Source organism: Cyprinus carpio, chromosome B7 (genome assembly GCF_018340385.1).
Source record: "Cyprinus carpio isolate SPL01 chromosome B7, ASM1834038v1, whole genome shotgun sequence".
Classification (NCBI taxonomy): domain Eukaryota; kingdom Metazoa; phylum Chordata; class Actinopteri; order Cypriniformes; family Cyprinidae; genus Cyprinus; species Cyprinus carpio.
The window spans coordinates 19,334,876-19,406,964 of record NC_056603.1 but is presented as its reverse complement, the minus strand read 5'-3'; the positions used below and the strand labels follow the sequence as shown (position 1 = coordinate 19,406,964).

The following is a 72,089-nucleotide window of genomic DNA, read 5'->3' as shown; positions in this document are numbered from 1 at the left end:
GATGAAATTCAAGAGCTTTCTAACCCTGTTTATAGAGCAATGTAATTAATTAGTAATTAATTAGTAATTAATTAATGAGGGTGAGTAATTAAGTTAGCATATTGTTTCTTGCCACAAGGAAGGAAATGTCATTTCACCAGATCTGCAATCCAAATAACTCATATAAAACAGGAAAAAAACTAAATAAATAAGGATGAGAATAACATTGCTTATAACAAAACTGTAGCAAGTGGGAAAGTGACAAGTGAAGAATTCAAGTAAATCATCAGTGCACTTTTTGGCAGTCTTATGGTCATGATGTTGTAATTATAATGATTTCTGAACGTCATGTTTTTAGCCTAGTTTGGTCTTGGTGGACTTGGTTTGTAAATCTACTTTTCCATAATATGGCATGATTTGAGCACTTTACTGATATCAGACTATAGCTTGCAGGAGATGATGGGGAGAAGAGCAGTATTGGAAAGCGATGCAAGCCAGATTTGACCTTAAGTTTGGCTTCATAAGCAACGTAATTCAGCATGTCAGATCATGTGTGCTGATCTCTAGACCACAGTTCAGACGCCACTAAATAAATGATCTGAGACTTAGTCAGATGTATAGCACATCTGTGTGACTGGACATTGCAGTCATATCTAATTCCCCTGGAATCCAATCGCCTCAAAAAAAAATATTTTTTTAATGTGTGTAGTCTACATGCCCAAATACTGTTCCCCTTGACACAGTCAATTAAATAGGATGTTTCTCATTATGCTCTTGGATTGGCTTGTAAGTATGTCACAGTCTATTAATGGTGAAACTCTCTCTTGATGCAAACACACACCTGCTTCTCTGGCCTAATTGAATATGTGATCTGACAATTTCTCTTGTTTGTCTTTGTAGTCTGGATGCTTTCTCTCTCTCTCTTCAGCCCATCCACTTTTAACTGCAGGTGTGTATGTGTTTCACAAAAGGTTTTGGAGGCATTATAACATTATTCATTAATCATTAATGTCTTAAGATAACAAGGGAGCGCGCTATGATTTCTTCCTCTTAGTTTCTTTTTCCTCTCTCTCCAGGCCCACTTGGGAAAACTTTATTACGCTTTGGTCTGACAGAAATATACAGATAAAAGATAATTGCCTGGCTTGACTCCTGCATTGATATGAAAATGAGATCTAAATTATTCATTATGATTTAAAGGTTAGTTGAAGGTTATTTCTGAAGGGAAGCTATGGAGAGAGAAAGCGGCTATGTTTGCTGTGCATGCTGTGTGCTTGTGTGAATGTATTTTTGTGTGTGATGTCCATGAACCAGGAGGTTAGACACATTTGAAAGGCTAATTTTCAGTGGATGCAGCCTTGCAGTCTACTGACAAAGTGAGGTTCTCTGGTGGGACCCGAACGATAGCAAATCAATTATTTACAGGCAAATTAGGCCTGATGTCTCTGGAAACAATCTTTAGCACCGGCTGGAACAGACCGCTGTTTTTGCCCGCATCGCTCTATGACATGTTGACTCCTCTCGTATCGTTCCCTGTAAAATGCCTGTTAGCTAATGAGCACAGTGCTGTGCATGAGATTGCAGGTGTTTTTTGGTTTTCAGCACGAGCGTAGAAGCTCAGATTTGTATTGAGATGTGTAGGAGGCAGTAAAGAGAGATGATAGGCACTCCAGGGGGCCGGAGGAAATTACCTGCCTCATTGTTGTCTGCTCAGAAGATCCATGCTGTTAACAGCAGGGGGGAGCATCTAAACCCTTGCATGTTACCACGGTAACCTACAGCCCAGTGCTTTGCTATGAAGAATTTTCACATGTACAACGTGGTATGATTTTAGCTCTTACAAGTCATGCTTTTAACTCTTTTGGTGTGGCTGAGGAATAATTTAAATATGCATAAAAAAAGGGGAAAAAGAAACAAAAGATTGGTGTAGTTATTATATGTATGTCATGTCACACTCACTTATATATATATATATATATATATATTGTCATGTTACACTCACTTATATATATATATATATATATATATGTATATTTTTTTTAATAATAATATATGTGTGTGTACTGTGTATATTTATTATGTGTATATAAATACACACATGCATGAATATATTTATAAAAAAAGTTTATATTAAATATATTTTTATATAATATAAATTATATTTGTATAAATATGTACATGTAAATACATGTAAATATTTTCAAAATATAAACTGTATGTGTGTGTATTTATATAAAAATAAAACACTACACACACACATATTACGTAAACAAAAACATTTGGATGCGTTTAGGCCTAATCGTTTGACAGCAGTAATATCTACACACACACACACACACACACACACACACACACACACACACACACACACACACACACACACACACACACACACACACACACACACACACATATATATATATATATATATATATATATATATATATATGAAACAAAATATGTTGAATTTTATATAAAATGTTATATTAATTTAAGGACTATAATAAATAAAATTATTATTATAAACAATCATTATACTTTTATAACAAGATCAAATATATCTTGATTTGATTATTTATAATATATGTATAATTGCCTGGTGTTGCATTACATGACTGGAAGAAATTCTCGAGATGTTCCCACGAGGGTTAAACTAAGCTGCCTAACTGCATCGTTGGAGAGTTGTCTATAATGTTTGCACAGGAAGCTGCTCTAATGGATTCAACTTGAGCTTCCCATTAATGCTCACGTATCTACAGACAGAAACATCAGTGGCAGCAGGCAGTGTAAAGGCCTATTTACAGCAGCACTCTACCTGATCTGTCTGTACAGCCCATCTCTGCTTGCTTCAGATTTCATCTTTTCCATTCCCCTGCAAAAGTTCAATTATTTCTCCTTCCTCTGTGCCAAGCGCACTTGTTTTTATTTAGAATCCAGATGAGTCTTGTCTATGCCGTCTGACTCCCTAGAGCAGTACACCTGTGATGGGCTGATGGGATGTATCGATCACCTGCAGCTAATCATTCCATAGCGTGTCCCCCTGGAGCCGGTGGGAACCGTTTTCCCACTTCTTTTTTAATTAGTGCCAGGACCCCATGGGCACTAATCCATGAGTCTTGCTCTGATATTCGTCTGATGTATGCCGCTTTGATTTCTCTGACCCTACAAGGAGTGAAGAGATTGGGAGACGCTGCTGGAATCTTAATGCTCAACGCAAACCTCTGTGGAAGACTTCACTGCAAAGATAGATGTGGGAGATCAAAAGAAAGCAATATTTTGTTATGTGTCAGCTGCTTTGTTTCTTTGAAGAGATTCAGGCCTATGAAGTGATTTAAAAGCTGATGAGTGTTCAGTGGTGGCTACATCCAGTTCGCTTCGCCTGTTAATTACAAAGCAAAACTGCATACTGCAATTAATTATCATTCCGGTTAGCAATCTAACATATGGAGGTGTATATATATGTGAATATAATAATGCATGATACAGTTAATCTTCATTTCTTTTCTCATGAGGCCAGGTAGGAAGCGTTTCTTTCAAAGAGTCTATTATTTTTTTCCATAATTGTGTAAAAATAAATAAGCATGTTGTTCATGGCTTTAAAGAAAGCATCTTCAGTTATGTTCAGCAGCAGTATCCATATGGCCCATCAGGTATATGTATTTCTCAAGTCAGTTAAATCGTCTGGTTGTTAGGATGTGTTCATCATATGTTCTTTTAAAGTGTACATCTAGTATTGTGTTTGCAAACAGATTATTTTATCAATGCATATGATATTATGTTCATTTGCAAGTAAAAAAATAAAAATAACCCTGTCGTATACACATAAAATAAATCAGAAATATGGCAACTTTTTTACTTTGACCTCTACTCTGATCTTTAACCTATACAGTGCATGCTGTTTTTTACTGTTCGTGCTGGACTTACTTTGTGGAAAGATGGTTTTCTGTAAGCTCTAAATACCACAGAATATGAGAAAAATGTGAATTTGCTCAGTGATCAGCTGCTGTTGATTTAAATGATCCCTCTCTCCTTTCATCCTCTTTGCGCTGGTCTGTAGATAAGAGCAACTTGATATGAGGGCTGAAGAGAGGTCACAGGGTCTGGATCCAGCGCTTTTATGTGCCAAATCACAACAGCTTTGAAGGTAAACAAGCACATAGTTCTGCATAAATGTGAAATTTAAGTCAGCCTGGTCATGACAGCAAAATAAAGCCTGACAGGTTGATTTAAAGTGCTTTTGTAAATTAGGCATGCATATATGCTCTTGTTATTAATCAGTTACATTTGTATGTAAAGTGTGGTTCTAACAAACATTTTAATATGTTCACACAGACATAAAAATATTTTATACGTCAAGAAGTGTATGGTACATGTTACATATGGAAAGATTTGGAAATGTTATGAATCCTTTTGATTAATAGAATATTGAATTCAAGGCATTAATATGATTTTTTTATTTTATTTTATGTAATGAATGAGAATTATTTATATCTATATAATAGTATATTGTAACCAAAGTAATTGTCACTGTACATCTATTGTAAATTGTGTAAGTTTTTATGTTGTTGGTTAGATGATGGTTAGGTTAAGGTTGGACCTTTGCTCAAAAAATTTCGACATAATATATAGTTACACATACTGTATTTGCTATAAAAAATATAATGTAAACGGATTATAAAAGATTTTTACACTTCTAAAGTGGTGCATTTGTAAATAACATTTTAATTGCTGTCAGTATCTCCATATTGTTTCAGCATGTATCCACACATATGGAAATGTATGTGTAAATGTTACATATGCATACCTATGAATAATAATGAGATCAGATACATGAAACTACCACAGTGTATAGGAGACTAGTTTCCAGGGTAAACATTCAAAGACACAGATTAACAGTCATATTTGAGTGCAGAATTCTGCTATTGATTAATCAGAATCACGTATTTCTTTAAGCTATGTAATAATATAGCTTAACAAATAGAGGAAATTAAAGCCACCTTTAAGCTAACTTGTAACTGTCCATGTTTCAGCCGCGTTAAAAGAACAATATGCCAATTGATGGTGTTGATAACCTGCCTTACTGAAGATTAAAAACACCCATCTCAACAATCCACTGCCTAGTTTTATTAAGATAAAACACAACCTACTGACTCAACAGCTCAGCATGTTTGTCCTCACCACAGAAGATGTCCCTAGAGCCTCACAAAGATCCACTTCCTCTTGCTGCACGCATGTTTTCGGCACCAGAGATTGAGCTATTGGACAGGGTGCTGAGTGTCCACCCAAAGAGAGTAATGTCTCCCTGTTGCCACTGGAGCTTAATGCCAGCTCAGCGTCTCAGAGGCCCAGACGCTCCTATTGAGCGCTTTTATCGTAGCTCTGCTCTCCTCGTTTGAAACAATATAGGCTGACTGCCGCTATCGATTTTAGCGGATTGTACTGTGGTAAGCTTTCCTCTTAGTCTGTCTGCTATATTAAGCAATCATTTGTCCTGCTGATGGCAAAACTTCCTCCTGAGGCAGCGTGCAGGCCTCTAATAGCCCTAGTATTACTCATGTTAATTGATTGGGTGGCAGTGAGGGGTTGAGGAGGAGAGAAATTATGGCCCTTTTGAGAAGAAATCAACACAAGTGGCAGTAATTAGCGAGGAGAGAAACTAGCTCTAATTGAAAGAGCCTCAGTCATCGACTGTTCTTAACAGCAACCCAAAAGAGCACATGGGAATGAGCATAATCGAATGCTCCGTGTCTATAGATTTCTCTTCCGCAGAAAATTCACATCAGATGGTGAAGAAATGAAGATATATGTGTGTTTGGACTTGGGATGCATGCGTTAATGTTCGTCCTTGGCAAGCCTGTGTTTTTAAACTCCCCACGCTGAAGACTTTGGAAATGCACCCTGTTAAGTAGGTCTGGCGAGCAGCATTCAAAATTTCAGATGTGGGCTGCTTTTCATATCAGCTCCTCATAGTGTCTCTCTAAAGCCAAGTCTCCATACATCCCCTCGGTTTGGGGGAGAGGGCACATCTGGGCTGCATAATGCTTGGTGCAGTCACGCATATTTAGATATACAAGCCTCTTGTATTGCTGTTGATTAGGACGCGCATGGTGGCCTCTCTTTTGCTGGAGTCGAGTGGGAAAGAGTTTTCAGCCATTTGGGAATGAGAAATGGCTAAACCATCTGGCGAGTGAATCCACTTTCTTGTCCAAATCGATGGGCGTTTGTGTGCATGTCAGTCGTCCCTCTTCGAAACATTCTGTGAACCTCTGATAAATAGTCTACTGTGCCTCTGTGTCTGTCAGCGGTCCAAAGTGTGTTCAGTGTTTTTTTCATTAAAAACCAAAGAGTTCATGTGTTTTGTCCCTTTTGCTGTCATCTAGATGATAAACTACCTTGCTGAACGTTGTACCTCTACAAATATGATAACACCATCATGGCATAAAAATACAAGCATTTTACTAGTCTTCACGGAACATCATCTCCCCACAACTTCACCAGCTTGGTTTGTCCCAGAGCCCTGAACCACAGACCGCTTAAACGCTTGACATAATATCCTCTCAGTGACTACATCGCATTAACAATACAGGCCGAAGGGACCGGGGCTTCTGGCTGAGCCTACATTAAATTTATGATGTATGTGTTATTTGTGGGTCTCGCTGAAATTTGGTTTGAATCTAGTGGAAAATCCCATTTACACTCCATTTCCCGTCCTCCACGAGGACTAAGATGAGACGCTCAGGGCAGCGCTTTAATTTACTAATGGAGCGTTAGCTTCGTTGCCCTGTGTTGTGATTCATTATGTCTTGTTGTTTAGGGTGAGTGTTTTCATTTCTTCATTTGTAGTGTCAGAGGTGCAGGCTGGGTTGCAGTAGTAAGTGGCTCTAGGACTGTCTATCATCTGCAGCATCCTGCAAGGATAAAGCCATGTGATCTGTCCAACAGAAGCCTGATGGAGGCCATAACCACAGCCCATAAAGGGCCTCAGAGGCGAGCCAATGTCTGTCAGGTTAATCGTTCCCCCTACTGTTGATCCTTTTTTTTTTATTATAAAAAAATTATTTGTGCTTATCTTTGCAGTACCATTGTTCTGCCTTTAACAACACAGATAATTTATATGGTCACAAAGCTAATTTTCATAATGTTTTCTATATTATCAGAGGGAAAAATTAACCCAGGAATATATTTACATAGCAGGAATGAATGGTAACGGCTTGCTAATTGCCTGTTAGATGATTAATAAGCTTACAGAGATGCTAATGAACAGAGCACTCACTGTTTCAGAGGTGCTCTGGCAGTGCATGTGTTTTGGCAGCTTAATTAGGGAGATAATTACACACTTGTTGATGCTGCTCTCCAAGCAAATGCCATCAACCATTAAAATATATTAAGCTGAATTACAGCAATGTGGACTAATCAAGGTGAAGTGTGAGCACTTGGATTGTCTCAGAGGGAAATACAGAGCACCTTTAGAGTGACATCTCAGATGATTGCTGAATTGTGAGCTTTCACTTTATGAAAAGATCAGTGCAATTAGATGAAGCTGTTTAAATATCATATTTTGAGCTGCAATGTAATTCATGTGTATAATTTATGTATGTGTGTGTTGGTATATATCTGAACATCAAAGAACTCTGTATTACAGTTTGTGTAAAAATTAAGCAGCACAACAGTTTTTAAAGTTAATAATAAGAAGAAAATATTCTGAGCACCAAATCAGCATATTAAAATTATTTTTGAAGGATCATGTGACACTGAAGAATGGCGTGATGTCAGCTTTGCCATTAAAGGAACAAATTACGTTTTAAAATACATTCAAATAGAAAACAGGTTTTCCAAATTGTAATAATATTTCACAGTATTATTGTTTTACTGTATTTTAAAAGAGAGCATTAGAAACTTCTTTCAGAAACATAAAACTACTACTGTTGGATTGTACTGTATGGATGCATTTACTTGACAGTAAGTTTAGGATATATGACTTAACTATATTATGTCATGTTTTCTCCCTTGGTTGAATGAATTGCTATGATTAAATCACAGTGATAAATATTCTGTCTTAGTGCTCCTGTTTAAGTGAGACTGTGACAATGAAAATTAATTTGCTGAATTTACTAATTGAAAAGTTCAAAACAAAGAACAAAGAGAAGGACACCTCTTCCTCGATATATAAATGCATGTGTTAAGATTAACACAGAGTGGTTTTGCTGATGGTATGGTTATGATCCGTTTGATTACACCTAATGGTATTTTTGCTTGTGTATTGAGCAGTGTAGCCAGGGGGTAAAGATCTAAGTTGGTGACCGAAAGGTCCAGGTGTGAACCCTGTAAGGGGCGCTCCATCACCACTGTAAATTTGTAAAGTTCTAGCTTGCTCTAGGGGGGCTATCCATATACATAATTATGCTGTAAGTTACTATAGGTAAAAGTGTCAGTTAAACTGCAAAGCACATGAAAGAATTTGTTTTAAATGGAACAATCTCATTGACCACATTTAATGCTCACTTTGCTCACTAACATTCTAAGAAGTGGAAAGAACTAAGTGGAATAAAAAGCGCTTTTTCTCTTGACACTTTTCTTTCTCTCTTTCTGCGAACACACACACGCACACACACACACACACACACACACACACACACAGTCTCTCTGTGTCTCCATCTCTCCTCCTTCATTTCTAAATTGGCCGTATCTTGCTGATGTAGCTCTCTTTAATGCTTTTCAGCCAGTAGCTGCTGTTGGCAAGTCTTTGGTTTCTTGTCTCAACTCATTAATTCAAGAGTTGGTTGGAGTTTGCAGAATGTTGGCTATAAAATATTAACTTCAACAAATCTTCAAGGGCTTGTTCAAAAACATAATAGGCGGAGCAATTAAGAGAGTGGCCTGCAGTCAGAGTTTTACAGCTCATTCATGTGGATGGAGAGCACAAGTGCCAGCTCTACACAGTTAAAACAGCTTAAAAAACAACATATTTTATATAGGAAATGCTTTTGTATCTTTAGTGTAAATGGCTTGTTAAATGAATTCACAGCATCATTAGAATATACCATTAAAACAGTCCATTGTGCTTTTATTTTGTGTAGTCTGTTAGCCGCTACTACATTTATTTCTTCAGAAAGCTGAATGTCAGGCTGTCAGTTGGCACTGGAGGGACATCTCCTCCTGTCTCACATCACTGTAACACACACCTCATGGGATCAGAGGACATATGTGTTCTAGCTCAATTTGGAGAAATGTCAAGTTGTTATTCAATACTAATTTTTTTTTTGTACCAAATGCTCCATATGGCTCTATAGCATACTACTTTCGGGAGCAATATATTACCTAAGCTAAGCTAAATGAAAATATTAAACATACTTTGACTTATAAACCAGAAATATTTAGTGCAAATGCAGAGTGCAGGCATATTTATTCAGCTTCAGTGTATAAGACCTAGTGTAAAATATAACTTAACATCACTGTGACCAAACCAAAGGAAATATTTTCCCTAGCTCAGGTCCCTGCTAGTTGCATTTATAAAGATAGAATTACATTTACGCAACACTCTTTTAATATTAATTTGACTGATGTGTGCGGTGGAGTTGCCAAATGAGCTTATTGCCCTTTGAGCTAATGTTCGGAAAGGTTGTTGTAATTCTTATTACCTCTCATTAGGGAGCAGCAAAATCGCCCCCTTAATCAAACTCACTTTGTATCTCCAGTAATGCGGTGTGTGCACATCACATTCATATCCTGGCCCTCTCAGCAGAGTCCCATAAAAGTTATTCATTTGTGAAGCACCTTAAAACATTGCAAAATGACCTTTTTAGGAGTGCTGATGCTTTGTGAAACATAAAACAGGCTGACGCCTTCAATGAATAACTCTTACACTAACCTGACACGGAGCACAGCAGTGCTAAATTGCATAAACATTATAACCACTCATAAAACTCAATGAGTCTTCTCTTGTTTACCACAGTTTGGTTGCAGTGTTTGCCTAATTTAATGTTACGTGTCTTTTTTCCCCCTTTAATCATTAACATCTGGCTGCTGAAAATGAAAGTAGGAAGCGGATGCCTGTATTATTTAAGCTCAGTTAAGAGCCTCTGGCTTAGAGGTAAAGATAACGCTGCTGAGCACATGCCCCGGTGCTCTGTCAGATCACAGGCTTTAAGCTGAAGTGATTGGTATAATTTTTAATCTTAATTACAGTGTGGACAGAGGGGAGATCAGTTCCTTCTGGCATTTGCACTCTTCTGTAATTATAGATCAATCTGGCTGAAGTGTTGAGTTATCCATCCATACTTACGTTTCTTGCTCTAGAGAAGATGTGTTTCTGAGTGATGTAACAGGATCAGATGAAGAGCTAATCTGAGATAGTGGGAGAGACTGTAAGGCTGACCTCAGATCAGTGTTTGGAGTGACCTCTTAGAGTCAGATGACTTTAATTTTATGTATCTCTGTTACTTTCAATCCATCATTTGGACTGGTAATAATCAGGGAGACGTGCAAAGACCTGAGCGAAGCAAACTTTTATTCTAGGCTGGTTTTCAGGCTTGCTATCATTGAGATGTCTAACACATTCTTATGCCAAACTTATATTGTCAGATTCAGGCAAAAGGGGCATACTGAAAAGAAGGCATTTGAGCTGTATTAAATTAATAAAGATAAATGGCTATTGGAAGTCTGATTTTTTTCCTCCACAAAGCACTGTGGGAGAACCGTCACACCTCACTGTGTTTCAAAAAATATTCTGTCTAGATGTGCACCACCTGAAAATTATTGCATTTCAACAAGGCCTTTTTCAGAAGAATGGATAGACTGATACCTGGATGGATGGTTAAATATTATGTTGTTCTAAATGCAACTGTCTACCAGTTTGTGCTTAGTCATATGCATACACAAGGAAATAGACTGCTCTTTTTTTTCCTAGTGTTCCTGAACCCTTAAGGTAAAGTAAACAGCTTGGATGGATTCAGAAAATGGATGATGCTATAAACAAACTGCCTGCATTATCCAGTGTTATGAATATATAATTTTGATATACGCTAACAGGTGAGGCCCTGGGGAAGCAGTAAATGACTTGGCAACCTGTGATATTTATGCATGAAATTCCTGTTAAATTATGAATGCATCTATTTAGATGTGACATCACAGCGACAGGTTCGAGGTAACCGAGTTCGTAGGATTCTTCCGTCATTTCTCAACCTACACACTGACATTTGCACCAAATATTAGTTTACTGAAAGTTTAACACATTTGAATGGCTGGAACATGTGTTTGTTCACCTTTCACAAGAACTTCTGCCTCTAATTTCCTGTATCAACATGCAGACAGCGAATGTGTGCCTACACAATCAACAAAAACAGCTTGATGAGAGGGCCACTCCACTGCGTCAACCAGGCCAGATCTTAATCGCTTTTCTCTCAGAAGCGTTAAAGAGCTCTATCTGTGTTGATCTGTTGCCACTGAAAAAGTGATCTGAGAATAGAGTGTGACTCACACTAAATGTTGATAGTCCTCAGATCATTTATAGTGCAGCAGATTGTGTTGCTGTGGTGGGCGAGAATCATGAACTGAGTTCTTCATTCTAATATGCTCCCAAGGAAAGTGAGCAGAAGGCCAGGAGTGAAGAGAACCAGTACCTGACAGGTGGTTCAGCTGACAGAAAAAAGCTGCAAAGAAAATGGTTACAAGAGAGTATAGTTACGATATTAATATTGCATTGGTATTTTGATGGGGTCCAAAACAACATTGGACCAATTTGCCTTTTTTCAAAATATCTTTTGTGTTCCACAGACGAAAGTCAGTCATACAGGAACACTGACAGTCATGCAACATGAATTAATGAGTAAATGGTACAATTTTCACAAAGGGTGAACTATCCCTTTAAATGTCCTCTTTCGCTTGAAAGTGATGGTCTTTTTTTCTTACTTTAAGCACAGATTGACATTTCATTTAACTAGGAGAGAGGAACAAGAGAGAGTGAGATCTGTCCCCTCAGCATATAGTATTACTGATTCTTGTTAAGCTAACATCTCATATATGATCATCAGTGTTGGGTAAGTTCATCTAAAAATGTAATTTATTACTAGTTACTAATTACATCTTCAACAGTGTAATTAGATAACTGTATAAATTACTATCTCCAGAAAGTATTTAATTACTTATTACTAATTATACTTTCTAAATCCTATATCAACCTTGACAAGTTAATGATACAAGGATAAACATGAAACGGTTCTTTTAATTCTTTCAAGTAACTACATAAATTATTCTGGTCTCATTTTAGATTAGGGTCCAATTCTCACTATTAACTAATTATTAACTATGATTTTGCCTTAAAATACTCCTAATTACTGCTTACGAATACTTAGTAAAGTTTAAGAATTGGGTAGGTTTAAGGATTTAGAATAAGGTCTTGCAGAATAACACATTAATATGTGAATTTTAACTAATAATAAACAGTCAATATCCCAGTAATATTCATGCTAATAACCAACAAGTCAATAGTGGGAATTGGACACTGATGTGTTAACAATATTCTTATTAACTCACCAAAGTATTTAAAGTGAGAAGGGCACATACAAAGCATGCATTTTAAGGTTAAACTTTACATTTTGATGTTAAATCCACTGTTGTATTGTGTATAAATGTTCTACAGTCTGTACACAGTATTAAATTCAATTACATAAGAAGTAACTGTAATTAAATTACAGAAAAAATAAGAGTAATCGCTTACTTTACATTTTCAAGGGAAAAATTATAAAATTATAGTAACTTATTATTACTTAGTAATTAGTCACACCTAACGCTGATGATCATTAGAGAACTTTATGTGAAGCTATGGGACCATGACTGCAAAACATCATAATCTGTCTGAAAGAAAAAAGTGACACAAAGCTATGAAGTCTGAATGACAAAGCATGAAACAAACATAGATTGTGTCAGCGGTCATCTTTTTTACAATTGTAAACAATGAGGGCCACAATGAACAATGTAAAAATATAATTAGATTCTATAAAACAGATCTAATATGTTCTATACATATTCAAACTATTCACTATCCATTGACAACACTGTCTATATAGAAAGTAGTTGGATAAACTCAGCAGCAGGTTCTCAGCTGATAGCGGCTCCATTATAAAACAGACCATTAGAGGACACTAAGGCCTGTTATCGCTAGTATGAATAAACAGCACGTGTCTCATTATGCATCTGTGGTACTCCAGTACACACTGGGTCACTTTAGTAATTAATCACCTAATTACCAAGAGTGGTTTTTCTCATCAGCCAAGATGTGATAATGATGATGACAAATAAACTGCAGGGGTACAGAGGATAGAATTTCAATGTCAAAACAACAACAACAGGCAAAATAAGTTGGAACTTGCCCTGCAGTAAAATAACATTTAGGGTTATTTTAGGGTGTAATCAAGATTTTTTCACATTCACAATAGAGCAAACAACTTGGGAGCTCCTAAGCAATCTCTAAGTGCCTACTGTATTTATTTTATTTTTTTTAAATATTCTAATATTCTAAAAAAAAACATTTAATTTCAAGTTTTACAGTAAATTCTATGCACAAAGTAAGTGCAGATTTGTCACACTCCACTCAGCTGATTCAAGAAAACTTAAAAACGTAATGACCTGTCATTCCCAGCGGAACAAGATGAAGTGAAAATAAGAAAGTGGAAGATCTTGTTCCATCCTGTTAATATATGACACAAATTGATCCGATCGGTCTCTTACCTTCTCTTTTTTCTTCTCTTGCTGGCCTCCTATAAAGAGCTCAGACAGTGACAAGAAGTAAGAGAAACGGATAAGGTGTCGAATAGTGCAGCACGATAGAAGCATTTTAAAAACAAAAAATAGTTCAAAACGAAGCCCAAGCATAATTAATCACTGCATTCCTCCAAGCAACACAGTAGCAGTGCTATTGAAAGAATCAGTGTTTTTGAACAAATCATTTGAGTGAATGATTCAATGACTCACGCATAATGACACTGACTTGTTTTGTTGCTGAATCAATCAGATTTCGAATAAATTGATTCAGTAACCAGCATATTGAGAGTCCCATTAAAACCTCACTGCTAATGCTAATGCATATCAGATAATTAGTTAGAAAGATGCAGAATTTATCTGAAATACAATCACTCCTCCGGTCATATCCACAACACTGTTGTTTGAGAAGCACACATGTACTGTTTGATAATACAAGGCATCAGAGAAGCTGTTGACACACATTCACATTCCCTGCTAGTGATAAGGATAGCGGTGTGTCTGCAGCTGGCTGAGTGAGTGTGGAGTTGGTGGGATTAGAGGGGATTAAGTGTAGATGGAGTGAGTGGATGGCTGCTGGGATAATTCTGGATTAAAGAGATTAGGCTACAGCAGCAGGATGGAGCTCACAGCTGAGGCCCCTGCAGGTGTGGATGTCAACCCTAGGGAGAGACAGCCACTCTAGGCTACACTCCCTGATTCATCCTACACTCACTCCGCAATGGAAATTGGGCCCCCTTGCTGCTAGTCTACAACAAATTTCATCATGGAGTAGTTGCACGCTTGTTTCAATCTTACTCTTTCTCTGCTTGTCTGTATCGTAACTTCTCTTTCATGCTTTTACATCAGCTTCACAAGTCAGTGCTCATTTGTAAAACACAGAGGCAGACAAGAGCGAACATGAAATAAGCAACTTCACTGAAGCTTAGAGACATGACATTATATTAACATGTCAGGAATATGTGTGCATGAGTTGATTGGGTCATATAATTATTATATGATTATGAACAATGTGATTTTACAAGCAGTCATTAATAAGGGTGAATGCGCAAGCATGGTTCACCTTGAGAAATTAACTCAAGATTGTTTTTCTTTTTACTAAGAAGTTTAGTATGGGCGGGGGTGGGGGTGGGGGGTTATTTGACGGCAATTTGCGCTAAACTTTGACATCTCCTTTACCCAACCAGAATTGAATTTGAGCATATCTGAAAAAAGCACAATAGTCACCAATCACTTCATCAGGTATATATTGTAGTATATTAAAACCCTGTAAGTTGTTGTGCAACTCACCAGGCCATGCTTTGAAGTGTTCATAAATATTTTGGGTAGTTGTAGCAAATTTGCTTTCAATTTACAGAGCTGACATGGTGGTTGGTTTTGGGTGAGAACAGTCAGGTCATAATTTATATATATTTTTAATTATTTCATTTGATTTTGTTTTATGCTTGACATACACCATGTTATAGTTGATAAGTTTAAAAAAAAATAATAAATTTTTTTTCAAAACACAAATATCAACAAATGGAAGGAATTAAATGTCACTATTTACATGGTCTACAGAATCTTTAAAAATTAATTTAACGTTTTTTATGACCCTTTTTAAGACCCAAACAAGTAAAATTACATGATTTATAGTTCAGAATCAGATACAGGATTTCAAACACACACACACACACACACACACACACACACACACACACACACACACACACACACACACACACACACACACACACACACACACACACACAAAAGTCTTATAAAGGATACAGATCAAATTTTAGCATTTAAAACATTTTTAAGAGAGGGATGTGTCAAACATGTAAATTATTATATTTATTTAAAACAAATATTACTGTCTTATTACTCAAATATTACTGTCAAATATTACTGTTTTCCATGGTATCGGCTGTACAAAAAGCAGCACTGCGCTCAGAAATGCTGCTTCATCAGGCAATATAGGTAAGATGAAAAGAAAATGCCATCAAAACTTTTCTGAAAACAGTCGGTTCCCTTCAGAGATAAATTCATATAAAAACACCTGCGCCATGTTTTGACTTTGAAACATGTAGCGCTCATAGGCCATATATTCAGTGAAATTATAGCCATTAAAGTTTAGTGCAGCTATATTGTGATTCTAGTCTTTCCATCCCCAAATGTAAGACTGTATTACTGTCATCCCTAAATGTAAGACTGAAATCATAATTAAGATTTTTCTTATACCATTTAAGGTATTTAAGACTTTTTTTGGACTTAAATTTGATACAATTTGATTGCTAGGTAGTTATCATAACAGTAAAGTTTTATTGCTGATAAGGAAAAGCATGACATAAGTTGGTGTACTGTATGACACTACAACAACCCCAAGTTTATGAGTTTGCATGCTTGATGATCTGACAACTGCTGTTGTCTATATATAGCAGTTTACATATTAGAAAACACACACAATGGCTTCATGTTTGAGGTTTGACTGTGCGTAATTGAAGTTGTAGAACAAACTGTTAAATTAATGTTAACAACAGACCTTATTTTAATCTAAAATCCAAAGCTGGCTTTCTAAAATCCCAAAGGAAATTCTCAAGAGAACCTATGGCGAATTAGCCTTCCAAGTTGGCCTACAAATTGACATCCTGATTGAACAGCTCTATAAAAATGTTACTGAAGTCTTCTTGTGCATATAATTTGTGAACAGTAACCTTTAACTTTTGTTGATATCTTCAGCATCATTTGACTCATTCTGACATCGTGCCAAACCAAGTGACACTGTTAATGTAAACACATCCACCAATTGTACTATCTTCAGATAGATTAGCATCGGAAAGAAAATCACATTCTGTGCTTTTTTTCTGTTTGTAACTCAGAATAACAGATTCTGCGTCATCACAACAACTACGAAATGCTGTACTGTTGTACTTTTTATTTTCCGACATTGGTTGTTGCTCTATAAGAAAGAAGATGTGGTTGTGAGAATCATCGTGTAGGCAGAAATAATGAGGCTACCAGAAAACCAGTTCCCCTTGCGAAAGCATCTTACTTTCACCACAAATGCTCACACACGCACACACTCTTGTCTCAAACACCTAACTTGGTCAAAGTAACAAAAACACAAGTTCGCACTTGCTCGTCTCATCTTTTTTCTCACAATTGATCATTTTGTCATGTACCATGGTACAGCCACAAGTTTATTTTTAAGGTTGTTTTTCTCCTTCAGAGTGTGTTTGTGTGAAGGTTATCTCACAGGTTCAGCTGCGGTTTGGTGCAATGATCTATAAGTGCTGAGTGAGCAAGAGAGACGTTTGCTCTTGTGAAACCTCACAGACCAGAAACCACATGCTGTCTCCTCTGCAAGCTTTTTTCTCTCTCTCTGTTGTGTGCTTTTGCAACATTCAGACTCACACTGTATCCTACCACACTTAGCTCATAACCTGAATCTTCCGTAACTCACGTAACCCATAACTTGTTTCATTCTGAACTCAACACACGCATAAACACATTCAGTGGCTGATTTTGGGATGCAACACTCATAAACGTGTTAGCAGCTTGATGTGTAAACTGTGCCGGTGTGATGTGATTATGCAGTTGGTTTTCTTTTCACTCTATCACACCAGCTGCTTGAATTATTGATGTTCTTTCTTACAAGCTGCTGTCTGCATGTGTTGTTGAAATTGTTATGAGTTTTCTTTTCCCTTTCATGTCTTTCCCGCTGTTTTTGTTGCCTTTGACTTGTCCACACAAAATGATCTGCTGCTCTGTGTTGTCATGGCAACTGAGGGCATATACACAATGCATTTTCTCTCATTGCACATTATCAGTTTAAGATTGTATTACTACATTCAGTCTTTATTTTTTTCTGTTGAGAGTTAAATGCTTTTTCTATCTTTCAGTATTTCAGTGTGGGTGATAAGCAGAGGTTTACTGTTCCAGGAGCTGTGCATCTCTCTCTGTGTAGGTGTAGGTGACAAATTGGATTTTGCACATATTGCCACCACTGTCATTGCTTTTGATGTGTGTGAATGTATCGAGGGCTGTCAGAAGAGTGTGGAAGCTAAAAATGCACATTCTATGCCCTACATGGCACCTCTTGCATTCTCTGTTTGTTTGTTAGTTCTCTTCTGCTCATACTAGTCCATGAGATGTAGGATGCCACACATGCATACACAAGATATAAACACTGTATCTCACGCTTTTACATGTCTTATCATCATCTGAGGTTTGGTGAACACGCTCTCTCACGCATTTCATCTCAGGGGCAGTTAAACCCACACGAGAATGGGTAAAGTTCACATGCGATGTACTGAGCGAAAAAACAAAAGAAGAAAAGAAAAAAGGAAAGGGGAGGAAGATAGGTCGCAACCACATATTAGCAGACAAGCTACTTGTCTAGTGAGAAAAAGAGAAGTGGATTGGAGTGTGTATGTGTGTGTAGTGTGTTAGTCTCTAGGGAGGTGAAGGCAATGCTGTGGTGCGTGAATGACTTGTGTACGTGTTTGAAATCAACCCACGATAGTGATTTTGTCTTTGTTACATCCTTTCCTCAGTATTAAGTATAGTTAAAGATCTGTCACCTACTGATATACCTCATCCTCCCTCAAAGGAAAAATACTGATTCAAACAGAAATCTTCTCTTAGAACTGCAGAATGAGGTGATGGTTGCCGGTGTTTTTTTTTTTTTTTTTTTTCGTTTTTTTTTCTGTGTGACATTATGTGGGCGTGCCCTATATTTTTGCACACTTTGACAGATTTTTAGCTTTAGTTTTCCTGTGTGGTAGAAAATAGTTCAGATTTATATTGTGATATGCCGCATGAGCAAAAGAGAGAAACACACAATGCATGCAAAGTTCAACTGTGATGCTTTTATGTATGTGTGTGTGTGTCTGAATAAACCAATTAAATACTCTAAAAATAAGAGTGTACTGCAACAGAGGAGCTTAAAATTAAACATTCACCAATGGCTGGTTGTAGCCACATACTGGCTTTTTTACATATCACCTTTTTGTATGTTTCCTCCTTTGTTGGTCTCTCTCTTCACTTTATACACACATACACATATGCACTGCAACCTTCCACACAGCTCTAATGATCCCACTTCCCTTTCTCTGTTTCCCTCTTTCTCTCCAACCGTCTCACACACACAAACATGTCCTCCACCTCACCCTGACACTGTTGTGCTTCTCTCTTTTTAAACCACAGATGATTTAAATACTGAGGAGGTGTTTTTACCTCTGAGTGAAAAGCAGCATGTTATCTGTGTGGGATATGACACACTTTGAGACCGAGAAAAGCTTGTTACGAACACCATAATCTCTGAGATGAGTGTAAGAAATTGTGCATAAACTACTGTGCAAAACCAACACACTCCAACTAGGGCAGTAGGAAGCAGGAGTTCTATTGAAAACAACTGTTTTGTGGTGTTTGTGTGTTTCTGCATATATTCACATCCGTTTGTCACACACACACACACACACACCCACACACGCACACACACACACACACACACACACACACACACACACACACACACTCACACACACACAGTCTCTCATGCATCCTGCAGGCAATTATTAGTTTAACCCCTGTTCAGTCTTCCTTCTCTTTAAATGATTTCATAATTACAGTGATGTAAAAACATGCTTTCTTTCTCTCATCACTTATTCTCTCACTAAACTAAAGGGTAGTTTTTGGTCACCTTTAATGTAGGACTTAGAGGCAGATTCTCCTGTGGCCTTGCTAAAAATAACAGAACAGAAACTAAGCTACAACTTTTTTTTTTATTGATCGTAACAGTCATGCACTCATTGTGCAGTTCTAAATATTTTTTATTATAGGCTGTAAATAACAAAGTAGATGGGCTGGAAGTCTTCCATGTATAGCAATCAGAATTTATAAACTGCTCCATTACCTCGATTTCCATTGGTTACTCTCTGAACATTAGCAATTATTTTCACGCGAGCGGTGCTCATAAAAGCTATAATCTGATGATTTACAGGCTTGCGGCGCAATGCACTTGGCCTCAGTAGCAATTTCCTCCTCCCTCTCTCTGCTCTGCTCTGTTTATCTCTCTTTGTATTCGCTTATGTTGACAAAATCAGTAGCTGTTCTGGCTTCAGCTGATTCAGTGAGAAATGGGTTTAAAGAGTGAACACCTTTTATGTGTGTTGGTTTGGATAGAAATGGAAATTGTACAGTTGTTCATGGAGTTTATTTTTCATTGTGGGAAGAACAATGGACAATAATTGGTTGAAAAGGCTATTTTATGCATGGATCCATTTTTTTTTTAGCAATCCTTCATTTATTAAATGTGTGTCTGTATTGGACAGACGCAGAAAACATGTGTTTGTTCTTAGTTGCGTGCAATAAGCTGCTGAGAAGTGCTATCAGTGTCTAGTCAATCCCTGCTCATAGAGATGGATAGATAAGGCTTCTGGAGGTGAAAGCAGTGTGTGACTGACTGTTTGTGTATGTATTTGTTTGTTAGCAGGTCACAAAGCTCTATTGCATTGCTGCCCACTCAGCCTACGCTCATCAAACCATTAAAGCCCCTGGGGGAGAATGAGAGTGAGAGAGATGGATGAAAGATGGGGGTGTCCATTTGTAATACAAAAAAGAAGAAACCAATGTAGATTGTAGAAGGAGATGGAATAAGATGAGCTCATAAATCACGCATGATGAAGGCAAAGCAGCTGCTGACATCATGTTTTTGCATAGGCCTCATATGCCACACAATTTGAGCTATACGGGATGAAATACTCAGGGTTAGAGGTTTGTTCAAATCCCTAACTAATTATTAGCACTAGTAATGGTGATTTTAGCCTTAGTGACTATTGGGTCACTTCCGGTCTGTGAGACTGACAGACCAGTGCAAGACTTTAGTAACAGTTTAGAGAGCTGATGGATGTTGAGGTCACAGGGTAGATGTGAATTTGGATGAGGTTGTGCTCTATGGCTTCAGTATGTGTTTGGGGATTTCAGTCGATGTGCTTGGACAGTCTCTCTCTCCCACTCACTGCTCTGTGACCGCTCTAAACACAGCTGTAATGGGACCATCCAGATGTTTGCTCTTACGCTCACAAATTACTACAGATTGTTAAAGAGGAAGCAAAACCTGGAAGGTAATCAAATATGCCACCGAGGGGTATTTGTTGAGCCATTTTCTTTCTACTTGTTAAATATACATATGTAGATATATAATCATGTGACAAAAGGCTAAGGGGTGAGCTAGCTCAGTTTTATGTGAGTATTCACTGAATCATTTGTGCGCCTTATCTCCCTTAAAATATCTTCAAAGGCCCATTAAATCACATGAAATTCACTAGTTTGTTTCCACATGGAGTTTGGGTGGAACATTTTGAATCCCCCCTAATTTACCAGTTAATTCAGTAGCTATAATGAAATATTAACAAACAATAATCTTCCAGCATTTAATAGTCTTGATAAACTTTTATAAACATTTTTAAAATTAAAAAAAAAATTAGTTTAGTGGTATAGTCACATATACCAATGTTCTGCTAATTTTCATGAACAAAATTGAGTAATTTCAGTAGGAACCTATGTTATTGGGAATTTGTAAGTGATGGTGAAAGATTTTTGCATGCAAATTTTGCAACAGATTCAAATGTGCCATATTGACCAATAGAAAGCTCCTTGGTACGAAAGTGATTTGCGAGCTGTTCTTCATCCATGATTACTAGAGAATGGACTTTTTTGCTGTACCTTTATGCACTAATTAATGTTAACAAACTAAACCTTGTTGTAAAGTGTTAACCTTAAAAAAATAGTAGCTTTAGCTACGTACGTCCTGAACCTTCTAGCTAGTTAGTTGAAGGTTGATATCAGGGCATTCTCATTCTGGAGAGAATTTGAGTGAAAAAAGTAGCAATATTTTAGTTTCAGCTCATTTTTAAATGTACACATGTGCCAAGTGAATTTTGTCCAATTTTAAGTGTACTCACCCACTCACACATCATATAGCATATAGATGGCTTCCAGCAGGCATAAACTCATAAAAGCCTAATGTTGACTTAATGGCATTGTTAAGGTACAGTTTTGAATCTCTTTAAACCCTATAGCTATAAGATCCAGCATGCAAACATGTGATAAAACAAATGTAACAATTGTGTAGCACCACACACAACCACACTGCTTGTACTGTAGTAAAGTAACCACTTCTTCTTTCTTTTTTTTCTGTCAGTTTTTTGTCACTCCCTGTCTGTCTCATTCTCTTTTTCCCTCTCTGACTAACTCCCTTGAGGTTTGGCAGCTGAGTCCCAGAATTAAGTGGCTTTTCTAGTTTATCCTGAGAGGTCAGTGGGAGAAATGAAACCTCATCTCCAAGGCATGATCGCAGCCCTCGAACATGACAAGCGCCCTGGATCACAATTTTGCTTTCTATCAGAAGCTGCATTTTTGCATGTGACCGATTGTTGGCGTTACGTAAACAAACAAGGAAATCCTGTGTGTGCGTGCATGTGCAGACAGTGGCAGCAGCAATGTCAGCGGTTTCAGTGGCGGGTGAATTACAGCCTGCTGTAGAGCTGTGGTTTAGTCTGCTCTCTCTCTCACACACAGTAAAGCGCTCCACTCGTCTCTCATCAAGGGCTCTCGTTTCATAGGCCTCGATGCGCAACACTGCTGTAGGCCCTGAACCTGCACACACATGCACATACACACACTTGGGTGGGCCATGAGGGCCAGGCCTGGGAGCTCAGCATTGCCACAGGTGCTCCTCTGTTCTGCGTGTGTGGCTAATGAAGCTCATAAAGATGGTGCATCATTACTGAAGTGTCTTCATTGTGGCCCTGTAGATTTGTTTATGCAGATTCACAGGTTCCTGCCAGCTCCTCTTGACACATGTCTGTGTGGTAGCAGATATAAAATTAGCACTACAAAGAGGGAGACTGGAATCTGCAGGAACACAAATGTGTTTACATGCACTTTAAAAGTAAACGTAACAGTCTGGTTTTGGACTAACTGACCTTCATAATGCATTTGTAGCTGGGTTCCCTCCAGCATGTCTTTGTGTTATTAGGACTACATTTGGCCTTGCTGCTGTGCGATTTCCCAGAAAGTCATGATAATGTTTATTTAATCTAACAAGTGACAAGTGAACAAGTGATGTGACATACAGCCAAGTATGGTGACCCATACTCAGAATTCGTGCTCTGCATTTAACCCATCCAAAGTGCACACACACAGCAGTGAACACACACACACCGTAAACACACACCTGGAGCAGTGGGCAGCCATTTATGCTGCGGCTGTTTCTGTTTGAAGTAATCCTTCATAAATTTGATTAAGCATTATGTTGTGTACTTGGACAGGCAGATGAAGACTGTAGTAGCATTTATCTACTAATTTATCATATTTCAGCTCTGTTTATCTGACTTTTGCAGCACACACAAAGGTGTTGTAATGTGATTACACTAAAACCTGGAAAACAATAAGTGAAAGACTATTAAAAATAACAGAATAAAAAACAATTATAAAAGTAGATAAATGTAACTTTTGAAAGTAAGTCTGCACTTAATGCTCGTAAACAAACTGTGTGAGATGTGTGTACGTGGGTGTGTAAAAATGTGTTACCAAGAGTCAGTGTTCTAACTTATGCCTGGTTCTCAGCTCGCTTAGCGTGCTAACTAGTGTGACATTAATTACAGCTTACACTGCTTTTCCCTTTCTATGTTTTTATGTTTCTCTCTTTCTCTTCCTCTTTTTATCCGAAATTGGTGTGAGTTTCCATTCGCTGTCATCATGGCTCACAGACACTTGTTAATGAGGCTTCAGATTCGACCCTCACTGGTGGATTTATCAGGTACTGCTCCCAAACACCCAAATTATATTTCTTATTATTATCAATGTAGAAAACATTTTTGCTGCTTCATGTTCTTCTGGACTCTGTAAAGGGTTTAGTTATTTATTTATTTTTAATTAGTTGCAAGTCTTCACCCTGATGCTGATTCTTCTCTTTCTGAACAGCATTTTGAATGTGATATTTGCAGGGTTTGTAAGCGCTGGGTGCAAGGATGCATGACCTGTTTATGTTCCTGTGTGAAATACAGATGTGCTCTCACAGATAGACACTCTAGAATGTGGTCAGTCTGCGGTGTTCCAAGACACAGTTCAGCTGGTCTGATCTGTGATATATAGGATATATAGTATAGAATGTGGTCAGTCTGCGGTGTTCCAAGACACAGTTCAGCTGGTCTGATCTGATGAGCGTCTTCTCTGTGGTTTTGAGGGTGAGTGGAACATGTGGGTATACTGAAGCGTCCTCATAAGAGAAAAAGAAAACAAGAAGAATAACAGATAGACCTACTTTAAACATCAGAGCTTCTTATAATGTATTTGCTAAAACACAGTTTAGTTATTGCTCTGCTTCTTTGATGGTTAAAAATCACATTTCTGCCTCCAGTAAAAAAAAAAAAAAATAATAATAATAATAATATATATATATATGTGTGTGTGTGTGTGTGTGTGTATCTTATCTTATATAAAGATAATTGTGACTTGACTGTATGTATATGCCACAGTGTGACTTTAAATTTTGCATCTCACAATATGACTTTGTTTTTATTTTAAACTTTACCACAATTATGTTTCTTTTTTACTCTGTGGTAGAAACATGCTTCAATAATTTGCAGTATGGCTAAAAAAAAATTCACAGCATGATGCAGGAAGTGTTTTCTTATGTGACGTTTATGTGATAAATGCGGTGCATACTTATTCTGCTCATTGCGCGTTCAGGTAGTGTGCTTCTCCATACGCCTCTTGGGCAAATAGAGCTGTTCTCTGCTAGCACCCAATTAGTGAGGGGCACTGAGCGACTTTGACGTGGGTATGTGCGGTTGCCCCATCAGTGGGCCAGATAGCTCATTAGTGCTAGCGCGCTGTGGACTCAGTGTCCTTTGCTGAGCATGCAATTTGTCTGTAGTAATCCACAGGAAGCTAGCAAGGGGGGGGGGGGGGTCTGTACTAAAAAAGGTTGTCTAAAAAGCAGGCTTGAGGAGTAAGCGGCATGCTGCCAGAGCAATATAGATTTATTGGACTGTCCGAACACAAGGTGGAGAGGCGGCGAGAGAGAGCAGCAAGGGCAAGCATCTCTGCACCTTAACAGTCAATTGTTCAGTAGAGCCGAAAATGTGTTTTCAGATCTAGGTTGAACCTTCTGTCCTAGGGGAGACAGAATAAGAGAGGGAAGCACAAGAAAGAGATTTCATGTGTCTGTATGATGGTGGTTGTTAGTGTCTCAGTACAGTGTCTCTCTGTGTGTGTGTGTTCATTCATATGTCAAAAGCCATGTTCTTAGGACTTGTGGGAATGATGTGAAGACTGAAACCCACACATAAAGGAGTGTGTGTCAGACTGATCCCTCAGACTGACAGGATTCATTTTGGGCTGAACTTTTTCATCATATCCCTTGAAATCATAGTACTGTTTACAGTGTTTGATGTACAGTGTATTTGACTCTCACAATATTTGAGAAGGGTGTAACAGATTCTGGGTGCATGTTGACCTTTATTTTGAAGTGTTGTCTTTTGTTTCCTGTTCCTATGTTGGTTGTTTTCCTGTTGTGATTGTTTCCAGGTGTGTCTCGTGGTTAAATCATTAGTCTCTGAAGTTATTTTTCAATAGGAAGTCTGTGTCCTGGTAAGGCCGCATATCTCGGCTGCCACATCATCAAGCAGTGTCAAAGGCCTTCTAAAGTTTAAGGATCCTTGGAAGGCTTGCTTGAGATCATTATGAAATACAAAACACACAGACACACACACACACACACACACACACACACACACACACACACACACACACACACACACACACACACACACACACACACACACACAACACACACACACACACACACACACACACACACACACACACACACACACACACACACACACACACACATACATTCTTACACACACACACACACAAATTAATGTAAGTTCTTAAAGATTTTTAATATAAATTATAATTCAAAATATATATTTAATTAGTATTTTTTGCACCGTGTCTGAAAGGTAACATAGCCAGCAGCTGTACTAGACTATATCATTTTAACATTCTATGTTGAGAAAGAGTCTAGCCTCGAGGCCTCAGAAGGACTAGACTAGGAAGGACACAGACTCACTGAAATTCAGCCTTCCAGTTGAAAGGCGCTCTGTTTGTATATCATAGGGTCAAGGTTTGGCTAGTTAACATGGACAGTTAGTCTTGTTGGTAGGTGTTGCAACTTTACCATTAGGGGGGGGGACATCTTTCTCCTTTGATGGGCATTTCAATGTTTATTCTGGCACACACAAAAAAAAATTCCATAGTAAACGCCCATACTGTATTCACTTTATTTACATTTGTCATTATCCTGTCCTGTATCTCTTTTCAGTTTACTGTGAGCAGATGATGTCTCAACTGTCTTTAGACATTTGTTTAGACTGCCAGTCATCACGTGAGTGCAGAACTGCTCTCTCTGTCTCGTGTGGCACAACCGTCAGGACTCTAGACACCTACCTGTATGTTACCAGGGCAACTCCTGCTATGAGACTATTAGGAAGCCCAGTGTGTGAGTACTGCAGTCAGCTCTGTGAGGAAAAATATCTCTCATGTAAAACTGAAGATCTACTGATTGATTTTTCCCTACTCTTTATTCCAGAATCCATCAATCAACTGCGCAATAAAATAACACAATCCTGACATAAAACTCTTTTTTCCTTCCCAGATGTGTTGTTGGATTGCTAAGTTTTGTTCCAGTATAACGGGGGAAAATTCACTGTTATTATAGATGATGTAAGGTTTGGTTTTACTTTGATGAGGATATATCCATCTTCAGATGCTGAGTTCCCCAGATGTAGAAGCACCTTTAATTATTGAAAACAACAACAACAAAAAAAAAACAACAACAACAACAACAAAAAACTGCAAATACAGATGTTCCTGAATGAACTTCTGCAGGACAGTCATGGCCTGAATCTCCAACCTTCCTGCATCATCATTTTACCCTATAGAGGGACATTGTATTGATCAATCTTACTAGCTGTATAAAATATTAAACAGATAGTTAACAGAAAAATTAAAATTCTGTCATTAATTACCCTCCCTCATGTGGCTCTAAACCCACAAAACTTGTACTCTCGATAATGGTGGCAAGACTGACAGAGAGAGAAAAAAACATGTTGAATTTAGTCATTATTTTTGTTTCTTTGCACACACTGATATCACATGGACTATTTTAATGATGTCCTTACTACCTTTTTGTGCTTTGAACGTGGTAGTTGCATTTCTGTCTATGGAGGGTCAGAAAGATCTCAGATTTCATCAAAAATATCTTAATTTGTGTTCCAAAGATGAATGAAGGTCTTAGGGTTTGGAACAAATTTTCAATTTTGGGTGAACTATCACTTTAATATTGTGTTATATTACATTTATATTTAGTATTTCAATTGATGAATGATGGGGGAACATAATAAAAATGTTTGTAAACAAAAAGTGTGATGACTGTCTTACGAACAGCTCTGCAAAACAGTTTTTGCTGAGGTTTTCGGCATTCCTCTCTGCATACAGGTATGACAAAATGGAAAACAATACATTTTTAATGTGTGGCTCAAAATGCTGACAAAGATACGAGACTCCCTCTGCTGAAAATCTATATCTCTTGAATAAATAATCATCATAGACAACCCCCCCTCCCCCCTCCCCCCTTTTTTGTCAATTTCCAAAATTATTTCCCTGTGAAGAGACATGTCACTTTGCGCAGAGCTATGGATTGATATCTGTTTGTGATCTGTTCCTAAGGGGTCACTGTTTAGCTGATTACAATGGCACCTTGCTTGTGCTATTTGAATTTGCTACAGCTAGTTCTAAAAAACAACTTTATTCATTGGTGGCCTTTAAAAATGACCAGTGTATTCTTAAATAAAATAATTTTTGCAAGCAATATATAGATCACTGATATTAAATTGTGTGTTTTTTTTTTCTTTCAGTTTTTTTGCAGCATGGGGCTAGTCAATGGACTCTGCCATCTGCCAATTGCCAAAGTGTTTTCATGATGTCATATTCTCATGATCACTGTTTCATTCTATGGTACTATGGCTATGTACACCAGTCCAAATGTATCCACGGCTATGGTACTAGAAATCCTGTCTGGCCTGAACTCCAACTGCCTGACTGCATATAAAGGACAAGGATCACTTATTGGGCGAGAAGGACAGATGGTTGAAGACAGGAGTGAAAAGGGTAGGGTAACACCACATGTTAGTCATTAAGTCCATACAGTTCTTCCTGGGGAGTTTTGCCCTAATTCACACAGCGGTCCGGATTCACACCATCAGGAAAGAAACTCACACAGCGACGCGCAAGCCTCGTGACATTACGGTGTATGACTCACAGAGCCACTTGGCAAAAACGTCTTAAATGAAAAAACACACCCAACTGTTTCCTGACTATTCACATGAGAGAAATGTGACCTGGACACACAGGTGTAATAGATACAGTCCTTTCAAAGGGTTGCAGTTTAACAAGACTGACCTTGAAGACTGCTGTGAAATGCTTTCTCTGATTGTTTTAGTTTGAAGTGGATAAATACGAAATAAGTTCACTGGCACCAAATTGTACAGTAATTTAAGCCATTAGCGCCAGTTAAATATGCTATTTGTTTTTCGCTTGCCATCAGCCATACTCATAATAATTGCTTGAGAGCTTGTTGGGAATACATTAACATGGAGCAGTCTGATAATTAGAGAATTAAAAGAAAGTCCATTTTTAATCTTCTTTGGAAAATAAGACTAATGGATTTCACACACACACACGGTTAGCCCATTAATCTCTGTTGATTTGGCAAATCGCTTTCTCTCTCTTGTGTGTAAGATCATAAAAAGATGATTATGAGGTTTTTGGTTTGGAGACATTTTTGGTACGGAAGAAACAGCTGAGTGTTACGATCGATGAATCTTGTATCAGGCCCCGGCAGACTTCATGATCCGTGAGGAGGTTAATCAGTGCTAATCAGAGTAACTGACTGCTCTGAGCTAGCTCACACCTCATTGTGTGTGTGTTGAGCTTACATGATTGTTAAACCAACACAATGCGTTTGTGAGGTGTGTGTTTGTGTTTATTAGGATGTGTAAGAGGGACTGTGGGTTTTAATGTGTGCATGATAAGAGGGAGCCTGAGGCGCATTTGATGTGTATCGCAACCCCTGCTCGGTGCTTTTTGATAACTCCATGTTTGAAGCGGTTCTGTGCCTTCACTCTCGCTCTTTCCCTTCATCTCTCTCCTTCCCTCCATCTCATCGTCTAGTCGAGTGTGTTCTGACAGGAAATAGAGCTCAACAGCAATCCATTGCCAGTGAAGGGGATATTTTTAGAGAGACTGTGTCATTCACTGAGCATGGCAGTACTTGTGTGAAGTCAATTTCGCCTGGAGGCGGGATTTAAGTTGCAGTGAGGACCAGAGGGGAAGGGTTTTTTTTCTTTCATTTTTTTCTGGGAAGGTCATGAAATTAGCATCTAGGAGGAGTGAGTCAGAAGGGGCCTGCAGTGACAGATAGGCTTTGTGTTCAACAGGAAAACACAGTGGTGTGTATTGTCACGGCATGCCTGCCTGCTCCTGTCTCCTCGCTGCTCCTTCCAGAAAGTGTGTGAAGTACATAGTGACCAGAACACTCTGTGTATGTGTCAAAGGGAACAGGCGGGATTTACACGTTTAAATCATATTGATTCATTGAACATGTAATTTTATGTAGAATAAGACATTGTTTTGTTTTACAGACTTTAATAGACTGCAGTTTTCAGCTTTTGTAGCCTAAGGCATTTGGTCCAAGGTCTTAAGAGGTGATTTAGCACTAAACTGATAAGTCACATCCCCACTGCTGACACTGTTGGCCTCTTTACAAGTGCTCTTAACTTCCTTTCTCACCCTTTGCTCTGCTCATTGTCTATAGCAGGGCTACAAAGAAACTCAAGTGTTTGTTTTGCTTTCTCCACATGAACATGCAGCTCACATATCGCATATGGAACACTAGACTTTAAACGTTTCTGCCTAGTGACGTACATATGGTTTGTAGGAGAATATATTCAAGTACGGAAGATTAAATTGAAAGCAAAATAGGGCTAGGGTTTCTGTTGTAACTCAAACATTTCACATCAAATTCTTACTATTCACATTCCATCTCTACCCCCATCCATCAGAATTTATTTAAGATAAAAACGAACCAGCTGAACACCTAAGGAGCAACCTGGGCAATATAGTTTTCCTTTGAGAAATTCTGATATTATCCAAACTACATTTTCATCACTTTCCAAATGAACACTGATGGTAGACTGCTGTACCCCTGAAAGAGAAAGTGTATTTGTATGGGCATGGAGGGGAAGGGTGGGACCCCTCAGCTGTTACCGTATGCTGTTGATCACGTTTTGTCAGAAACTCATCTGCTCTGGATGGTTTCTGAAGAGGCCCCTGAGTGGGTCTGTCATTCACATGGAGCCTCTTGAACCTGCCAGCCCTTAGCCTCCCTACATCCCAATTAATGGGGAAAAAAGCTGAGAGGGGGTGCTTGACTCTGACAGACGCTCTTTAATTGTTATCCTCCATCCCTACGGATACTCTAGTTTTCGCATTCGCAGACACAGGCTGTCTGATTGCTCTGCGCCTCTCTGCATAAGCTGAACACCCTCTACCTTGAAGGAAGATGTGCTAAGCATATAAGTACTTTTGTGTTCAAATAACATTTTATCTTGTCCTATCTATCTATCTATCTATCTATCTATCTATCTATCTATCTATCTATCTATCTATCTATCTATCTATCTATCTATCTATCTATCTATCTATCTATCTATCTATCTATCTATCTATCTATCTACTCTGTCTGTCTGTCTGTCTGTCTGTCTGTCTGTCTGTCTATCTATCTATCTATCTATCTATCTATTTGTTATTTTATGTATAATTCTGTCTTTCTATTGTTTTTTCTGTCTGTAAAGCCTATAACAGAATTAAGCCAAAGTTCATTCAAAAATTCGGCCGGCCAACATTAAAATTTTGTCTCAAAAGAATTTGAATTGGAATGACTGGATATAGAATATGTCTCTGTTTCTGTCTGTCTGTCTGTCTGTTCGTCCAAAAATTTAGGTGGCCAAAATTACAAATTTATCTTGAGAATTATTTTTTTTTTTTTTTGCTCAAAGTAGACATTTATTTTATTTAATTAGTTTAAATTTTAACTTCAATTTTTTTTTTTTCAATTACAATTCAAATTATTATTGTGCATCATGTTTGCAACCTTAATTAAATTGTAATTTGACGCCTTTTAATTGACGTATAACCCTGGTGGGAATTTTGCAATTCAGTGTCATAGACCTTTCTGATCTTCAGATTACATAAACATTGCAACTGACATTACTCAAATCTATACAAACAATTTCCTCACACGTCAGTCTGCGTCCATGCTTACATCAGCAATGTAAATGCAAATCTCATTTTATGCCTCTGATCTTGTTCTTTGTTCGTATGTCCTCAGACATTTGCGGCTGACTTTAGCAAATAACCGTTGTGTAATGACACTGGCTACGCCCTAATGTGAAATTCATTGCCCTTCATTATAATAAAAGGAAGTGTACAATTCTAATCCATCAACTGTGGTTTACACAAAATGCCTGTGATGTTTACCTTTACTTGTTTTGACTGTTTGCAGGATCTGGTTGCCTGAATTCACCTTTGAAACCATTTCCTATTCTCTCTGCTTGTGATGGCAACCAGTCACTCCACCTCATGCTGTCAAGTTATTTGTGTTTGTGGATGCATGAGTGTGTGTAGTGGGTTTTGTGTACGTGTGTTTGAGAGAGAGCAGAGAGAGAAATTTCACACCCTGTAGGTTGTAGGCTGTCAGTGACGCACATTCCAGACTGTCCGCCCAGGCCTCTGTCACAGCGCCATTAACACTAGTGCATGCTGGGAGTGCCACTCTTCTCTGTGAGTGCATTAATGGAGCCTTTAAAAAGGAAGGTTAAAAGCAACCCATCCTGCTCAGATCAATTCTTTATTGTGGTAGTGAACTGTGGCTCCTGTGACTCTTTCCTCTTGTTAACATAATGCTTAAAAAAGCAACCGAAAGGATTTTACTGTATAAATAATGCAAATGGAAGGTAATCACTAAAAGCAACAGGTTATGGCACACTCATCACTTTTCAGTGCCAGTGGCAAACTGTACACAGACTTAAAAGCTTTCTGCTGTGAGAGAAGGAAAGAAGAAGGAAAATGCAGCGCTTTACGTGAGTCGAATAAAGCAGCAGCATTGATAGAGAAGTACAGAGACAGCATTTTGTATTCCCAGAAACACCATCACCTCACAGAAGGGGACAAACCACTTAAGACCTGAGCATTAGATACAGCACAGCTGCTTTATTCCAGCAGCGTTCATTAGGTCAAGACGACGGCTTTGGCTTTCTTAAAGCACTCAAGCAGAGTTCATGGTCATTTATGAAGTAGGCAGTGGAGGTTAGAAAAAAAAAATCACAACCACGTTGTTAGCAACTGAAGAGTTTCTACTCTTCAAGGTAATGCAAGAAATAAAGGAACAAAGAGACTGAATAGTTTTTCAATAATCTATTTTGTTTCAATCTCATAACCTTGTTTTATTCTTTACATAATCATGTTTCTCACCACAAAGAGGTCATGTTTATTCTCTGTAGCATAATTAGAACAGGATACGGTAGAACTTCATTGATCCCTGAGGAAAATCTCTTGTTATAATAACAGATCCCTGGAAACAGCAGCAGGACCAAATGCGTCATATCACAGAGAACATGACTTACAAACATGTCTAAGAAAAAGTAAACCTGTTGTGAAAAGAAAATTATATATTTACTTTGATTTTTGTTTATTTAAAATAAATGCAAATGCATTCAACGTTATATAAACTCTGATTACAGTTTTTCTCAGTCGCTTTGGTGCATTTCTCAAATCATCCTTTGTATTTGCAAAAAAGTATGTGCATTTCTCATAACAATTCGTACAAACAGCACCACACAATGGATTACCTGCAAAAGCCTGTAACTTACTCAAAATCTTTAGTTCATCTCTCAAAAGTAAGTATTTATGTCAATGAACATATCAGTGCCATCAGAATGAAAAGTCCTTGTGTCATTGTTCACAAACAAGATAGTCAAAATGCTTAGTCATGTTGTCAATATAACCGTACCTGATATAAACTATGGCAACATTTTGGATGACTGTATTGTCATCAGTTACTGTATTGAACAGTATGCCATATGCTTATGTGTGCCACAAATCCATTTCAAAAGTACAAATTTTCACATTACTGTATGTGGGATATTGATTGAATGAGACTAATATAATTCCCAGTTCTACACTTTTACTAGTGGAAAAAACAAACAAACAAACAAACACAAAACAAAAAAAACCCTAACAATGTCATTGTGATATAGAAAAAAATGGGCACAAAGATGAAAATAAAAAAGAAGAAATTCCATTGTCAGAATTTGTAACTCTTGTGTTCTCCTCTGTCTATACAGTATATGCTTTCCAGCTGAAGAGTCATAAAATGAACCTTTGAGATATTTCAGAGAAATGGTTTATCATTGGTTGATCTACATTCTCTTCATTAGTGAAAGTCAAGATTCACTTGCACAATTCATGCCAAATTTACAAAAAGTCTATAATAAAAAATGTGCTTGACACTTTATGACAACTAGATGAGCCATTTTGCATTTAATGACTTATACGATGAAATAAAGACTAGATGTTTTGAGGGGTAAGACTATTGCACAGAAAACTATATAATACATTTATTATATAGGAAACCACGGATAAATGTATGTAATCAACTGCATGAATGTACCAAAGCAATCGCAACTTGTTCGTAAGAACGAGAAACTGGTTTTATGATTCAAACAAATGACTAGATGATGTGGAGGTTGTACAAGCAGTTTTGAGAATTTCACTTCTGATTTGAGAAATGCACCAAAGTGACTGAGAAAAACTGTAATAGAAATAAAACAACATTTATTATAGTTTTAAATAATGTATAGTTGGTAGCAAAAAATAACAACTGTACTGAATTTAAAATAGTTTAAATTGGTTAAAAGAGTAGAAAATGCATTAAAAGTATAATTTTGAATGAAAAATGAAATGATCTTTATTACAGAATTGTCTACAAGTGATGTAATTGCTAAATAAAAGTAGCTTATTTTGATGTCAGCATGCAAACTAAGAAAAACTATTCGAAATTGCTTCAAAAACCACAAAGTTGATTAATTAGGTATTTTGTGTACCATAAATAGAAAACTAAACAAAGTTCAAAAGCAAATGAACACTTACCTCAAGTCCTCCAGCATCCCTCCGCCAACCCAACTCCTGTTTTATTATGTATTAAAAATTATAAAAACATTAATTAATTAGTCTAGGGGTGGTGGATCCAGAGGCTTGAGGCGAGTTTTGTGTTTGAATCCTTCATCATGGACAGAAAGCCAAATATTTTTTCCATCTCCCTCGAAGGTTATATAAAAATTTGAACTCATAAACTAAGGTTATCGTTCTTAGAATAGATATTTAGTAAATCATCTCCCTCGAAGGCTATATAAAAATTCAAACTTATAAACTAAGGTTAGCATTTTTAGAATATATTTTGTAAATAGATGTTTAGTTAATCATGATTGAATACATCATTGATTTTTTTATTTACTTTCAAAACATTTTAGAGCACTAGCATAGCATAATCTAATTCCAAAAACACCCCCTTTGAATGTAAACAAAATGGTACCATCAACAAGAGATATCGATCCATTTTTCACTTATTCCCCCATCCTCTGAGTCCTTCTGAGGTTATGAATATCATTATGAAAAATGCCTGCAGAAATGTGGGCCTGACAGTGGGTTGTGAGCCGTGACAGTGAGCTCTGTCCTTCTGCACTAGTGTCAAACTCACTCTATAATATCATCAAAGAGTACTTAACCTTATCTGAGTTACACAATATGATTGGCTACACACTGATGGAGTTTGTTCAAGAGTTTCTGAAATGTGTTACTATCTATGAGACAGATAAAGAAAGAGAGAAAATTGCAGTGGCAGAATAGTCAGCACTCTCTTGTGAGTTAGATGGACCTTGGGAAGCTCCCTAGCCTTTCGCTAAGTGGACTACAGGGAGACACTGATAACAAGGTAGCAGCACTCTGTGAAGTCAACAGAAAGAGAGAGCAGAGGATTGGAGATGTTAAAAGCCTGATAGAGGTCCACAGGAGTTTCAGATTGAGGATGTGACAAGAATATCTTCTGCTTGTGTTTGTGTAAATAGGAGAAAGAGATGTTATACAGTACACGATAAGTCCACACAAGCAAAACCTGTTTGTGTGACGTATTTGATAGTGTCCAGTGGTTTTGTGTGGTTTTGTGTGGTCTGTGCGTATTTCAGTTCAAGTCCATAGAGAGGAATAAACATACAGTGCTGTGTGTGTTTGCCATGTTTATTGGGGATTTATTTTTGATCAACATAAAGGCACAAGATAATGAGCAATAAGAATGATATAATAGAGAAGACAGCTGCTGAATGATAGAAAATTCTGAGTAAAGGACAAGGACAAAAATCTGAAGCCTCTTCACAGGAATGACAGCTAAGTAGATAAAGGCCCTTTCATCATAACAATTACTGCTAAAATTGTTTTAGAATAATCTTTAGTTTAGTTTTTGGTCTTAAACTAAAACTCATATACAGACCTCTGTGTAGAACAACTAAATAAAAGTTTGTTGTTTCATAAAAACCATTGTGAAAGAACTATTGAGAAGAGGTTTTGATCTTAACTGCCATAAAAATTCAGTTATGTTTAATAATTTGTGTAATAATTATAATAATAACAATTATTATTATCATCATTTTGTGTTTGTCATTTTTATCACAAGAGCTATCCCATATCTTGCAACGGATCCTAATTTAATATGATATCTCTAACTTTAAAAATTATACTTTTTTATTACAATATTTAAAAAGAAAAACATTAGCATCTTTAATGCAGGTTCACTTTAAGTTTGATGTGCTTTGGGGCTGATAGCATGGACAGATTGGGTGTGCTAACCTGATAACAGATGTGTCATGCTAATGAGACCCTCAGGGCTGGGCTGGACTACTGCTCTTTGTTGTGCATTTCCCATAAGACCTGATCTGAGGTGATAACCTTTGTTTTACACTGGGCCTCCTACAATACTGCATTTCAGACAGGTGTGTATGTGTGTGTGTGTGTCACTGGATAGGGGAAAAGTTACATGAAATCTTCCTCAGAGAACAATATCTCCCCCAGGGAAATTTTGAGTGCTTGTGATTTGTTGAATTGTTCACACAGCGTCTGAAAGAGGATGAGAACAAAAGATACTGATAGGTCTTTCCATTATACAAAATATTTGTCTTTCTTTTATTAGAACAAATTATGAGTTTCTCATTAAACAGTTGTAAAAAGGTACTTTTTGATGAGAAGTACCATGCGAGAGAGTGTTCAGTAGAGCCTATCCACAGCTAGTGAGCATGAACAAGTGTATCTGTGGGTGTTTGTGTGTGTAGGTGTAGAGTCAGCTATATTTCCTCTCATCCACTGCTCTCTCTGCCAGATGATAGCTTGGTTGGCAGTACAGATACTGGCGGTGTTGAGGAGGTGCTTGACTTTTCATCCCCCCAAGCTTTCACACTCCGCGTGCAGCACCTGGCCACTTTGTTGACCTGCTTTTAAAGCCATATCCACTTGTGTCTCTGAATCACCAAAAATAACTGCACCCCTCCGACGAGCTCCAGACTCACTTGCTTCTTTTGGTGTCACTCCATTGCTGTTTCTCCTGCACCCAAGAAACAGCTATTGTATTTACTATTTTATTTAAAATGTAAAAAAATATAAAACATACATATTAACAAATGATCAAAAATAATATAATATCATTGAGCAGTGTTCCACAAGTAATATTCCAGCAGAAATGGTCATTTCTTATCACTGTTTCTATCACTCCGTGTGTGTGTTTATGTGTTCCAGACAGACAGCACTGCATTAGTGGTAGAGATTTTGCAGGTTACATCACTTCACGTCTTTATGAGTGAGTCACTTATTCATTCATTAAACCAATTCGTTCAAATGCACTGATTCATTCAGGAATGAAACAAATGACTCTTTTTGTACGAGTGAGTCATTTCTCGATTTGTTCAAAAACACAGATTCATTTGCAGCTACTGTATGTTGCTTAGACATGTGAACAGTGGCTTCTGTAGCTTCATTTGGATATTTTTGCATTGGCAATACTGTGTCTAAAATCTAAGTTATTCTATATCAGGGCTAGTATAATACCTAAAACCATAAAAAAATAAAAAATAAAAACTGTTACTTGAAATAAAGTTTAATTTAATTAAAGTATAAAAATTTATTAGTTTATTATTTAGTTTATTATTTTTTGTTTTGTTATAAAATGAAACTTATTTTAGTGTAGCATAATTTTTTTTAAACTAGACATAAAAAAATAAAAATGACAAAAACTAAAATTGAATATGAATTGATATTTTTAAATATAGAATATTAAAACAAATAGTATCTCAATAGTACCTCAATAATACTAAATATTAGCTGTATTGAGTTGTTCTATGAAAGCATTAGTGCTGTTTGTGTAATACTACTAATTTCACAGTGGCTGTTGCTAATGTACAGTTCATGTGAACATTTAGAGAAGAAAAACAGCATTCGTTCTCCAATAACCAATGAAATGTCAGACTCTTATGGATGCTAAAATGTTCTCCATTACTCTATTTTTACTGAGAGTCTAACATACACAAAGAGGCCCCATAAATGTTTTTACCCTTGGAAAATAATCCAGATTCTCTTGAAATGTGTACTTAACCTGTCTCTGAAGCTAAGAGTGGACACAGCTATTGATTCCTTAGACAACATGGAGAAAAACTCAGTAAAGTATATGGCTGCCAAGTTTTTTTAAGAGAGCTCTCATGCCCCTATGGCTTACCCCTGGAGCTTTTCAAATAGCTGTGATAGGCAGCTGTGTCCCAAACAGGCTTATGAACATATAACACTCTCTCCAAACACACACACACACACACACACACACACACACACACACACACACACACACACACACACACACACACACACACACTCTCGCTCTCTCTCTCGGCTGTGCTCAAAACAGGCTTATAGACACTCACACACACTGTGACAGCCAGCTGAGTCCTCAACAGGCTTATGTGCCACAGGTCCCCGTGTGGAATCCCTTTCTTCTTTATGGTGAGATTATAGTGAATCCATCAGTACAGATGCAGATTGGATTGGGAGGAGAATCCCTAAAGAGAAGCTTTTCTTTACCCATCATCTCTGGCAGCTTCCAAATCAAAGTGTTGGATTAACGCTCACAGATCCACATGCACCGAGTCCTTTTATATGGATATATATCATCCATTACCTGCATATTAGCATCTAATATATGCTGTTTCTGCGAGGGGCATGTGAATCAGCACGGTTACGCCACGGCTCCTGTAGATATTACTTTTACTGGAACAGAATGAGAATTTCTAAGTACTCATTGGCTCGATTTCTCTCCCTCGTTCACACACACACATACTCCACATACAACAGGCCAGGGCCAACTGCCAAAGCCTCCATCTTTCTTACTCTTGTTTTCATTTGGCGACAGTGCTCATGTCTGCGTTTGTCTCTTTTGATAAGGCTTTTCATCCTGTTTGCATTGATTACAGCCTGACAAGTCTTTCTGATACACCATGGCCCATTCAGCCTAGCGCTGCACACTGAAGCTATTGTAAGCAGGAATGTCTCTTTTCAGGCCCCAGTCCCACTTATGAAAGCACGTCAATAATCCAGAGACAGAGGCGCTCCACAATACATGCACGCCATGCAGAGTCGGACCTAGTTTTCTGCTCCACTACCAGGGAAATCAAGCAAAGAAAAGAGAGCTAGGTAGCGGAAGGTTGCATGCATGAAAAACAGGCAGGCAGAGACTGAGAAAAAAGCATTTCTCACATACTGAGGATAATCCTGCCAGCTATCATTTGGAGCTGCATTAGCATTAAAATACAAAGCGTGTTTGTCAGAACAAAGGCGCGAATGAACAGGCACTTGGATATGAAACTGTTGTGCGTTTCCGCTCCATAATTACAGCTAAATCAGTTCCATCCTCTAGCAATGGTTATATAGCAACGCATAAATCTGTGCAGAAATGAATCTCTTGCAGGTATATCGCAAATACTTGGTTTTATAGCCCAGGCAGTAATTTGAAAAGAGGGGTGGAGTGCAGTCTGTCATCTTCAGCTGTTACTACGGTCATCAAAATAGACTTGACACGACTATGGTAGCCCTTGTCTGTGGCTTTAAAATTCATTGACTCACACTTTTGTTGTATTATTCAGAATGTTTCTGTGAGGGGTCACTGAGTAAGCAGGAAATCTCTATTATCTCTGCACTCACCAACGGTACACAAGTAGCTTGCAGAGAGCTTACTGTTCATGGAAGTGTGTCTGCCATTAACCCAGTTTAGCATTTTGAACATTTTTGTTATTCCGGGAGAAAGAATCAATATTACATTTGTGCACTGACAAAATGTAGTTCTCTTAAATGTTAGAGAAGTGGTGTGTCAATAATGGCTCTCATTATGACTCCATGCTCCATCCTCGGCTCCACTCCAGACATTTGTTCCAGCCAAAAACCCTCCCAAATGGGATGGACAAAAGTTTACAGTTTAATCAAACAATGGTTGGCTTTTCCCCAGATCGTTGTATTGAAATGACCCTTAAGTCCCTGAGTGCAAACATCTTAAACGTGTCCAATTAGTCCGTTTAAAAGTAGTACATTCCACCTCCCATGATAAGGTACACCGGATTACTGTTTTATACGGTAAATGTCTAATAGCCTATTTTTTTTTTTTTGATAAGGTACAAAATAATATCATTAAACATATCAGATTATACCCCTATTTGGAGAAAACAAATAAAGCCAGAAACAGTTGGCTACGATGAACCAGCCTTTGAGTGGAATAAATGTTTTGTTTTGTGGTAATGCGACTTGCATACATAGAAAAAAAAATCAAACTGATATTTAGCCCCTACTAGCTTTTCCCTCTTTTGTTTTACGCAGGGCTCTTTTTACCACATGGTAGTGACAGATTGTTTGAGCTGGAAGGAAAAGCCATTCGAAGCTAATTAAGCAGCCATTCCAAGCACTATTCGCAGGCGGGAGGCTGAGAGGCACAGGCATTTGTCAGCGCTCTACCCCTCGTGGGCTTGATTGACAACTTAGGTCTCGAACTGACAACCCGTGTCGCTCTTAGCCAATCAGATACACGCCAGTGCTCTGATTGGTCAACAGGCGCAGAGCAAGGAGCTGCGCCCCACGTGGGTCTGAGCAACACATGATAGGTTGGGGTTTTTTTCGGGCGCAGACGTGGGCATAGAGGGTGTTGCTGAGCAGACAGCGTGAATCAAGTAATGAGGGCTGATTTCACAGATTATGCTGTTAATTTGAGTTACATTCAAAATCGGTAGCATAACTATACATTGGCAATGAGGGTGCTCTCTGGCTTCACTGTGTTAGACGTCCTTGGAAAGGATAAAACAGGACATTTGATGGATGTTTGGGCTCAAATCAGTCGATCAGCTGTTCACATATTATTTTACATCAGTGACGGATTCGCAGTGTATTGAAAACATGGCATTAAAACATTATTTATGAAACGTCAAAGCAAGTATAACCAGATTTGATGCAACTTTCCACTGCTTTTGGTTGAAACAGCAGCAGTCATGCTGTTAAATATGTGAATAGAAGCGCAACAGACAATTTCGCTTGTAATATGTATTTCTTAGGCTACGATCTATCTCTTGAGATTTCAGTTGGTGGCTAGACTTCGAACAATCGTCGCTCATGTAAGTTGTTTGTCTACGGGGAAAGCAACCTATTTAGAGCCAAAATGGCGAACATGAGGTCAGGTTTTATTGACCAATCAGCACGCGTCGAACAGACGTGCCCCACGTGGGGATCCCGCGTTTGATTGGTCGGCGCGATGAAGTCCTTTCCGAGCTTTGATTGGTCGTGTTCGCTTGTTCTCGCTGTAGTTGAGCCCGCGTGTCAGTGGGCAGTCTGTGTGTGGTACTGCGAGTGTTGGAGAAACTAGGCAAAGCGATTGCGAGCGGTTGGCACGTACGAGCCAAACTTTTCACAATCAGACATTTTTAAACAAACGAGCAAATAGGGATTGAGAGATTTTACCAACTGCGGGAATACTGCGAAGTGTGTTCAAGCGAGAACCGAGTCTTAACATTCTCGAAGCGATTGTAGGCGCTGCTTTTGTAGGGTTGGGATTGATTCCCAACCAGCGCCTAATACTGATCGCATAAGGTCACGAGTGGAGGACTTCGACGTTTCCTCGCTGCAAGGAATTACTGCCGTATTTACATTCGTGGAAAAGGATTTTATGGAGACTAAAGGTAACGCGGAAGATAACTTTCAAGAGAATCCACTTGTAATCTAGACTGTTTATTTAGCAAAGTCAACACTCTTCGTGCTTTATTTTCTCCGTTCCTGTTTTGTAATTTGCAAAGCTGCTATTGTCGTATTTACTTCTAAGATCGACATTGCTAAGCGGAATAAGTGTGTAATTTTTTGACCCATTTATCGAGGACATTGCTCTAAATTGTTCGGGGTTCTGTTGTTTTATGTCTTATTAGCGTGTTTTAAATTGTTCTCTAATCTTGTCGGGTTACATTCAAGCAAACAGCAGTCAGGTAACATAATCTTGTTATTGCGAGAAGACTCATAAGCAGCTTGTTAGTCGCAGCTCGCAGCGCAGATGACAAGCAGCAAATGTGTGTTTGACTCGCGCTACACAACTATTCTGTGTTTACAGCACGCGCAGCTGAATGCTTGACTCTTATTGGAGATAATGAACCAGCGCGCTGTTTTTTTTTTTCTTGTTCCTTGGCTGTGTGTGAAGGATAACGGGGTTAAATCGGGTATAAGGAGCGGGAGAAGCGGTGGACGGACTGGGCTTTGTGTGTCCGCGAGTGCAGGGAGGGGTGACCGACGGGCTCTCGCTCATCTACTCGGATTACTGAAGAGCGCCACATCCCTGGATCTTCACCTCAGAAAGGATACATTCAAGATGTATCCGCAGGGCCGGCATCCGGTGAGTAACATAAATTATATTGATGCATTGTGTTCAGGCAGCTGCGCGCAAAAGCGCGTTTACCTTCTCCACCGTTGAGCACTATTGTATCGCGTGACGTCTCCCTCGCCTCGGTCCTTTATTTCTGCACAAACTAAACAAGGATGTACTCCTCTGGACGTCTGTTAGCTTGCTTTTGAACAGTAGTGCGTTTTCATTTCACTTTAAAGTGGAAAAACGTTTAGAAAAAATGAAATGAGGGGAGTCAGCTGCTCGTTTTTCTCCGGGGCTGTTTAGACGCAGTGACCCGTCTGGGTCACGCCGACCGCTGCTGAGTGTTGGAGGCTCAAAACCACCGACTGGCCGAGCTCGAGGGAGCGCCTGGGCACTTCTGACGAACCGCAGTTCAGCTCCGATGAAATATCATTTCCCTGAAAATCGGGAAGCATGAAATGTGTTATTGACACCCGTGGTTATACCCATGACTTGCTCAAAAACACAGTGAAAGTAAAATCTGAGACCTATGGACTGCCGTAAAAGGAGTAATGGAGAAGGTCGTAGGTTGTTTTGGTAATGGTGGTAGGAAGTCAAAGGTACAATGACATGCTAAAAACTGTTGTTGGAGCAATAGCATACTGCATCAGTGACTAGGTTGGATTATATTAGTAACATGAAGTTTATCCTTTGCAACCGTTCACATAAATGATTGATATTTTTTTCAGGCACCTCACCAGCCTGGCCAGCCAGGCTTCAAATTCACTGTAGCTGAATCTTGTGACAGGATCAAAGATGAATTTCAGTTCCTTCAAGCTCAGTACCACAGGTAAATATGGCTGTGACTCATTTCACACCTGTTACTAGACTGTGAGGCGGCTCTGATGCTGATTTGATTCTGTGTAAATCAAATGCAGCATCAGTGCAACCTTAAACTTTGCAGTTGTTAAATAGTAACTATAACAATGTTGTACGTTATATACCTGTGTGTGTATAGTAACTGTAAATGTTTATAGTTTCATATTTGTATATGTAATTGTCCCTGCATAAGTACATATGTCAATAAGTTGCATGTGTATGTGACCACATAGAGAACTTTAGGTGGCTTTGCCATCCAGGAATGCTAGGAACTCATTATAATGGTCTTTCTCTTTCCTTACAGTCTTAAAGTGGAGTATGACAAACTGGCCAATGAGAAGACAGAGATGCAGCGGCATTATGTCATGGTAAGAGCAAGATGTGGTTTGTTTTTTTTATCTGAGGTCTTCTATCTGTTGATCTTTTGTTCCTCTGAAAACATCAATAGGGTCACCAGCTAGCTATCTGAGCTGGTGTTTAGTATCCACTACCCCTATTTATTGTGTGATAGCATTTGCATTGATTGCACTGGAGGATCAGTGTTGAGATTATAAGAGTGTGAGCGTTTTTATTTGTTGTGAAATGCCCGGAGGCTGTTTTGGGCAGGGAGTTACTGCTTGTTCCATCCACTCTGACCCGAGGTGCTGAGTGTCTCTTGGTTCGTGTAAGAGAAAGGCAGACTTGCTCAGTTTAATCAGATTTGGATTTCTGGAACAAACAGCATTAAAGAGACCAGTCCATTGTAAATAATTTATCAAGATTATATAATAATTTTATGATGATGATGATAATAATAATAATAATAATAATAACAAATTAAAAATCAACCAATGTATGCATTTATTCAGTGAAGGTGTGTATATTTGTTTTTGTCTTAAATTACATAGAGACCTGACCCAGATGTAACATTATCAACCTTCAGAATGATTGCAGTCTCACTCAATATTGACCCTTGTGTGCGATTCAGGAATTACACTAATATTAGTGTGGCTGAACGCCTCTTATTGGAAGCTCAGTGAGTGGAAACGGAATTCCATCAGGATGTGATGTAATAGTGCACAGGTTGAACAGTGTTAACCGAGCTCTACTCTCTCTTATCTTATTTGAACATGCAGTAGATATTGACTCAACATGCAGGCACCTTTGTTAAATATTATTTTTCGGAGGAATGCCGAGTGGTAAAAAGGCCACTACCAGATAAATGAAATGAAATACACAGCCACGCTCTGAGAAAAAAAAAAAAATGTTTGCAGTAGTTGTTCAGATGAACATAATCTGAACGGCTATTTTGAGTATAGAAAACCACTTTTCTCTTGAATTGACAGAGATGCCTATGATGGAACTGAAATGAAATTTTCAATGAAAATAAATGTTTCTTAGAGATGGGAGAACAGTGAGGAAAGGGAGAGTAACTAATGGTGGATGAGATGCTTATTTGTCAATCTTTGCATAGTTTATTTTTTAAACCACTGTTTAGTTATTGGTATGAGAAGTGTGCTTTCATGAATGCTAGTAGTGAGTAAATGCCACTAAACAAATGTTGCCAGAGAGATTCATAAACATTGCTCTCTACTCCTATAATCAGGCAATTATCTGAGTCCTAGCTTTGTGTACACATTTTTTTTTCATTTTTCATGGTTGTTAAACTAGGAAATAAATTGGGTGCATGATATAGGTGATACTCTTCACTACTGCAGTAAATAGCATTATACTATTGTGTGCTAAATGCATTTCTCTTTTTTTTCTTTTTTTTTTCCTTGCAGTATTATGAGATGTCCTATGGACTGAACATTGAAATGCATAAACAGGTATGTAATCTTCTTGGACCCCATATTCTTTTCATTGTACATTGCATGGGATTCATTTGGGTGACTATTTTTATTGTACAAGACAAATTCTTCTGGTCAGAAAGATGATAATGGCATGGAAGGTTTCTTGCAGATATTACAATGGGTGCGAGCGCAAAAACATGCAAGCATGCAGATTGAGTAGTGATATGTATGATTAAATTGATTACTGTTAGAGGCATAGTTATTCGTGCATGGTTGAATCTGGCTTGTGCAAGTCTGAATCCATTTCCCGATTCTTTGTTTCCTATGCTGTCCCTATAAATAAAAGTGGCAGAATGTGGTGTCTGCACACAACAGAACTAAAAATAAAATAAGCAAGAGAAAGATTGAGGCCTGGCCAGATAAAGGTCACTAGGTCAGCTGTGTCCAGCAGGAAATCTTATTTAACCTCTTTTAGTAATTGATGGGAATGGTTGGCATCACAGGAAGTCCTAATTGTTGTCAGCCTGTATGGGTTTTTTTTTCTGCAACTGATCAAATGGGGTTTTGTAACCAAGTGAGGTTATGAAATTGATGCACTTTAAAAGAGATACCAGGCAACACCCCTATTTTCTATAAGTTCCTCTATTTCTCTATCTCTCGATGTCATTAGTAGTGATATGATGTATAGTCATATGAGGAGGGCTCAGTTTGAAGAGGCCCTTTATGGTTCTCACCCTGAGGCCTCACAAGGTTAATGGTATCAGTGTGAGGGTGGTGAGTTGTAACAGCATGCGCAGTCCATCAGCTACTCCGAGTGTGTGTGTGCGTCTGGGCCACATGTCTCTCTCTCACAGACACTGCATTTTCTGAAAGGTTCTGTCAGGCACTTATCTCCAGCTGTGAGAGAGACAGAGAGAAAATGAAAAGGGAGGGAAGGAAAGGTACAGGGGCTTTGCGCAAACAGGTTAATCGACTGGCTTTTTTTCAGAGCCTCTCTTTTGTTTATCAATAGGGCTCTGACTGAGTGGACTCAAACGCATGAATTATTCATCAGAGCATGGACTCCCTGCTCTCTCTGGAGTTAGTGATGACAGCAGTCTGATAACACATAGTGTGCCCTTCATCTAGTGTTTTTGGAAAAGAAAGGAAAGGGAGGAAAATGCATCTAGGTGCCAGATTTGTCATGTGCTTTCAGGATCCACCAGATTCAGATTAGTGTTAAATAACCGTTTTATGTAAACACACTCGAGAGTTTGTAATGGTGCGAGGGTCAGCGCTAATCTTGCGGTACGTTAGAGCCTCGGGGCAGGATGGTGAGTTTTAGGGTCTTGAGGGGAGGGCTGGCCGTGTGGGGGCAGGAAGTGGACTATGCTGTGCTTGTCAATGTAGCCCTTTAATTACTGATCCTCAGAGGCCCCTGATCTGCTGTCCCTCTGTGTTTAACACAGTTCCCTCTGTTTTCATTTTCTTCCTCATTTTGTCCTGAAGTGCTCGCTGCTGAATGAATGCAGAACTAGTGTGTGTGTGTGTGTTATCATTGGTGTGGCCGTATTTGGTCAGTTCTTTGTGTGTGCACACTAAGCCAGATTCATTAAGTGAAGCTCAGTCTGTGGCCTTAGAGGGTGAGAGAGAGTGAGGAGGGGGGTTGAGACTGGCAGTGGGGAGGGAACTTGTTCAGATGAATAATTTATTCAGGATTCCAGGAATTGTTTGCCAAGGTGATGATGGTCGATTTGATTCTGAGCCAAAGCAAACTGACTCAGAGCACACTGCAGTCTCTCTTCAGATGTGTTTGTGTACATGTGAGTGAGATGTCTAGTGGTGACAAAATGCACCTGCATTATCATGGCAGGCCAGTAGATTCTTAACAGAATGCAGACAAGGTTATATTATAATATTTTATTCTGACAGTTTGTCTAGTTTAAAACCCACTATTTTTTTGAGCATTTGTTTGTATTTTTATTTATTTTGTTACATTTAATTTATTGCACCAATAATCCATTTTTATTTGCATAATGCCTGATATTAAGCTCTGTTTTTTTCTCGTCTAGACAAAAATTAACCGTGAAATCAATTGCTTTAATAGTCAATTGGCATCACATTATAATTTGTAATATGCAAAATGTATATATACTTTTATTTAGCTTAAAAATGCATTTGTTTTAATTATTTAATGCTTTAAGAATGAACTTTTAAGTAAGCACTCACAGTTAAATATCCAGTATTAGCCAACATACGTATGTTTTAAATGTAGACCAATACTCATAAGTTAAAAAGTCTCAATTAATCCATTGTTTTTGAAAAAGCTGCACTGAATGAAGTGTTTTATTGGACTGCAATATGTAATCAAATGCAAGCCTATAGGACATTTTAAGCTGCTTGCCACATTGCATCTTCATTGTTAAATATAGATATTGGTGTGTGTGTGTTTGTGTATAAAGTTTGGGTCACATCTGTCTCTCAGCTCTGTGCACTGAACCAGGTGGTCGTGTCTATGTCCTTTGTGTCCGGCTTCAGCAGATGAATGCACAGAGAGACACAAACATCACTAAACAGTTCCAACAGGATTTGTGCTGCAAATGCAGCGAGGGCAAGACAGAGGCACCCTGTACAGACGACTGCTGCTCAATGTAGCCTTTCAGCCTGAGGGAAGCCGAGGTTTAGAGGAGCCTGTGTCAGGCGGGAAGGAATGAACTCGAGTGTGTGAATGCCACTGAGTGCTTTGGTTTATTTGTTAACTTGTCTTATCCGTGAAGATAGCTTCATCTGTCATCAGAATGTATATGTTTGAGTGAGCATGTAAATGTAAGTTCAACTGTACAAACTCGCTCCCTACTTTCTCTCTCTCTTGTGTGTAATTGTTCATTGAGTCACGGAGACAGTGCAGTGGTCTGTGTGTATGTGTTCATTTGTCAGTAAGTGGCTCTCCTTCAGTGTGCAGTTGTTTTGCAGCATATTTAATCCTCATCAGTGTCTCCCTGCACTCAGCTCGTACCCACAGCAACAGGTAAATGGCTTCTGGCGTGCCATTGACAGGGCTGTGTGTGAGAGCTCTTCACACGTTGCTTGACAGCACTGAGCACCTGGGATTGTGAAGCTGAGCAGAAAGCCTCTCTCTGCTGAAGGGCCTTGTTTTCACTCCCTGTGCCCTATTTTTTTTTTTTTTTTTTCCAGCCTGTGTGGGAGCTGTTCTAGTAGCTTACGGCACGCCTCTGGAACTTAGCAATACTGCACTTCCTGTTCTTATCCCATGGTGCAGGGGTTTAATCTGAGGTTAATGTCGATTGTAGGTTTGTGTAAAGTGATTGTGATTCAGGTCCTTTTGGCTGTTTTTTTTTTTTAAATTTATGGAGTCTGTCAATGGTAAATCTCACAAAAGATGTCCAGGTCAGAAAAAAGAAAGAAAAAAATTATTTTGCTAAAGAAAAAAAAAAGAGATTATTTACATTTTGGCAGTTTCATGACTATTTTTATTCCTTCTAAATGTATTATTACTTGCTTTTTGTTGTTTAGTAATTCCCTTAATTATCTCTTAATTTATTCTCAATTTTTTTATTATAATGGCAGTACAGTATTTTTTTGTCGCATAATGAGATTAGAGGATAAAATATGAGTCAGTGTCACAATGCAAAAAAATCTTAAAGCTTATTTGTAGTGTCATGATGCAAAAACATTTTGGTTTTTATGAAATTCATCCTTGTATCATATCTTCCCTAAAGTGTTTTTATTTTTTATGAATGTAAATGTTTGATATTTTTTACCACAAGCCGCATTGTTTGATTCAAGCCGGCATCACAACAGGAAGCAGTTTTGCTGAAGCAGGAGCTTACTGCTCTCTGTATTTAGATTCTGTGGTTCATAGTGTGCTGTGTACTAACAAGTCATATGCCGTATATCAGTAGGAAAGTCATTTCTGATAATTGTTGTGGAATATCTTCTCCTTTGGACAGTCACCAGGGTTTTTTGGCTCAGGCAGAAGGGTAGTGTTTCCCAGTCCTCTCTCTCTTAACACACACACACACACACACTTTACCCCACCCATGAAAGAGAAGCCGTTACTCCCCCCTTCCCCCGTCTGCCTCCTTTCATCCCACATTAATTTGCCAAGTTGATCTGATCGACAGCCCGAAAATTCAATTTAATGACCTGCCCCTGTGCGCGTAATATGATTTTACTGCCTGTTATGGTCAAGCAGAGCTCCAATTTACATAATGATCTGAGGGAGAGATAGGGGCGGACCGGTTGCTGTGGCAACCTCAGAGTGGCATGCAGGAATGGAAGCCAAGGGGAGGAGGGGGGTGAAGCGATAGGGGAAAAAAGCTCTGTGTACGGCTGGCGTATGAGAACAGGCAGCGTTTTCATGTTCGAATATTTCCTCACTTTGGTTAGATACCAACAGATTATTGTTGTTGTACGTGTTTGTTTTGCGAAGGAGCGTGTGTTTGTGTAGCAAAGCCGGGCTGAGAAAGCATTAATAGCTCAATGACTCTGAAGGGGTGTGGAGAGGGCTTGGATCCTTTGTTCACATCCCTAGAGACAGTTCATCTCAGGTCAGAACTCATCCACTCTCGCCCACTCTAAAGAGAGACTGAATCCATCAGAGTGCCAGGGTCAGCACCCTCCCACAGGCGCAGAGGTCACACTGCCAAAAAATGAACGGAATGTGGCTTGCAGTGAAAGAAAGAGAGAAATTTCTCTCCTCCCTCACCTGCTGGGCCATCTGCTCCAACCTATAATCAATTTGTTCACCGCCCCATACTTCCTCTCCCCCTCCCTCACACTCTCCTTTCCCTTCTCTCCTTTTCATTCTGAAGCGTTAGCATAGCTCATGATGAAATATAGCTCTTGGGGGCTTCAGGTAGCCGTGAGTAATGCAGGAGAACCAGAGCATGTTGGTTGATTACCCTGTCCGTCTCTCCATATCAATAAAAGTCATTTTGAATATTGCTGTAGGGCTCCGGTTCCTTGCCTCCTGCGCTGCTGGAATGGGAGCGCGGGGAAAAATGGTAATTGCTCAGTATTGCCATCGTTAATCTCCCAGCACCAAATCAGCATTAGCATATTTCAGCATCTTAATGAAATAATCTGTCTGGGTAATGAGGGGGTGGGGGGGTGGTTGAGGCCAGACGACCCCCCCCCCCCATCCCTCCTTCTCTCTCTCCATCTCTTGGCCAGATGGGCACCGCAGGCCTTCTGCCCATCTTGGCCTGGCAGAGCTGTGGATTTGGCCAGATCTGTTTCAGTAGCAGTGTGCTAGAGCACTGTTTGATTTTGTGAGCCACACACACCATATCAGCGCTCAAATTGCCTCGTGTTCATTATGCGGCGAATCAGACACATGGCAACATCAGCGAAGACAGACGTTTCTGAAGTTTTTACTTCATTAATCAGGAGTTCTGGAGGTATCCCATCATGCCTCGTTTAGATGCACGGAGGCTTGATTAGAGCATTCAGCAATGTGAAAGTAACGTGAGAGTGCTGGAGCGAACGCTGTCGTGAATTAAGTACATTTGAGTGATTAGAGAAGAGCTGACAACATTGAATAACCGTACTGTTTGTATGTCTCTGTTTTTCTATTTCAGACTGAGATTGCCAAACGACTAAATGCGATTCTTGCTCAAATCATGCCTTTTTTGTCACAAGAGGTAAATATTCTCCATTTCTGCTCATAAAATAAGCCGTCTTAGTGCCATTATTTCTTTTAGTCCATGCTAATTTTTTAGTTTATTGATTTGTCTTTTCTCTTTCCTCCAGCACCAACAGCAGGTTGCGCAGGCTGTTGAACGTGCTAAGCAAGTGACAATGACAGAGTTGAATGCCATCATCGGGGTACGTGGACTTCCCAATCTGCCTCTCACCGTGTGTATACCCCTCTTTCTCCTTCATTTGACCAGGGCCAGGGACAAACCTGCACACATGCAGCTCAGTGTACTAATGCATTCATGCCTGGCTCCTAAATGACAATTGGATTTATAGTATGTAGCAATAAAGATCAAATTAGCTGCTGAAGAAGGTAAACTAGCCAACTCCCACAGGTGGGGTTTGGGTCAAAGGTGATACATCAGCTGTAATCCTCCACTGTAAAACCTTCAATCTAACACCCATCACCCCAAAAGCTCTTAAACAGTCCAAGGGCAAATCTGTGATTGCCAGAGATTTTTATACTTGTGTTCTAGGCAGAGATCAGGATTGTTGGTGTGTCTTAGTCCCATCAGTCTCTTGCTGCAGATTTGCCCCTGCCCTTCATGGTCTGATTTTACTTTTTAATTTATAATGTCATATGTTTACACCATGATGTTTGCTTTTTTATGCCATTGTTGTTTTTGTCTCATCAGTGTGTGCCGCTTGGATCATTTGAGTTCATTTGTGCGTGTAGTGCTTCTCTCTCTGTGTGTCTGTTTGTCACAGGGTTTGAGAGGCATGTGGAGAGAAACATGTTTAAGCTTGTGTAGTTAAGCTCTTGTTTTGATCACACAAAGGGAGAAGTCTAATTCTGTCAGGGTTGTCTGTGATAAGCCATGTTAAATACTTTAAAGAGCTTGTGTTAAGGAGCATTGAGAAGCTTCCCATTGACTTGGGCAACACAAACCTTACTTGAATTTAACCAGTTTCTGTATTAGGCTAATTACACTGTGCCTAACCCCTGGTTATTGTCATTCTAAACCCTGCTTTTAACCCTGAGTAAAGGTATGTTTCACACTTGTATTTTAGAAGTGGGGCTAACAATGCTTTTTACCTGAAGTATAAAACATTGCTCCAGAGTTGGGATAGCATAATAAATTGTGGTGCCAGTCTTGTGCAGTGTGGAAAGATGCGGTGTTAGAATGTTATGGCTAAATGCTTAGCAACAGACAACCAATCACATACCTCATATTACCGTTATGGAAACACTTCACTATGTATAAACCGCATTTGATTTGGAAAATGCCATGCTTACCTTTATAGTGTGTTAACTTACAGTACAGTCACCAACACACAAGATGAGGATGCCTTTAAACAAGTTGCATGCTGTGGTTGTCCAGTCAATGACACTGACATCACATATAGGAACATTAACCTGGGGTGTGGGAATGTACTGTGTGAAACGTCAGCATATGAATACCCAAGTGTTAATTTTGGGTAAAGTATGAAACGTGACGCAAGATAATCCAGGAATCTGTTTAACCCAGGTTTACAATGATCCAGGGTTAACTGTTTCAAGTGTGAAATATCAGCCAATGTATTTGATTCTAATCTAATAAGAGAGAATTTTATGCCGTGTTTAATGTAAATTATGCATTTCTGTAGTTCAGTAGACTAAGAACAGAAGTACTCTTACATGCGCATTTAATCACGGTTATGTATACATGATCTTTCTGTCCAAATATATATAGTGTGTATTATTTGAAAGATTAAATCTGTATTGTCACCTCTGTCTTTCAGAGCAAGCACACAATGCTATGCTTGATAAAGACAAGCTACAATCACGTTATCTAGGACCAGTAGTAGTTTTAAAAACCAAACTGGTGTGCTTGCTTAAGCATTTCAAAAAATATGAATAATTATTTCTTGGTATCTTAAAAGTTTCCATTTGATAAAAAAACAACAACAACAACAACAAAAAAACAATGATTGTTGTAGTGAAATCTACTAAGTAACTAAAATCAAACTTTTGTTGGATGTAAAAGTACTTAGTGTGTCTCCTGTGGTGAGTGTTGCTATCCAACTTTGATTAGCTTGGGCTGGGCTGGTGGGTAGGAGGTCCTGAGCTGTGTCAGGACAGCCAGAGCCAGATATTGGAATTCATTTAAGGCAAATGAGCCAAGACTCTGACCCCTGTTTTCAAGGTAATTGCTTCCTCGAATCTGCCTGAATGCAACTGTCGATGGGGCTCCATCATTTAACAGCTAGCCATTCAGCAGAGCAGCTTGGCAAGAGGTGGGGGAGGCATGGGGGCAGGGCTTGTTGCTTCTGCTCACACATACACACACTTAGCAGTCACATGGTCATCATGATGGTGGATAAATAGATGTAGTCAGGCAGACACTTGCCGCACTGTTGCAGGAATTAACACACACTCTCACACACATCCTCACAGGCTTGGAAAAAAAAAAAACAAGCTTTTATTTGTTGGCTGGTGAGATGGCAGGAGATCAATCTGTGTGCCCTGACGGAGAGGGGGAGGGGGGTCATTAAAGATTCACTGTTAATCAGGAGCCAGCAGCGTTTGGCACAGAGAGAGAGAGAAAGAGAGGAGAAGGAAGATTGTGAAAGGAGAGAGAGACATTGAGAGAGGGAGTGATATCTACAGGGAGGGGTAGAGGCAAATAAGTGGGTTAGCAAGAGAAGAGAGGCGCCTATGAAAGCTTTAGTCTGTGGTAACACTGACCTGTTAAAGTGACAGTGCTGTACATGTCTGTGGCTTTGCTAATAAGTTACAGCCGACAAGGTTTTTATGTTAATGATGCTGTAGCTGTGCCAAAAAAAGCAACAGTATGAGTAACGCATACACTTGCGCATGCATATATATAAAGATCAATCACAAAGTGGTATTATGTTAATGATGCTGTAGCTGTGCCAAGTATTGAAATTGTATTAATAACTTAAAAAAAAACATTAGCATTACTAATAAATAATTTAGCAGTATTATTTTTATTATTATAATTTTTTTTTCATTGTAAACTGATTTAAATTATAATCAAGTTGTGCAGCCCAAATATACATTCAGACTTAGTTCGGCAGAGGTAAATTCACAATTAAAGACCCGATTATGAGAAGTCCTAGCCCTGTTATACCTGGATTTAAACTGTCTCAGGTGAATTGATGGCTATTAAAAATAATTTAAAAGCCATTTTATCATTTATATGAAAAGACTATGTATATACAAGTATAATCTGTCTTGGCTCACCACTTGAAAAGCATGTTAATACAGGTGTGATGGTTAAGCCAAACAAGACCTTAATTTCATGAAAAGTTGTAAAAATTGTCTTAATATAGAAATCAGTGTTTTTTTATGTAAACTGAAGTGGCAGAGGTTTGCTGCTGGTTTGCTTTTTGTTTAGATACAGAACAGCAGATTCGTTTTGCATGCTGTATCTGTTCATTTGCATTTCAGATTTCACACTAGCAGCATAAATGGCCTCAGTCTGACTCAAACCATGACTTATAACGATGAAGGTGAATGCTTAGCCAGATATATTTGTCACTACTATGCTATTAGTGGAAGACTAGTAGGGATCATTATCTTTCTAGGACGGTTAGGGTGTTCAGCACTGTGGTTAGGTTAGTAACACACACATTGAAATACAAAAGCACCCTTCATTGCTGAAATAGTGTTGGTCAGCGTTCATGTGCCTGGGTGGATTTGTGAAGTAGTGATGTGTTATTCATGAGTGAGCGGTGTGAGCGTGTAATGACATGCTCGTCTCTTTTCTCTCATCAGCAGCAGCCTCATGCTGTCTACCCTGCTCTGATGGTCAGTGCTAAAGACAGCCTCTGTGTGTTATATTTGGGTTTTTGAAGTGAAGTTGAGACCTCAATGTTATTTAGACCCTAATGCTTCTCAGTGTTATCGTGTGTGTGTTCTGCATTGTGCTTCCTTTAGTCGTTGGTGTCAAAGCAATGGCTGTTTACTGGGAGAATAGTAGTGCTTGTTCACACAGGTTCATAAATGTTTTTTATATATTTGAGCACTCTTTACATTGAGGTGACCACTGCAGGACTGTTGATACATCAATACAATGCTTGATACATAATTTGATTGCTTAAAACAACTGAATGCATTAAAACTAAATGCACAACATTTTGCATGAGAAAATATTTGTATTTAGAGCTAAATGTTTTGCTTACAAAATCTTATCTGTTCACAACTCGTATACATGCACTACTGTTCTTTTTATTTGTTTGTTTGTCTTTTGTGCTCACCAAGACTGCATTTAAGTGATCAAAAATGCAGTAAACAAAAAAAGTAAAATTACCATTTATTTTAATACATTTTGAAATGTAGTTAATGGCAAAGCTGGATTTGTTTTTGGTGGCATGTGGTCCTTCTGTAATCACATTAATACGCTGATTTCTTATCGCATTTAAAATTGAATTGAAATGACTTAAATTTATTTGAAATATATTTTTTGTAAAATTTATAAATGTCTTTACTGTCACTTTTGATCAGTTTAAAGAAAAATCATATTGACCCCAAATTTTTAAATGGTAGTGTATGTCCGCTTTTTATCTGAAATTGAATTTTTTTTTGTTAAGCACTAATATGAACTGGATTAGTTTTTGAGATGGTTATTAGTTAAGTACTGATGTAGACTGATTTGGAGTTTTGCAGTTATTACTAACATGGGCATGTTTGTAGAACTACTGTAGATTTGGGAAGGTCTTGTGCATTGGATGTATGTGTCACAGGACAGTTAATCCAGCAAAATTGGTCTGGTGATAAATTCTATAATTACTGCGTACAATTGTGGGAATTGAGGTATAAAATTCTGTGACTTTCACATGAAAAGAGATTCTGATATTTTACCCAAAATGTCTAAATCCAGAATTTGAAAAATTATAAAAATATTTTTTTAACAGACATTAAGCAATGACAAACATAATGTTTAATCCAGATGGAATTAAGATAGATCACACAGTGCAACACACATTTACCTGATCATATCAGTTGCATTATTACATCTTTCTCTCTCAGCTGTAAACAGCCACTGCTTCGACGCCATGTGTTACAGGCCATTAAATTAACACAAACATAGAATGGCTTGTCTGATTGGCTGTTGTAAGGAGATGGTAACCACGGACCTGTGTAAACTCTCTCAGAAATATTATGGGCTGTGAGGTGACTGTTGTGGATGCCGTTCATTTGATGTTTACCTACATTTTGCTTAACTCACTTGACTGTGCGCGCGTGTGTGTGTGCATATGTAGTATAGTAAATGAATGTGTGTACATATTGACTCAGAAAACAAATGCCAGAATGCACCCTTATTTTAATATAGTTTATTGATTGTATAGGATAGGAATGTGTAAAAATTCTGATTGAAGCTTGTGTATCGAGTTAAGGTTTTATGTATTTCTGGTTTGTTGCAAAAAGATGCATGTTAACTATTGTAGTTTAAGAGCACTGCATGTTTAGAAATCTGTAGTATGTGTCGGAGTGAGCTGTTCCTGCTGAGCTCAAGGAGGGCATGTCCTTGTGAAGGGTGTCCTGCTTTGATCCAGCCACTAATGGAGGTGTTAGGGTGCCAGTGTTCCTCTCCATGCATCCTGTGAGAGAGGGGCTTAACCAGTCACCTTTATTCAGTGTGTGCTGTCCATATCCCTTTTCCCTCCGACCCACTTGATGTACATGTTTGTGTGTTGACAGCAGCAGCAGCTCCAGGCTCAACACCTTTCTCATGCTGCCCATGGACCCCCGGTCCAGCTGCCCCCTCACCCCTCGGGGCTGCAGCCCCCAGGCATCCCTTCAGTCACAGGCTCAGGGTCAGGTCTGCTGGCGCTGGGAGCTTTGGGCAGCCAGGCGCACCTGCCAGTCAAAGATGAGAAGAACCATCATGACCTGGAGCACAGAGGTAATGCATGTATGCACCGAAGAGAAAACAAAAACAAATTTCCTGACACGCTACGCTCATGCTTTGGTAAGATAATAAATGTAAATGCTGACTTGGTGTGTTTCTTTCTCTGTTTCTTTTAATGACTTCATCATTCTCCCATGGATAAAGAGCGGGAATCTAGCACGGTGAGTTCTGTCATTTTCTGATTTTCCATGTCTGTCTCTACTTGCTTTTTAATGCAGTACTTCAGTTTCATTCTTAATGAGTTTTAGAGAGTAGGCTCTACACACCATTTCCTAACCTGTCCAACAAAAAAAAAAAAAAAAAAAAACTGCCTTGAGCATCACATTTCTCCATTTCACATCTCTCACAAATGACTCCTGTTGTGTTCCACAAAATGTAAAAAATTTTGTAAATTGTGGCAGATTTTAAATTTTTCGTTGAACTATTCCTTTAAGTCCTGGCGTTTGATGAAGAGGGGAGTCAGCGGCACGTTAACAGCGTGAGGAGAGGAGAGCAGGCAGCATTAGGGCACACTAAGCCTTTAAAAAAAAAAATAATAATAAAAAAGAGAGGGGAGCCTTCTGTATAATCCTACTTTTAATCCAGGTAAAAAATGCGCAAAAGCACAGGCCAGGGATTAGCAGCGCTATAATTTCATCACAATTAAAAAAGACTTTGACTCTCTATCTTAGAGGATTTGTCCTCACCCACTCTTCATGTCTGCGGCTCCTGGCTCAGATAAACCTGACTTATTCAACCATATCTCATTGCCTCCTCCTTTGTTTCTCCTTGTGCCTCTTTTCTTCAGTTTTGTTAACTGCTCTTTCACTCGTTCCTTTGGCTCTTTGTCTCCACAGCTCTCGTTCTGTCCCTCTGTGCATATCTCTTGTCATGTTTATTTGTAGTTTTCTTATAACCACTTAAAGTCTCCCTATCTCCCAAATGCTGGATTGCCCCATTTCGCCTCTAAACTGGATATGCAGAAAGATTTGACTTGGCAATCGAGTTTTGTGTGTGTGTGTTGAATGGGCAGCAGTGTGAATGGGTGCAGTCATGCCTGCAGAAATCAGACTCTGCTGCTGATTAGCGCTTCGTGCAGCAGCGGCCATCCTGCTCTCTGCCCGCCAGGACTTCCTGTTGTCACGGGTCATCTGATAGCACCGCTCTGACTTTGCTTATTGAGTCACGTTAAGCCTGTCTTAAAAGGTCAGCCTATTAAACCCGCAGCTGAGACGCACACATACACGCTCCCCTGTCAGGCTGAGAGAGCAGTCTAGGTCTGTTTATTACTTTTGGATTAGCAGAAGAAGGGGGTGGGGAGAGAAATGGGCTGCTTAGTGCTGACAAAAGCAACACTGAGATTGTTGTAGAGTGTTTGTGAGTGGGGTTTAAGCTGCCGGGATTCCTTTGTGTCACCTCCAGGAGAGCATGGAGTTCCTTCTGCCTGGAGATCACTTCCTTTGGCCCAGCCACATCCTCCTTTTCATCTGTCTCCCCTTCTCTCTCTGCATGAATAGAGGTTTGTCAGTCAGACTGAGAGTGTGGGCTTGGCACTGAGATCATGCACTGGCAGTGCCACACTCTCTGGCCCAGAGATGGTGCCCGCCTGCCCAGCCGTGCTCACAGAGGGAGCGCCACTCAGCCGCTGCCACTCTCGGTGCATTCTGGGCTATGTAGCTCCAGCTGCTCTTCCTTCCTCCTCTCCATCCTGTTTTTTGAAGGGCTTCACAATTTGTCAAATTTTGATTGTTGCAATTTACAATATTAAACAAAATGGGAAATATTACTATTGTAATTCACTGTAAAATAACAAATTTTATTTTACAGAAGAACTATAAAATTACATTACTATTAATTGCGGCCATCTTCATTTGTTTAAAGTATAAAACAATCAAGCTTTTTAGACGGAAAACCACAGTATTTCCTTTAATCTTTTTTTTTGACTGCTTTTTATCATAATTTTAGAGAAGATGGTTAGTTGGTATGTGTTGTGTTTTTAAATGACCTAAACTCATAGCTCATGCAGAGATGTAGTTTGTGAGGTTCAGCATTTACTATAAACAAGCCACTTTGAGAGAAAGCCAAAAGCCAAGCCACTTTGCTGCTTGCTTGTATATGGAATGCTTCCCTCCGAAACACACCGCGCATATATTTATCACAGCATTTGTACAGCATTTGCAATTTGATAATCGTCTTAAGCCGTATTGCTATTTCACTTTTATTTTGATAAAGTGGTCTTGGCAGAGGGCCGGGGAGTAAAAGTGGCATACATGGACCCGCTCCCTCTTTTAAGGCCCAGTCGTTGTGGTGAAAGTGTGGTTGTTTGCTGTGTCGGGGTGGGCATGTGCAGGAGGGTAGGAAAACAAGCTGTCGTCCGGCTGGATAACTCTCTGGGTGAGGGGCCGTTTATTCTGGTCTGGTGTTTGCGTTTCACTGTGTTATTCTCTCTCTCCCCCCTCCGTGCTGCAGGGATCAGTTTTCGCTTGACCCTGCTGTCCAGTTTGGCTCATTGGCATTGTGTAATGCTCAGTGCAGGTTGCCCAGGGCTGCGAGGTTAGCCTAGAATGTTTGAAGTGTGGTGTGGTCAGGCTGGTTTAGAGGCCTCACTCTTCAGGGATAGTTTGCTCAGCTGTCCCGCCTGCTTTGCTTCATGGGGCCTGGGCTTGCTTCCTTGGCAAGCCCCACTCTCTCTCCTTTTCTCCATGCCAGGGAGTACGGGGTGATCTAACAGGGCTTGGGGCTTAACCCCCTTGCTTCTCTGTGTTTACCTTGTACAAGCGAGGAATTTACACACATGGCTTGTTTAAAGCCACCGGTAGCCCCATGTTGCCTCTGATATTTGTATTTGTGCTGCTGAGAGTCTGGGCCATCATGAGCATAGCTGGCTGTCTGCAGCTAATGAGCTGAACCTAAAGTGTCTGTTATGATATTTTTAGGGAGACGCTCTTACGTGGAGTGTTTGTTAGAAATGTAATAAACCTGTAAATGTAAATATGTGAATGCTACATGACATTTGAGGGGCTCTGTCAGTTTGGGTTTCTCAAGATGACATTTTTTGAGGGAGGATCCTGAATTATTGATTTGACGCAAGTGCAGAATGTTTATATTCATTATGCTTTATATTATTATGTAAATGTAGCATTGTTTCAGGGGAACATTAAGTGTTTGTATTGTCCCCAAGTGCAAAATGGTAAGCTTTTATTTGTGATTTGTGCTGATCAACTTTTTATTTCTTTGTCTAAGCAGAATAATTCAGTATCACCGTCAGACAGCCTGAGAGCCAGTGAGAAACACAGAGGCTCGTCTGAATACAGTCTGGACCCGAAGAAACGCAGAGTGGAGGAGAAGGACAACATGAGCCGATATGTAAGATTCTGTATAATACAGCCCCACATACAGAAATCTGTTGTTTTAAATGGACATTCATATCGTTACTTACAACAGATGTAATTTAGCTGTTCAATTAGTGTTTTAAAGACTAAATTTAAGTGTGCATCAGATGAGGCCAAATGTGATCTAAATGTAAATATAGAGCAACTGATTTTGCACTATTAAACATCTAATATTTACAGATCTTTGAGTGATCCGATACTGATAAATTGTCCATCCTTAATTAAGTCATGTGTTTTTTTTGCTGTTAAAAAGTTTTAGCAAGGTTAATCATAAGTGTCAGTAAATACTTTTACATATTTCTATTTAGTTCTTTGTGCTTTTTATCTGTCCAATAGTCCTAAAAAGCATTTTGAAATTAGAACGATGTAATTTTTAATTATAATAGTATTTGTCAATATTACTGTCTTTACTGTATATTTGATCAAATAAATGCAGTCTTTGAGCATAAGGCTTAAAAAAAAAAACTCTAAAAACTCTTACTGACCCCAAACTTTTGAATGGTAGTGTATATTATGGTGAGTGTATATATAAACTGTCTATACCATGCTAGAAATGTATGATTGTTCATACTGCTGTGTTTTAGCCAAATGTTTTTTCTCATATCCATGTTATTTTTAGAAATCCATAATTTTCTTGGATCACTCCGGTATTTAACTGTTGTTTATACACTACAGGACAGTGATGGCGACAAAAGTGATGATCTGGTCGTTGATGTGTCCAACGAGGTAAAAACTAGTATATCTCTTTCCTATTTTTGGTTGCCGCTCTTTCGTAGTTGACATTTCTGTTTCCAACTGTAGGATCCAGCCACTCCAAGGGCCAGCCCGTCTCACTCTCCTCCTGAGAATGGACTTGACAAGGCCAGAGCGCTGAAGAAAGATGCCCCCAACAGCCCGGCTTCTGTGGCCTCTTCTGGGAGCACACCCTCCTCAAAAGTGAAGGACCACCAACATGTAAGTGTTAAGGAATAGAGGATGGGCATTTATGGTGTCAAGCCTCTGCACATTTGAAAAACCCTCTTCCTCTCCTTAGCTTTATAGCTGCAGCATAAATGTCAGATTGAAGTGTAACATGAATACATCAGCTACTGTCAGACAAACAGCGGCTTAGCCGCTAGCCTTGGATAATATCTCAATGCGCTTAGCTAGCCTCAGAGGGGAAGAGGAGAAAAGAGAGAAGAGAGAGTGATTAAAGATGAGTGAGAGGATGATGTCTCGGGGAAGGGTTCGGTCTGAAGTTTAGCTTTATCCTCCTCAGCTATAATGAGCTGTCAGTGTTTGACTGGATTAGTGCGAGAGAGCTCTCTGGATTTTAAGCATTTGTGGTATGTAGCTTTAGCTTCGTTAATTCCATCTCTGTTCCTTCATCTTTCAGAATGACAAGTCCTCCACCCCTGGTTTAAAGTCCAACACCCCCACCCCACGCAACGACGCTCCCACCCCAGGAACCAGCAACACCCCTGGACTCAGGCCCATACCCGGAAAACCACCAGGCATCGAAGCGCTGAGTAAGTAGTTAATGTGCACTTTTAAACCTATCCATTCATTAAGCATTCATATTCATTGAAACTTTTTGACCATATTTCTGAGCATTGGACAACGTTTTGAAACCAGCCACCTGAGCTGGTGATACTATGTGGCTAATCTGGTCCAAAGAAAAAATGATGGATCTATGCTGACCAGTCAAACCTGTAAGTGTATGCATGCATTCATAGCTTTTCATCTTCGGCTTTTCTTCTTCATATATTCCCAGCAGCACCTGCTCTACGTACACCACTGTCGATTGCGGCGCCATATGGGGCTCCGTTTGCAATGATGGGTCACCACCCAGAGATGAACGGCTCATTGACCAATCCGGGTGTTTACCCTGGCCTTCACATCTCCCCTCAGATGAGTGCCGCAGCCGCTGCTGCCTATGGACGCTCACCTATGGTTAGACTCCCTGTCTTTATTTTCTTTGATTTACATATACATTCCTAACAGTTTGCAGAAGCTTGTTGTCCGGTTCCAGTTTTCTATTTTTCTCTCTTACACACACACACCTCCTGTTCCTCTAATCATCTAGAATGGCCTTAAGCAGCTCTCTTCCATAACATTACATGCATACACTTTTTGGATAGCATTCTGGTTAAATATTACCTCTTGCATTTGTTCTGCATCTCTGTGTTTGCGCTAATGGCATGGGAAGTAACACTTGTCTGGGGGGTCTTTAATAATGGCTTGAGGGAAGATATAAAGCGTGAACAGCTAGAGCTAAACTAGAATATTAACAATATGACAATAGAGCTGATACAGGGAAAAAATAGAATTTTTAAAATCAGTTTTGCAGCTTACTCTTTAATGCTAAGATACTAAGATGTCTGTGTGTTGTAGGCGGGCTTTGATCCTCATCCCCACATGCGTGCCCCGGGTCTGCCAACAAGTCTGACCTCTATACCTGGAGGGAAACCGTAAGTGCTTTTATTGAGCTCAGACTATGCATAACACGCTACTGTTAGAATCCTTTTTTTTTTTGGGGGGGGGGGGGGGAGAAATGAATTAATTCAGCAAGGATGCATTAAATTGATGAAAAGTGACATTTATGATCTAAGAAAAGATAAGAAAATGCTGTTCTTTTCAACTTTCTGTTGATCAAATATTGATAGTTTTCATAAAAATATAAAGTACAACAACTGTTTTCAACATTGTAAATAAGTAGTGTTTCTCTGGATTTCTGTTTCCAAATCAACATAGAATGATATCTGAAGGATCATGTGACATGTTTGAGAATTTCTTATTGATTTATTGATCATTCCAATTCTTTTATCTCATTCTTTTATGTTTTGATAAATAGGGCCTACTCCTTCCACGTTAGCGCAGATGGCCAGATGCAACCAGTACCTTTTCCTCCAGATGCTCTGATTGGACCAGGCATTCCCCGTCATGCCCGTCAGATCAACACACTCAGCCACGGTGAGGTGGTGTGTGCCGTGACCATCAGCAACCCCACGCGGCACGTCTATACTGGCGGCAAAGGCTGCGTGAAGATCTGGGATATCAGTCAGCCCGGCAGCAAGAGCCCCGTCTCACAACTCGACTGTCTGGTAAAAAATCATGTTGTCTACTCAGTCCACACAAATGACCAGAATTATCTTTTCTGAAGTACAACTTTTTAATTTTTTGAACATTTCTATTTTTAATCTTTATCCTCCCTTTAATCCCCCTGCTAAATAAAGAACCAATCTTCAGGCTATGTGTAGTTATTCTAGGGGAAAATACCATGATGACTCTCCATTATCCCCCTCAGTCTGTGCAACTTGCTTTTTTGTGTGTGCATGTCCCTGTGCTTGGGCCATAGTACAGAAAGCGGTGTATTTGATGAGCTGTTCGGCCATTATAAAGTGATTTAATTTGTCTGAAAGCCTGGACTTATTGATCTCCCACAGGAACAGGTCTAGAATTCTCCTGCTAATTTGAAAATGTGCTTCATCCTGGTGCTGCAACTAAAAACCCTTAAAAGCTTTTCCCTACCCACTTACCATTCTGTGCCCTCTTATCGGCCACCTCTCCTCCTCGATTAACCTTCATAAACACAGGTTAGACAGGATTTAGAGAGGCAGAGCAAATAACAGGGAGCTGAACAGCTGCTTTTGAGCCCTACCATTTAGATTGGTTCACCTCTTCAGCCTGATTATTGAGGGGCTGTAGAGGGACATTTGTACATATTCTTGTAAAATTTAGTACAACCCCCCCCCCCCCCCCACCACCACCACCAAAAAAAAAAATCTTCTTTTAATGCATTATTCCAAATGTCTGTCTCTCAACATGTGTTCCCTGCTTCTCTCTCTCTTCAGAACAGGGATAACTATATCCGTTCCTGTAAGCTGCTTCCGGATGGCCGCACTTTGATCGTTGGAGGGGAAGCCAGCACTCTGACCATATGGGATTTGGCCTCTCAGACTCCCCGTATCAAAGCTGAGCTCACCTCTTCTGCCCCAGCCTGCTATGCGCTGGCGATCAGCCCTGATGCCAAGGTCTGCTTCTCCTGCTGCAGTGATGGAAATATTGCTGTCTGGGACCTTCATAACCAAACCCTTGTCAGGTAGGAAGCATGCTATGTGATGCTGCATGAAGTAGTGTTTCTTTGAGGATAGATATGTATACGCTGATCTGATGGATTGGATGACTATGTGTATATGTCTTATCTATGTATGTAGGCAGTTCCAGGGCCACACAGATGGTGCAAGTTGTATAGACATTTCCCATGATGGCACCAAACTGTGGACAGGTGGACTGGACAACACCGTACGGTCTTGGGACCTGAGAGAGGGACGACAACTCCAGCAGCATGACTTTACTTCACAGGTAAACGTTACACACAAAAAATTAATGTATAAACATTGAGTAATATATAATATCATTGTGAAATATTATTGCAATTTAAAATAAGCGTTTTTAATTTATTTATTTTAAAATGTAATTTATTCCTGTGATTAGCCATTACTCCAGTCTTCAGTGTCACATGATCTTTCAAAAATCATTTTAATATACTGATTTGGTTCTTATGCTGAACCTTGTTGAATAAAAGTGTTAATTTTGAGGGGGAAAAAATGAACACTAGTGTATTTATGAATATGTATGTGTATACTGTACATTGCATTGTAACACTACATTTAAACATTTTCTTGACTTATTTTAATGACTTCTGTACTCTTCCATTTCTATGCATGTTTAGAACAGTTTGTGATGGGCTTTGTGCTTTTGTGCTCACATCTAGATCTTCTCTCTGGGCTACTGTCCGACGGGCGAGTGGCTGGCTGTGGGAATGGAGAGCAGTAATGTGGAGGTGCTTCATCACACCAAGCCTGACAAGTACCAGCTGCACCTGCATGAGAGCTGTGTCCTCTCCCTCAAATTTGCCTACTGTGGTAAGACACTGTTACTTCACCTTATATGTAGTGCATCTTGCACCTGAGAATAAATGGGAGGAAAAACATTAGACTTGCTGTATAATATATATCTAAGACAGAGTACTTCAGCCTTACTTTAGTTTTCAGTGGTGTTTTTCCATTTTAGTGGGGCCAGGTTGCACTTTGTACCACCCCCAGCACTCTCTCTCTTTTTCTCTTAATGGCCCACTCTACTTCCAAATAAGTCGAGCTGTAGTGAATCAAGTCATTTAGATCAACCTTGACTCTGTACCCATTAGTGCATGTGTGTTTGTTCCATTTCCTAAAGGTAAATGGTTTGTGAGCACTGGGAAGGACAATCTCTTGAATGCCTGGAGGACTCCCTATGGTGCCAGCATTTTCCAGGTATGTCGATCAATACCTCATTCCCTCCCCTTGCTACAGACCATAATACAGTGGGAATGTATGTGTGTTTGTGTGATTTGTAGTTAGAGATTCATAGATTCTCTATTTTCAGGCTTTCTTTTGGGTCTTTTATTCCTGTTGTAATAGGGTGTTTGAGTGATGGCTTTTATTTTTGCTGTGGAGATACAGTTGTGCAGAAAATAGGCCATTAAAATGCATAAAACAACATCTTTGTTGACAAACATTTTGCAAGTTTAATGGCTTAGCGCTTAGTTTGAGAAAGTGAGACTGCCATTTTAGAGCCATTCTGAATGGCCTTGTCAAAATAATGGACATCATGTCAGTGGAGCAGCTACAGTTTAATCAGTATTTATTGTTAAAGTTTAAAACTATTACGTTGTTTCAATGGGTGATTATAAATAAATAAATAAATAAATGTTTCAACTATATATCTGATGAAATCTAAAATAACAAAAATATAAATTACTAAAACTGAAATAAAAAAAAAATAAAGCTAAAGGGAAATGTAAAAACAAATAAACCATTTTACTCAGTCATCTGCTATTGCACTCTGGGTTTGTCATATTGTTTGCTCTCTGTTTACTGGTGAGCGTTTGCTCAGCAATATTTGTGCTTGGTTTTTTGTGGAGAAAAGTTATAAGCATCATTTCAGTTCTATATAAAATTATTATTTAGTCTACTATTGTGACATGCAGGCAATATTCCCTGAATTAAATAATTTAAAACATCTTTCACCTTCCCAATTTTGCATTTACCATCTGTCACATTTCACGAAAATGTGTATTTTTGATCATCTTTACTATTATTATTATTATTATTATTTTCTTTCTTTCAAGTTCACTGCTGACATGATAATCTGTTATGATGATCTGTTAATAGTGTTTAACACAAGGAGTTCTTGCTGACATTCAGTTAGGGGCCGTTTACACTACAACGTTTTCAGCAAAAAATGGGAACATTTTTGCCATTTCATGTGTTTTGCCTATTCGTTTACACGACAGTGGCATTTTGGGGACTGAAAACATCCCCATATTTTAGCATATTTTTGAAAACTGGTTTCAAAGTGCAAGTTTTTGAAAACGGCACCGTTATCGTTTCCATGTAAACACCCAATACTGGAATCTTTGAAAACGGTATTAGGTATGTAGACATACGCAGTGTGTCGATTTTAAAGGCAAGCACATGCAAACGTACACAACAATGGCTGATTGTCGTTGCTGCTCAAGCGTTTGCTAACACTTCAGCAAAGTGTGGATTTACTTCACCAATATTACAACCAACAGCGGAGATGCATCATATACAAAATATAATTGTCACTTCCCTACAGGTACTGTTTACTAATAAGGTGAACGCGCCAACTACTGGCCTGGCATACGTAATTCAGCGTTTTTGGCCATTTTCGTGGATATGTGTAAACGCGAATTGTTTTGAAAACATTGTCATGTAAACGTGAAACATTAAAAACGCAAGGAAAAAACTTTTCCGTTTTTGAGTACATCGTTGTCGTGTAAACGTAGCCTTAGATGATGGCCATTAAATTGTTTGATCGACTTAAGTCTCCCTGCTTCAGGCAAAAATCACACAACTCTGCACTGCTCGCATGCTTTGCCAATTGTCTACACACCTGCTTGCTTCTCAGAGTGGCTTAAATGCTTCAGTTAATATTTAGAAGGGAGTGATGTTGACATGCTGCTCTGTGGTTTATGATGTCACTGAGTCTTTGTTTGATCATGTCAGCTAATCGTTTTCCTGCTTTCCTCCCTCCACAGTCCAAGGAGTCGTCCTCTGTCCTGAGCTGTGACATCTCAGCTGATGATAAGTACATTGTGACAGGATCTGGAGACAAGAAGGCCACTGTTTATGAAGTGATCTACTAAATTCACTGCTTCGCCAGATATAAAGACCTATGTATGGAGTTTCTCATTGGGCCTGATATTTAATGGATTCAAGGGATCACTCCTCCACTTTTTCCTCCTTTTATAGTAGGAACCCAGGTTAGGAACTGGTCGGTCCTTTGGGATCGGTTCCCAGATGTTTTTATTTTTAGCGCACCTGGATTCTTACAGCAGTGGAGCAGTCCTCTACAGATCCAAACGGAAACGTGTTAAACTGTCCCAAGGACTTCCTGATGGCACTAATGTAGTAAATATTGTCTTGCCTTTGCTTTCGGTCTGCTCATGGGATTGTGTGTGCCTATTCCTTCCATAGTACCCCCCCCCCACCATCTTTCCTTCCTTTTAACAAAAAGTGAATGATCTGTGATGTAATATGAAGCAGTGCTTCAGTTTTAGCCTCCCGCTCCCTGGACAATTTGTTAAAAAGTGTATATATGGAGTAATAAAGACGTTTTATAAATATATAATTATATATATTTCCATGTCCTGATATACTTGTGATGGGTTTCTTTGTCCTCATGTCCTTAATGCTTGATGAATGTAGATTAGGACACACTTTTTAATTTTGATTTTTGTAAGCACACTCTCTGGGCTGGCCATTTGCTAAAAGGCTCATGTGGAAAACCCCTTCCTGATCTTAGTACTTCTTTTTTGCTTTTTGAGCCTATGTGCTGTTCATGGAAATGGGATCAGACTGGAATCCTGTGGAAGTCAGAATACGACGGAAACAGCCCAGAGGAGAGTGAGGAGATGTTTGTAAATTGACAGCGATGTTAAACTTGGAGAATGACTAACTGTACTACTTTTCTGTGCCCTTTGCATTGTGTGGCGTCTTGTTGGAAAGAGGAATTCAGATAATGAAGTGTGATTGTAACATGCTGACTTGGCGTGGATCGCACATTGCGATGAGTAACTTGCCAACTGATCCCATAAGCGGCCCCACTATAGTTCGCTGTTGTTGAAACGGGATATGACTCACCCCAGTGATTGACAGCTTACTTTCGGTATTGAGCTCCACCCTAATAAGCCTGCAGCCTTGTTTTCACTCACAGATTGATGTAAACCTTCTTCTACGTGAGTGATCGGAGTCAATTGGGGATTCATTTCTGTACAAGTTGAGCCAGTTTTCTAATGAATATATTCATTGCCTGCACTGACTTTGGTGGAAGCTCGGTGTGAAAGTGTGTGCGCTTGAGAGAGAGAAAGAGAGAGAGAAGAGAATGGCTCTTTTAAACCTGATCCTGGCTAACCATTTTTGTGTAAATGTGGACTGTTTTAACTGTTGGTAACTGGAGTCTGTTTCATGGGGCAACAGCAGAACTGGTCACGGCAAACTCTGACTTTAGTACAGTACAAAACCTTGACCCACCTGCCGTTCACAGCCTCTCAACTTCACACCAAAGTATGTAGCAAACTGTTGTCAGCACTGATCATGTACAGTTGTTAATAATTCAATAAACTTTTTTTTTTTTTTTGTGAAACGTGTCATGAGTGTTGGTTTAATTGAGAGCACCACTATGAGATTTGAATCACAGGCTGGGTGTGTGTCACGTTAACCCCATATGTCTTAAGTATGGAGACTAATGACAGAGGCTGGGAATGCTGGATGTCATCTAGATGTTCCCACATGGTGTCAAGCTGCTGAAAGGCTGACTAAAGAGTTGAGACAGGAAGGTGTGTGTGTGTGTGTGTGTGTAAAAGAGACATAGTGTCTGCTGCCTCAGCTATCTGTTGTAACCACAGACCCAACTGAGTCAAATATGCCCTGCGGTCCCCCAACCACAGCTGGTGACGCACAACACAGCCTTTTGATTTTCTCACCTCAAGTGGATTATCGGCCAGGAAGTGTGTTTGTGCCAATTGATTTATTTTGGTGGTTTGAGTTGGTTTCATTAAGAGTGTGATTTCAGTAAATGTCTGTTTCTCACCTGCGTTCTGATGCTCTGGATGTAAAATGTCTGTAACTTAGAGAAATGAAACTTCACTCTTCCTCTGCCCATGAACTTTGCTGTTGAAGTTTGCCCACAATAGCCCTTTAGTAAATGTGTTATTTAAAACATTGCATGGCTACGTCATGTGTACAGTGTGGAAAATATTTATTTGATCCCCTGCTGATTTTGTAAGTTTGCCCACTTAAAAAGAAGGGTCTGTAATTTTTATGCTAGGTTTATTTGAATGTATAGAGACAGAATATCAACCAAAAAAATCCAGAAAAAAACACATGATATAAAGGTTAGAAATTGATTTGCATTTCAGTGAATGAAATAAGTATTTGATCCCCAAGCAAAACATGACTTCGCAGCAACCCTTGTTGGCAAGCACAGAGGTAAGATGTTTTTTGTAGTTGGTCACCAGGTTTGCACACATATCAGGAGGGATTTCGATCCACTCTTCTTTACAGATCCTCTCTAAATCCTCACGGTTTCTTGGCTGTCGTTTGGCAACTCGAAGTTTCAGCTCCCTCCACAGATTTTCTATAGGATTGAGGTCTGGAGACTGGTTAGGCGACTCCATGACTTTAATGTGCTGCTTCTTGAGCCACTCCTTTGTTGCCTTGGTGCTATGTTTTGAGTCATTGTCAAGCTGGAAGACCCATCCATGACCCATCTTCAGTGTTGAGGGAAGAAGGTTCTCGTCCAAGATTTTACTGTACATGGCCTGTCCATTTGCCCCTCAATGCAGTGAAGTCGTCCTGTACCCTTAACAGAAAAACAGCCCCAAAGCATAATGTTGCCACCTCTGTGTTTGACCGTACAGATGGTGTTCTTGGGGTCATAGTCAGCATTTCTCTCCCTCCAAACAAGGCGAGTCGAGTTAATGCCAAAGAGCTCAATTTTGCTCTCATCTGACCACAGCACTTTCTCCCAAGCCTTCTCTGAATCATTTAGATGTTCTTTGGCAAACTTTAAAGGTCCTGTACATGTGCCTTCTTGAGCAGGGGGACCTTGCAGGGGGATTTCAGTCCATTGCGGTGTAGTGTGTTACCAATGTTTTGCTTAATGACTGTGGTCCCAGCTGCCTTAAGATCATTAACAAGCTCCTCCCGTCTAGTTCGGGTATAATCCCTCACCTTTCTTATCCCTCAAAAAAGAAACTTACATCTACATGATGCCACTTCCATCACAGGTGTCAAAGAAGTGCTGAGTACTCTGTTGCTCCTTTCTTGCACCTATTGGTTTCTCACAGGAGGCTTGATTTTACATTGACACGAGTACAGTCTGTACTGCTAATGTGGGTGCTCCTGTCTAAATACACCAGACTAGATGATGGACTTGGTCTTGCTGTTAGCAAAGGAGTGTTGGCAGCAGATTGATGATTGACTGATGTACCAGCCCGTTAAATGAGCCGCTGGCTTTGTACATTATAGCAGTAGATAGATCAAATGAGAGTTATTGATTTTCACTAATCTCTGCAGATTTCGATTGTCTCCCTCAGATGATGACAAACTGACCCACTCTTTCTCCCTACTCAGTGAGTCAGGCGTCTGCATTATCCTCCCTGTCCAGAAGCCCTTTTAGAATCTCAAACCCAAAGCTAATTCAGTCCCTGTGTATTCTGTTTAAACTCCACTGATGGGGTCCCTTTTAGCATTTGTGAAGAAAGTTATTTTATTCTCTCCTTTGGTTGCTTTCTGTTTTCTCCTTCGGTCTCTCTCTGAAGCTTACCTTAGCTGGCAGCCCTGAGTTTGATGTTCTCCTCAGAAAGAGTGCTGAGAGGATGAAGGAGAGGGAGAGATACACTCCAAATCCCAACATACTGATTTTCCTGCAGGCTTTCGTTCTGCTCTCACTCACTCTCATCTCTTTCATTTCTTTTGCTCTGATGTGAAAAAGCTGTACATAGACAAGGTGTGTTTTTATTTTCTCTTTTTCTTTTTGTTTCTTCCTAGTTTCACTCTTAATAAGGGAGCAGCTGAATAGGTGGAGATTAAAGGGCTATCCTGTTGAGTGGCACCGCTGAAGAGAGAGAAAGAAAGAAAGAGAAGAGGCTCTGTCAAGAGAGATAGATAGAGAAGGGCTTCTCTATGAGAGCGACCAGCGATTTGATACAATCCTCCACTCTTTTCTCTCGTCTGAAGAGCTTTCATCAGGCCTGCACACAAGTGCCCTCTCCACTCAGGCCTCAAATTAGTCCAGGCTTACTGAGCCAGATGAAACAGTAACCTCACTCATCCTCTGCTGCCGTCTCTCTCCTCCTGCGTGACGAGCGTGCTCAGGAATCTTTCCTGCGGCTCTTGAGGAGACTCATACTGAACTGGAGGAGAAGTCGGTGTGAGAAGATTAGTTTCATCCGTCTGATTAGACACTGAGAGGGCAGTGTGTTGTGTCTATGTGATGCTCATGAGTTTCTTGCAGCATCTGGAGGTGGAGGCAGAGGTACATTTATTGCATTTTAAAGGCTTAAACATGACAGTCTTATCACTTACCCTTTTGTGCTGAGTGTTACGTTTGTATAATCTGAAACATTACAGCGGAAACAATACACTTATAGTAAAATTTTGGGGTAAGTAAATGTTTTTTAAAATGCTTATTGGGGCTGCATTTATTTGATACAAAAAAAAGTAATATTGTGAAATGTAAATTTTTAAATTGTTTTCTATTTTAATATATATTAAAATGTAGTTTATACCTGTGATGGCAAAGCTGAATTTTCAGAAGCCATTACACCAGTCTTCAGTGTCAAGTAATCTTTCAAAAACGTTGAATTCTAATACACAGTGCTGCTTGAAAGTTTGTGAACCCTTCAGAATTTTCTGTTTTTTTTTTTTTGCATAAATATGACCCAAAGATCATCAGTTTTTTACACAAGTCCTGAAAGTTGACAAAGAGAACCCAGTCAAACAAATGAGACAAAAATATATACTTTGTCATTTATTTATTCTGGAAAATGATCCAAAATTACATATCTGCGAGTGACAAAAGTATGTGAATCTCTAGGATATGCAGTTAATTTGAAGGTGAAATCAGAGTCCATCTGTTTAGAGCTGTTTTCAATTAGTGGTATAACTATCAGGTGTCAGTGTGTGCCCTGTTTTATTTAAAGAACAGAGATCTATCAAAGTCTGATCATGTTTGTGGAAGTGACTCATGGCATGAACAAAGGAGATCTATTAGGACCTCAGGAAAAGAGTTGTTGTTACTCATCAGGCTGGAAAAGAATACAAAACCATCTCTGAAGTGTTTGAACTCCACAAATCCACAGATTGTGTACAAATGGAGGAAATTCAAGACCATTGTTACCCTCATGCGAGCATGCAATAGTCCACAAGGTCGCTATGGACCCTGGGGTAACTTCAAAATAACTGAAGGCCTTTCTCACATTGGCTAATGTTAATGTTCATTAATCCACCATCAGGAGAACACTGAACAACAGTGGTTTGTATGGCAGGGTTGTGTTGATGTTGATGATTATTTTCATGGTGTGCATTGCTGAGTTTCTGCA

General features: G+C 39.2%; 1 protein-coding gene across 8 annotated transcripts; it reads left to right on the top strand.

The window, feature by feature from the left end:
* Positions 1-40,138: 40,138 nt before the first annotated feature.
* LOC109060628 (transducin-like enhancer protein 3-B) lies at positions 40,139-68,133 on the top strand. 8 transcript variants are annotated; one of them, XM_042727729.1, is made up of 21 exons: positions 40,139-40,208; positions 41,714-41,905; positions 42,607-42,707; positions 43,041-43,104; positions 44,500-44,544; positions 50,091-50,153; positions 50,263-50,367; positions 55,856-56,060; positions 56,211-56,227; positions 59,292-59,411; positions 60,113-60,163; positions 60,239-60,391; positions 60,813-60,945; positions 61,191-61,369; positions 61,811-61,887; positions 62,271-62,520; positions 63,271-63,518; positions 63,634-63,781; positions 64,194-64,344; positions 64,655-64,731; positions 66,522-68,133. In XM_042727729.1, the coding sequence occupies exons 2-21, from the start codon at positions 41,882-41,884 to the stop codon at positions 66,627-66,629; spliced, it is 2,319 nt and encodes a 772-aa protein (XP_042583663.1). In that variant the 5' UTR covers positions 40,139-40,208; positions 41,714-41,881; the 3' UTR covers positions 66,630-68,133. The 8 variants fall into 8 exon arrangements, with proteins under 8 accessions (XP_042583663.1, XP_042583669.1, XP_042583667.1 ...); XM_042727735.1 differs by lacking the exon at positions 40,139-40,208 and adding an exon at positions 40,262-41,207 and having other exon boundaries at positions 50,263-50,337; positions 55,859-56,060; positions 61,194-61,369; XM_042727733.1 differs by lacking the exon at positions 40,139-40,208 and adding an exon at positions 40,262-41,207 and having other exon boundaries at positions 50,263-50,337; positions 61,194-61,369.
* Positions 68,134-72,089: the final 3,956 nt, after the last annotated feature.

Excerpts from the sequence above, each read along its gene's own strand:
- LOC109060628 (XM_042727729.1), top strand. The coding sequence starts at position 41,882 with ATGTATCCGCAGGGCCGGCATCCG. Across the intron at positions 42,708-43,040 it reads CTTCAAGCTCAGTACCACAG|TCTTAAAGTGGAGTATGACA; the intron begins GTAAATATGGCT and ends CTTTCCTTACAG. Across the intron at positions 63,782-64,193 it reads AGCATGACTTTACTTCACAG|ATCTTCTCTCTGGGCTACTG; the intron begins GTAAACGTTACA and ends GCTCACATCTAG.